The 72089-nt window shown below is 36.7% G+C and overlaps 1 protein-coding gene and 1 pseudogene across 2 annotated transcripts; one reads left to right on the top strand and one right to left on the bottom strand.

Annotated features, from left to right (window-relative positions):
• The first annotated feature begins 21563 nt into the window (after nt 1-21563).
• Nucleotides 21564-22943, top strand: LOC311623289 (nucleophosmin-like; annotated as a pseudogene). The gene is made up of 2 exons: nt 21564-21812; nt 22019-22943. The product of its transcript is annotated as a nucleophosmin-like (transcript).
• A 24724-nt stretch (nt 22944-47667) lies between these two features.
• RBM46 (RNA binding motif protein 46) lies at nt 47668-71372 on the bottom strand (the record flags this gene model as incomplete). Its single annotated transcript, XM_084886114.1, has 4 exons — nt 47668-48545; nt 68000-68782; nt 69259-69726; nt 71222-71372. The coding sequence occupies 4 exons, from the start codon at nt 71370-71372 to the stop codon at nt 48346-48348; spliced, it is 1602 nt and encodes a 533-aa protein (XP_084742240.1). The 3' UTR covers nt 47668-48345.
• Nucleotides 71373-72089: the final 717 nt, after the last annotated feature.

Here is a 72089-nt window from a genome sequence, read left to right as displayed (position 1 = left end):
CTCACCCCTTTCACTGAGGGTCAGAGAAATGACTTCATTGGAAGTCACATCACTTGCAAAAGACTCAAGTTGGGAATAGAACACAAATAATTCAGATACCCAAACCTATGCTTTTTACACACATTAGACTGTCTCAAAGGTGTGAGACTGCCCCATTAGAAGCTGAACTTAACCTTCCTGCCACCAACGTCTCCATTGCCATTAGTAGTAGCATCATTTCCCTTTAATAACTTCGCTTGTTTGCTTTCTGACTTGCACTTCATATTTCACCATATATTAAATACTGAACAGTTTTTATCTGCAATGTGTCTCAGATTCATTGCTCCCCAGCCATCATCACCCAGGTACAAGTTTTCTGCATTTCTGATACCTATTGTGAGAACAATTTATTAATAATCTTTTTACCTCTAGTCTTTATGCAGCAAACTATGCTTCACATGTCTGTGTTATTCTTTTAAATGTGCCTAGAGAATGTGTGGTACCTAACCCCATATTTCATCAGTTAATTGGTGAGTAGTATTACCATTGTAGTATCTTCCCATATCTTATATTTACAAGTTATTGAAAATCTCCCTACAGTGAAAGTATTGATCATCAAAAAAACTTTGGGAAGATGCAGACAGCAAAGGGATATAAGTGAATGATTGTCAGAAAAGATCTTAGAATCCAAGGACCTCTATCTAGTGGACATTTAGGTCTCTACTGTATATCTATTTTTTTTTAATATATTTTATTGATTTTTACAGAGAGGAGGAGAGAGGCATAGAGAGCTAGAAACGTCAATGAGAGAGAAACATCAAACAGCTGCCTCGTGCACACCCCCTACCGGGGTTGTGCCCGCAACCAATGTACATGCCCTTGTCTGGAATCGAACCGGGACCTTTCAGTCCGCAAACCTACGCTCTACCACTGAGCCAAACCAGTTTCAGCTATACAGTATATCTAGATGAAAACTTCTTTGTCTTACAGAAAAAAAGGAAGCAAAAAAAAAAAAAAAAAAAGTTCCTTACCTTGCTGTAGGCTAATTCCAACAGGTCATAAATGCAAGAAGTTCATCAAAAGGTTGGTGGACCTTGAACCTTTCAGCAAGGGCTGGAAGATACATATTATTGCCTATTGCATGGCCAAAAGCATTTCCCCAAACCTGAATGATTGCCTGCTGCCAAACAGCTGAGGGCATTTTAATCTACACGTTATTGCTTCCTGCTGGCCAAAGAACTGAATGGCCAAAGGCAGTTCCCCAACCTGACAATACCTACTGTATACTAAACCTTACCTTTGATATGTATATCTACTTTGCTATAGGGTGAAATGTGGAACTAAAAAGAGCAGCTACTACAGCTAAACTTCCTCTGGCTCCCCCATGGATTACACATTTATATTATATTTCTAGTCTCTTTATTAATTTACACACAGCTCCTTCTCCAGATTTCTGAACCCTTCTAGATGCTGGGAAAGACCTCCCGGCATTACCTGAGCAGATATTTGAGACTTTAGGATGAGTAAAGATCCACAGTTCTTTCTCCAAATAGGAAAATGGATTGCCATATGTCTTCACCTCGGTTCATCTGGAAGCAAAACCCGAGACAAGAACTTGGCTGTATCACAGACAACAGGGGGGTGGGGTCATACGTTGGGAGGAGTTTAGGGTGGGAATGGGGGAGATGAGGATAATTATGTGATACCATAATCAATAAAATAAAAAAAGAACTTGGCTGTAAGTCTTTAATTGGTGTGAGGAAGTAGGACTGAAGGAGTAGAACGAGTGACACATGGAGAAAGTGGGAAAGCCAACATAGGGTCATGTGATCAAGGTGCTGCTGTGGGCAAAGGGGCTTGCTTCCCCAGGACTGCAGAGCAGCATACAGGATGCTCCCAGCATTCTCCATGGTGGACAGAGGCTGCACATTTGTCCATTGGCTTCCATGGCCCACTGGCCAAGGGTTACCCAGAGGGCATTATCACACCCCCCTCATCCCCCCACTTCCAGGCCCCGACCAGCAGGGAGACAGACCATCTCCCTTAGGTTAGAGAAAACTCTGAAGCAGAAACAGAGCATCTTAATTATATCAAACATGTTATTAAAAATACCCCAAATATAACATAACTGTGTGCCTTAAAATGTAAAAAATATAAATATGTAAGTTTGTTTCTGAAATTACTATCAATTTTGATATTGCCTTTTTTGTTTCATATTTTTAACTGATTTTCTTTTTCAGAGTCCTAAACATTTTTAAGGTTTCAAGTATTTTAGCCATATGCATAAAACAGCCTTGAAACTCAAAAACTGTTCAATAGAAACAGGTAGCTACAATTCTACTCCAGAAGCTACCCTTAAAACCGTTGTAAATAGGTACTGAGAATTCATATTTTCTGAAATTGGTATCACAAGCCCTAACACCAGGCAGCAACCATTCCCAGTGCAAACAGGAGGGAGACCAGAACATTGTAGAGCGAGAAGAAAATTATCTGAGAAATAGAATAATAAAAGCAGGACAGAATAGAGAGCAGACCAGAAAAGAGATTTCTATCAATTTCACCTAGCAAAGACTCAACCATTTCCCAGGATAATGAAATTATAAATGAACATCAGAATCTTAGAAGGATGATGTAATCATCATAATCTATTTAGTTGTTTCCTTAACTATTCAAAAGTCTGATTCCAATATGTGTTATATTTTCAAATTAATCTCTTCAGACTCCTTTATGAAATCCAAGTTAGGAACCATCCTAGACATTGGTGGAAAACTAACAATTGTGAAGGTGTGTGCTTCCACGAACAACTGCCTTAGCAAGGCTTTTTTTGGTGTTAATTTAATATTATACTCAGACTGAGGACCTTGTACTAACCATCTTCCCAGTATCCAGTCCACAGGTCTCACCATCAGTAGTTCTCATGCTCCATCACTGCCGGGAGAGATTCATTAACCCTCTCCAAATAAATAAATCACCCCTGGTGCACAACCACGACTCTCCTGCACAGAGGGGCCAGGTGAAAAGGAGTGCCGTTGCAAAAACATGTCTGATTCAGAAATTTTCCCTGGAGATCTTGATTACAGTTTATGCTTGAAACTGTTCTTTTTTTCACTTGTCTTGGACCCTTAGCATTTTACAGAGATAGCCTTTCATCCATAAAAATAAAAGTCTGTTAAAGCAGAAAATTATTTTTTTAAAACTCTGATGTGTAAGAGGGTCAAAATTTTAGCCAAGAATTTAGAGGTATTAGCCAACATGTATGTGATTAGTGTTATGTCAGGCTACACAATGGAAATTCATTTTTCAAATGCTATTTTATTGCTTAAAGCATTACAAATAGTAGTAGTACATATGTCTCCTTTTTTGCCCCATTGACTTTCCCCTGCTTTCCCAACATATACCCTCCTCCCTTCCCCACCTCACCCCCGCAGTGTCTTGTGTCTATTGATTATGGTTATATGCATGAATACAAGTCTTTCGGTTGATCTCTTACCCTCCCACCCCCACCCTCCCCAGCCTTCCCACTGTAGTTTGGCAGTCTGTTCAATGCTTCTTTGCCTCTGTATTTATTTTTGTTCATCAGTTTATAATGCTCTTTATATTCCACAAATGACTGAGATCATCTTTTACTGACTGGCTTATTTCACTTAGCATAATGCTCTCCAGTTCCACCCATGTTGTTGTGAATAGTAAGAATTCCTTCTTTTTACAGCAGCATAGTATTCCAGTGTGTAGATCTACTGCAGTTTTCTAATCCACTCGTCTGCTTATGGGCATTTAGGTTGTTTCTAAATCTTAGCTGTTGTAAATTGTGCTGCTATGAACATAGAAGTACATAAATTCAATTGGACAAATTTGACTTTCTATCAGGTTTTAAATTCTCTCTCTTTTTTTTTTTTTTTACAAATAAAAGTTGTATATTTTTAAGGTATATAATTGATGTTTTGACATATTTAAATATTGTAAAATAATTAACACCATCAAACTAATTAACATATCTATCACCTAGCTTAATTACCACTTTCTTCTTTGTGTGTAGAACACTTAAAAACCTACCCTTTTAGTGAATTTCAAGCATGTAATACTATTGTTACATTAGATCTGGACATTAGATCTTCACAACTTAGTTGTCTGGTATAGCTACCCTCTCCCCTTCCTTCAGATCTTACCAACCACCATTCTACTCTCTGCTTCTAGGAATCTATTTTAAATTCCATATATAAGTGACATTAAGCAGTATTTTTCTTCCTGTGTCTGGCTTATTTCACTTAACATAATATCCCCCAAGTTCATCCAAGTTGTTGTGGCAGGATTTCATTGCTTTTAATGCTGAATAACATTTCATTATATTATTTTCTCTACCCATTTATCTATCTACAGACAGGTTGTTTCCAGGTCTTGACTATTGTAAATAATGCTGCAGTGAACATGGGAGTGCAGCTATCTCTCTAAGATCCTGATTACATTTCCTTTAGATGCATACCTAAAAGTGGGATGGCCAGATTGTCTAGTGCTTTTATCTTGTAATCGCTTATCTTTTTTATAATAGCCATTCTAACATGTATGAGGTGATATTTCATTGTGGTTTTAATTTACATTTCCCTGAAAATTAGTGGTGTTGAACACCTTTTCATGTACTTACTGACCACGTGCATGTCTTCTTTAGAAAAATGTCTATTCAGGTCCTTTGTCCATTTTTCAATTTTGGTTGTTTTGTTTTGTTATTGGGTTATATTAGTTAGATATAAAAATAGAGATAGATAGATAGATAGATAGATAGATTAACCTCTTATCATATATATGGTTTGCTAATATTTCCTCTCATTCCATAGGTTGCTTTTGCACTTTGTTGATTGTTGTTTCCTTTGCTGTGCAGAACCTTATAAATTTGATGCAATTCCATTTGTTTACTTTTGCTTTTGTTACCTTTGCCTTTGTTGTCATATCCAAAAAATAATTGCCCAGAAGCTTATATTCTAGGGAGGGAGAGAGATAAATAAGAAGTGATAAATATAATAAATTAAAAAATGTGACACATATTACAAGATGATAATCTGAAAATGAAAAGTGAAGTTAAGAGTGATTAGGAGGGACAGGGAGTAGAGCATGTGAAATTTTAAATAACATGGCTAGAGTAATCCTCATTAAAATAGAGGCATCTGAGAAAAGACTGGAAAAACTAAAAAATGTTTTCTCCTTTTTTTCCAAAAAAAAGTGCAACTGTCTCAAATAAAAAGATAGAGGTGTTATATTCTTTTGATGTGATTGCCAGAAAACTAAAGAATAAATAATTTAGAAAAATAATAAAATTTCCTTCTGAAATTTGAGTCAATTCTAAAGGAAATACATCTAAGAAGACAAGAAAATAAATATAGCAGTGATATACATTGCTCAGTAATTTTAACTGCAAAAGTTTTCTATAGATTTCTTTTTATCTTTAAAATAGAGGCCCAGTGCATGAAAATTCATGCACTTGAGGGAGGTCCCTCAGCCTGGCCTGTCCCCTCTCACAGTCCAGGAGCCTTCAGGGGCAGGAGGCGACCTAGATCAGGGGAAAGCTATGCCCCATCACACCTCTGCTGCTGCCACTGCTGGCAGTGCAAGCCTCAGCCAGCCCTGGTTACCTGAGCATCAGGTGGCCCTGGGTGGCTAGAAAGCCAACATCTGAGGCTTGCCTGTGCCTTGGGCCAGCCCTGGGAGGCTGAGCAGCTGCCATCCAAGGCTTGCCTGCACATCTGGCCAGCCCTGGGCAGATGGGGGGTTGAGGGGTTGCGGGACTCTGAAGGCTGGCCTTGCCACACACTTGCTGTCCCAGTGGGGCTGAGAGGACTGGGTGCCACCATCTTGTGGCTGTGGGTGCCGCCATATTTGAGAGCGAGCAGTCAGTTATCATATTCCCTCCTTATTGACTGTGGGCGCCACCATCTTTTGCGACAATGTGAGGGTCAATTAGCATATTCCCTCTTTATTAGATAGGATGCTTGATCAGATGGAAAAGAATATCAAGTTTCAGAATCTGAGTTAGCAAGACGACACCCCAGGAATATACAAAATATAGAAAGGAGGTTTTAGGTTGTGTGGCTGAAATTTGAACTATTATAATTTTTCTTAAACAAATTAAAATGTTATTGACTCTGATGGCTCAATTGAAGCCTTAGTGTCCCAGAAGATATTGGTTTATAAAAGCAGTTAACTCATTTGAATCTTTGGATTTATGTACCTACTGAAATGCTGTTTTATGAATATTTTCAGAATGCCTGGGATTAGTAAGTTTTTGAGAGGATAGACCATAACTTTTAATGGTTAGTATTATATACTCTATAGTTCTTTGACATAATAGGCCCTCAGTAAATATTTGTTGACTGATATTTACAAATATATAGAGAGGTAAATATGCATGTCACTTGCTTTTTTTATTTCACTTGGAAAATTGCAGATGTTTCAGAAAGACCTATTTAAATAGAGCTAACCATTACAACAGTCTTTACAGTAAACCAAAATCGCCCTGTAAATTCTATTCATTGACTTAATTCTGCCCTTCATTCTGAATTAAAACAATACATGCAACTATTTTATCTTTTATTGACAGTTGCCTATGCTCTAAGAGAAGGCTTTACATAGGTTATTTCATTCAAACACCACACTTCATAGTAATTCTCATTTAAGAATTAAATTGAGCATTAAAAAGAAAGTAACTTTGAAATCTTAAAATAATAATACAACATTAGGAGGCAGTCTTTTTAAATCCGTTTTCTTCCCTATTTTACTGTCTAAAGCAGCAGTAAGGGCATTCTTGGTGCTTCCTCTGACAACAGAACACTGTGCCCTCCTGGACAGAGCTTGGGACTGTGGCTGCAGCATCAGCACTGCACATGGCTTGCTCAGGACACTGTGTCCCAATTAGCCATTACCTGCCTGGAAGAACAATAGCAGGATGGGTACAAAGCATCCTTTCTGCTGTTCTAATCTTCATTCGAGATGTCAAATGTACAAAATCCAAAGAGTAATTTCAAGTGAAGATAATATAAGAGGAAGTGAGGAAAATGACAAGAAAAAAATCCCTTTCAAATAAATTCTAAATTCCTCCTAATTGCTAGCCATTATGTTGACTCTGGTACAATTAGTCCCTCTAATAACGTATTAAAATTAAAGTGAAGTTTTGTCCATAAAATGTCTCAGACAGAACAATTTTCAATATATTTAAAAGTTGAATCATTATGCTGTACACTTGAACCAATACAATGTTATGGCAATTTTTCAGAAGTCCCATACATAAAATTAGAATGATTTAAACACTGCAGTGCCTCATTTCATTTGGTAAGCCGTAATATTAAATTAGTGTCCTTGTGCAGGGATTCATGCACATTGAAAGGAAATTAATTAGAAGAAATATTTTAATATCACTATTCACTCTTTCTCTATAATAGAAGTGTCAACCAAATTCACTATCGACAATGACAGATCGAAATACATGCCTGCAATTGGCGTCAGTGAGAGCTTTATATGTATAGCACATGTGAGAGTCAACTTAGCCTTGTATAGTTATAGAACAAACTTGTTTAATTAGACCTGCTTTTTGATTTAGCTAAACTTTTTCCAGCCCAGTGAAACGCCCCAACTTCTCTTTCAGGTAATTGTCAGCAATAGAGCAGTAATATCAACACAAAGCACATTATTATTGTAGATCACGCAGGGAGAACAAAGGGTAAAATATTTAACTGCAGCAGTGTTTGATTATATTCCACACAGTTAGAAAACCTGAAGTCATTTTCAAGTTCCATCATTTCTTACTTCTTTTCAATGAGGTCAAGTTTCTAAACTTATTGTTTAAAATTCCAGGACAAAGGAAATAAGAGGAGATAGAAACCCTAGGAAGATGTTCAAAGTAAAAATCCAGTGATTTACACTAACATGCAACATGTATATTCTATAAAAACATTATAATTATATTTCTTCTGGAATATTGACACATTAACTAATGTAAGAAAGAAAAACTATCATATTAGAAAGATGACTAGGAAATAGAGGACCGTGGGAACTTGAGCATCCTAATAAACAATTACATTATTTTCATTAAATATATAGGGCAAATCATTGATCTCAAAGGAAATACAAACTGAAATATTTGGTGTAAGTCCCTGAATATAAAGAATTTGTAACAAAGCAAAATAAAAATTGGATGTATCTTTCATGCTGAAGCACATTTAAGTATCTCCCATCAATTTTAGACATTCCTGCTTAATAATAAATCCCCTTGTGTGCATTTTGTAGAAAACTAGTGGAACTGGTAGGAGGATGGAGAAAAATAAAGGCACACTGAGAAATAATCAGATAAACATTATTTCCTTTATATCTAGTCTGCCTCTCAGAAACTACTCAAACCTCTCCACAGCAATTTATTATTCAGTCATTCACCTAACGAAAAAATTATGGAGTGCCTAAAAAGCAAGTTTGTTAAGAACAAAAACTGCAAACAAAACAGTGTCTGACCTTATGCTCATGAAGATCTCAATCTGGTGGGGAAAAGGAACATGAATGGCACAAAGAAGTACATAATTACATACTGAGGTAACGGCAGTGAAGGACAATAAGACAGTCTTCAAAGAGCATGTAACCCAGGATCCTCATGTAGACTGTTGAGTCAAGAAAAAGCAACTAGAGAAGTGACACGTGACCTCTTTGAAGAGAAAAATCAGGTTTAAGTATACAATTGAGAAGAGAAAAAAATCCTGGCAGAGGTAACCAGCGAATGCAGAAGGGAGGAGGGAGCATGTGTGTTCCAGGCCCTAGTGACAAAGTGCAGGAAGCTAGGCTGTGAGAGAATAAAAAGGTAAACAGGAGTCAGATCCAATGAGAACTTGAGGTCAGGTATTAGAATTTTCTTTCTTTAATTTATCTTTATTGTCAAAAGTATTACAGATATTCCCTTTCCCCAACCCCCATTAATTTTCTCCATCCCTCTCCCGCCCCCTCCCAAGGCCTTTACCGCACTATTGTCTGGGCCCACGGGGTTATGCGTAGATGCACATAAATTCTTTTGTTAATCTCATCCCATTGCCCCCTCCCTCTGAAATTTGGCAGTTTTCTTCCATGTCTCTGGATCCATCAGTTTATTTTGTTAATTAGATCCCACATATAAGCAAGATCATGTGTTACTTGCCTTTCTCTGACTGGCTTATTTCACTTAGCATAATATTCCCCAGGTCCTTCCATGCAGACTCAAAGGTTAAGAGATCCTTCTTTTTTACAACTGCCTGGGATTCCACTGTGCAAATGAACTACAGCTTTTTTAGGTATTGGAATTTTCCAATGCTTCCTGGCAAGTTCTAAGTTTCTAGAACCAGTTAAAAACCACTGTATTAGACGATACTTTCAAAAAATGTTTCAAGTTAGCACTAATCCATTTAATCTATAAGTTTATTTTTACAAACAGTAAAAACACAAGTAATGTATCAATTAAATTTTATGGAATAATTGGTTGTTGGGACTTGGCGTCTACAGACCTGGGCCTCTCCGTGCAAGGTGGTTGGAGGTAGGAGCTGAACAATATCCGAATGGCATTTTGCAAAGGCCACTGGCTTCACTGTGGAGAATGACTTGTAGAGGCAGAAGGTGCAGCACCCAGTTAGGAAGTGACAGCAGTAGTCTGGGAAAGAGATGATGATAGTTGCTCTCTTTGTCCCTTGGTTTTCTTATCTGTGCTTAAAAGACAGGGAGCTGGACTGGACGATCCCTAATTACCCTTTCTGTTTAAACAATCAGACGCAAAGAACAGCATTTGGTAGAGGAAGGCTGTATCACAGCCCCATGCTCATCCCTGGAATGGTGAAACAGAAGTTTGGGATGCTCAATAGATAGATTTCCCATTACCCGCAGCAGCATCAAATAATGTAATAACTACTAATAGCTTTTAAATGCCTTGACCCTGTATCTTCCTCTAGCTATTGACACTTTCTCTCTGCTCCCCATCAAAACTGTTTGAAATACAGCCTTCACTGTAATTACAGACTGATAGGCACCTTGTTAAGTCTGGAGCTTGTGAAAATAGTGTGCTTGGCTAGAAAAGACTATAACCTTGGTTTAAAGCCAAGCATAATAATGTTTTAAATGTTTTTAAATTCTACTTAACTAGAATGATAATGGTGGAAATGAAACACATTCAAGAAATAACTAGGATGAGGGGAGTAATAGCTAAAGGTTTTAGTATTTCAGGCATTATTCTAACTGCTTTATATGCATTAGCTCAATCCCCAAAACAAATGCTGTAAGATTTATTATTGCTGATAACCTCATTCTCATTTTGTAGTTGTAAGAGCTGAGGTACAAACAACTTAAATAAACATCTCAGCATAAAGAATTTTAAGTGGGAGCCCAGGATTTAAAATAAGACAGTTGAGCATAGTAGCCAATATTTTTTAGCCACCATCTTACTGGCTCTCTATGGAAGTCTCTAAATTATTAATTAGTTCTGGTCTAATTTATTAGATTATCCTTCATTTTGTAAAATAAATTAACTGAATCCAGTAAAATAATACTACCTGAAAATTTCAACATATTAAATATTTCTGGAATCAATAAATCATCCATTTGCCTTAAAATTCATGAATCTTCCTCAGATTTAGACATTTCATCTTATTGTGCAATTCAAAAATAATAACCACCCAAAACCAAAGGACCACCAAACATGAAAGAGAACTGAAATTCATTATTATAGTCAAGAAATGGAAGCTACTCAAGTGTCTATCAATAGACAAGAGGATAAAAAACAAAACAAACAAACAAACAAAAACAAACCTGTTATACATATGCACAATGGAGTACTATTTGGCCATAAAAAAGAATGAAATCTTATCTTTTATGAGAGCATGGATGGACCCAGAGGGTATTATGTTAAGTGAAATAAATCAGACAGAACCAATATGGCGGCATAGGTAAACACCTGTACTTGCTGCCTCTCACAACCACATCAAAACTACAACTAAAAGACAAAACAAATATCACTTAGAACCACAGGAAAGCTGACTGAGTGGAAGTTCTACAACTAGAAGGAAAGAAAAAAGCACATTGAGACTGGGAAGAGGTGCAAAGGTGCAGATGTATGGAGGTGTGCACAAAGTGGGCTGGCAACTGGGTGCACTGTTGTGTTTTTTAATTGGGAGGGAGATACAAGCTCTCGATTTTTCTGAACTCCAGTTCCAGGTGAGACTCTGGGGACCCAGACTCATATGGGGAGAAACTGGACTGTCTGGCATCAGGCCAGAACGCAAGAGCAGCTTTCTCTCAGAGGTGCTCACAGCGACCACTGTTCCTGCATGGGGGCGTGGGACACAAAGATGTGGGGACCTCCCCAGTGCAGGGCTGACTGGCAGCCATTGCTGTTTGCTCTGACCTGGTGATTCCCTGAGATCCCACCCCTCCCAAGTTACAATCCCACCGAAGCTGTGCTCAGTGGCTTTTGCATATGAATGCCTATCATTTCTCAGCCTAACCTAACAAACTGCAGCTAGGTCAGAGAGCTCCAAAGCTTCCAAAAGAAGGTCCAAGGCTCAGCTGCAGCTACCTGCCTTCCTTCACAGCTGGGTCCCATCTGGGCACTTCCAAACCCCAAACAAAGAGGAGGAATCTGAAGATCTTGTTGTGGCTCCTGCTGGGTAGCCTCAGGCAGTAGCTGATTTTGCACCTCCTTGGAGATCCAAGAGCCAGTGTACTCAGTGGTCAGTATGAGACTATCCAGATAACAACTTCTCAGATCCATAAGGGACACTCTCAAGGGGCAGACTCAATGAGCACCAAAGCCCCACTGAAGTAAGGCCTACCCCATAAAGGTGTCTTCAGCGCAGCAGTTCTTCCATTGTAGACACAGCTGATCCTCAGAGCAAATTGGCCTGGAGGTCAATTTCTCCCAGTGATACCAACATCAATCAAGGCTTTTCTACAATAAGACTGTGTACCCAGCCCACAAAGGTATTTACCAAGAGTGTCCACCTCAGGTGGTTGAGGAGGCTGAGCCACTGGACCCTATAATACACCTACCACACAAGGCCACTAGATCAACACAGGGAAGCAGCCAAAATATGGAGACAAATAAACAGGTCACAAATGAAAGAATAGAGGAAAGCAAACTACAGGATATAGAGTTCAAAACCACAGTTGTATGGTTACTCAAGAATCTTCTAAAAACCTCAGAGGAACTTAGTGAAACCTTCAAGGATCTTAGTGAGAATGACAAAAAAAAAAAAAAAAAAAAAGGAAAAGGACAGAAATTTCAGTCAGAAATTAAGCATACACTGACTGAAATAAAGAATAATATACATAAATTCAACAACAGACTAAAGGATCCCAAGAATCAAGTCAAAGATTTGAAATATGAGGAAGCAAAAAACACCCAACCAGAAAAGCAAAAAGAATCCAAAAATAGACTTAAAAGTCCAAAAAGTGCAGAGAAGTTCAAACAAGAGGAATCCAAAGAGGTCACACTAAGATACATCATAATTAAAATGCCAAGGGCAAAAGACAAAGAGAGAATCTTAAAAGCAATATGAGAAAAACATTTAGTTACCTACAAGGGAGCACCCATATGACTATCAGCTGATTTCTCAACAGAATCTATGCAGGCCAGAAGGGAGTGACGAGAAATAATCAAAGTGATGAATAGCAAGAACCTACAACCAAGATTACTCTACCCAGCAAAGCTATAATTTAGAATTGAAGGTCAGATAAAGAGCTTCACAGATAAGAAAAGCTAAAGGAGTTAATCACCACCAAACCAGTATTATATGAAATGCTGAAGGGTATTCTTTAATAAGAGGAAGAAGAAGAAAAAGGGAAAGCTAAAAATTATCAACAACAAAGTGACAACAAATACATATCTATCAACAAGTGAATCTAAAAATCAAGTGAATAACAAAATCTAATGAACAGAATAAACTGGTGAATATAATAGAATCAGGGGCATAGAAGGAGTGGACTGACAATTCTCAGGGGAAAGGTATGGGGGGTGTGGGGAGAGATTGGACAAAAATCTTATACCTATGGATGAGGACAGTGGGGGGGTGGGGGGTTAAGGGCAGAGGATGGAGTGGGAACTGTGTGAAGGGGAACTATGGGGGTAGGGAGGAACATCTGTAATAATCTGAACAATAAAGATATTTTTTAAAATACCTTATGATTTCACTTGTATGTGGACACTAAAGAACAAAATAAACAAAATAACAATAGACTCAGATACAGAGAACAGACTGTTTGACAGAAAGGAGGATGACTGGAAAACTGGGTGAAAAAAGGTGAAGGGATTAAGGAGTACAAATTGGTGGCTACAAAATAGTTATGAAGATGTAAAATACAGCCTAGAGAACATAAATAATAAATGTAATAACTATATATGGGGCCACGTAGGTACTGGAAATACTAGAGGGACCACTCTGTAAAGTACATAATTGTCTAACCACTGTGTTATACATTTGAAACAGATATAGAATCACATTAAATGTAAACTTTAATAGAAAAATTTTTTAATTGTAAAACTATGTGTGGTGTCAGATGGGTACTACACTTATCAAATGATCACTTTGAAAAGTTATATAAATATCTAACCATTATGCTGTATACCTAAGAATAATATAACATTGAATGTCAACTATAATTTAATTTTTTTTTATTTTAAATTAAAAAATGAAAAAGAACTTTAAAACTAAATTATAAATTTAAATTATAAAACTAAACTTACTAACCCAATGATAGACTGCCTAAGCACTATACCAATTGATTCTTAGCCAAATTCTGATAGCAGTCTCAATATAGAATTTTTATAGAAAACACACACACACACACACACACACACACACACACACACTTGATACTAAAAATCCAATAAATGAAATGGAAATCTCATAAATAATATTTTGTGAGACATGTAAACAAGAACAGATGTTTTTCCCCAAATTATTATAATTCCCCTGATTTTCTACAAGCTATTTTCTTAACTGCTTTTGTAATGTTAGCTACTTCAAATTTATGTACACATTTAAGAAGGGGGGGAAAAGGTACTTAACTTCTTTTCTTTCTGCCTTATCCAAATGTTGAAGTTCCCAATCCCCAATTCTAAATCTTTACTGAAGCTAGGGATGAGAACACTTCTTTCTAAATGAGATCCTTCAGCAAACCAGACATGACTCAATCTTCCAAGTGCTTGCTGCGTATCATAGGGGACATGCTGTCTACTAAAGCTTACAGGGCACAAGAATTCTGCTTATTTTGTCACTCTTTTCATAAGTGCCCGGTGAGTACTCTAGAGAACATGTGACTTACTAGCATTGACAGACTATAGTGACGGTTCTTGCTTTCAAAGTGTTTGTGATATGCTATGCTTAAGTGCTCTGTCTTAGCAGCAGTATTTGTGGTACCAGAGACTGAAGATATTGGCAAAGAGCTTTAGTGGAGGCTTATAAAACAAACAAACAAAAAACAACAAACAAACATGAAAACTAAATATAATAGCCTCAAAATATACTTTTACATGGAAAAAAATTCTAATAGTCTTGCTATCTGACTACTGGACCTAAAAATAATCCTAACCTAATGACAAATTCCTAAATCTAGAAACTAAACCATATTTAATGTCCAATGGCAAGTGCACTCAAAACAGCAACTTCCTGGGTGCACTTTCAATTATTATCATAATTATTATATTTTAGTATTATTTTATGGATAGAGGTGTTGTTTGTGTGTGTGTGTGTGTGTGTGTGTGTGTGTGTGTTTTAAGGAAGGGTAAATAGAGTGGGCTACACTAAAAAAAATAATAATAATAAAATAGAATAAAATCTTAGAAATCATCAGTGACATTTTGTAGAACAGCAGCACATAATAGTTGACTTGAAGAACAAAGGTTCTCCTGACTTCTGGCCTACTCTGTATTCTTTAAGTCCAAACAAAAGCTGAACAGTGAATTATAGAAGGAAATGATAAATCACATTAGGCTCTGCAACACCATTCTCAACACTGGAGTGAAGCTGGTGACAGTGGCAAGCAATGATAGCTGAGACTGATTTGCAATGATAGCTGAGCTGATTCTGCAATGGATGTACCATTAGGGCTAAAAGGTATGTTGTCCCAAATCAAAGAGAGTGAGCTCTAAAAGGTTACCCTTGCTTATGGACACATTATTTCCCACTAACCAAAATATAGAGAGATAATGGGAAAGGCCAGCACTAATGCATGCCTCATTTGGTCATTTCTTACGGCCTTAGGCTTGAGATAATTTAGGAGGTCATCTTTCATAAGCAACAAAACAATTTAACTTCCAACAGAATTTAGCATATTACCAACTTTTATCACACTGTCAGAGAAGCAGTACTGATTTTAGAGTTTGCTTCTAGAATCATCTGCATCAGAATGATGATGGTATGTTTGTTAAAATGATAGATTCTTCCTTGATCGGTGTGGCTAAGTTGGTTGGAGCATCGTCCCATTCACCAAAAGTTTGCGGAGGCAACCAAATGATATCGATGATGTTTCTCTCCCATTTCTCTCTCATTTCTCTCTCTCTCCCTCTCCTATCTCTCTCTCTCTCTCAAAATCAATTTAAAAAATAAAAGAATTAAGAGATCATTAAAGGAAAAAAAGGTAGGTTTCCAGGCCAACTGGATTAGGATTTCTAAATCACTTGATTTGTTGCAGTAGCTCAAATCTGAGAAGCCCTGACGGGCATCTCTTACCTCTTGCCTACCTTTAAATTCTGCCTCACCTGCTATGAATTCCTTTGAGTCAGTAAACAAAAGTTTAAAATGCTGCAAAAATCACATTTTATCCTGAACAGTTTTTAAAGCTTGATTTCTAGTTCTCAGAGACTAGGATACTAGTTTTAAGGGTTTTCAATTTTTGCTTGAACTGGGATGATAATGCTAGAAATTAAACACAGCTAGGACCAGGGGAGAAAGAGCTGGAGATTGCAATGTACTAGGCATTCTAACTGCTTTATAGACATTAACTCAATTCCCAAAGTAAATGCTATCGGATTTATTACCACTGGTAATATCATCCCCATTTTGTGATTGTGGAAACTGAGGTACAGATAAGTTATATAAATTCCCAGCATAAAGAACTAGTAAGTGGGAGAACAGGATTCAAATAAAGATAGTTGATCAGAATAGCCAATATTCTTAACCACCACTCTACTGGCTCTTTGTGGAAGCCAGCAGGATTTAGTGACTGATTGTATATGAATTGCAACATCAGGGGTGAAACTTGGTTTCTGGATTAAGATATAATCTTGATGCATACTTATTGAGAGAAAAATAATTGCTAACATGCTCAATGGCACATACAGAATTGTTTTTATGTAACAATGAACATTTTAAAAGAAATTGCAGATTTCTAGTACCAACCAAGATGGAGTAAGCCCAGTACTGTTTATAACCATAAACTCTGGGGGAAAAATAACAATTTGAAAACTCTGAAAAATAAACAATAGAAAAGCAATTAGGAGAAAGTTTGGAAAATGACCAAGCAGCAGTGAGTTTTCTGGGGTGTTTCCCCTCATTTATCTCTAGGCTTTCATCCAAAAGTGGGCCAGTCCCAGAACTGTGTGACAGGCATGGACTATGACCTTAGATAAGAAAACCCAGAAAAAATACTCTCTTTCTCACCAGAGAACCAGAAAAAAGAGGACATCTGCTTGCTGGTGAATGAGCAGAGATTTCTCCCTATTTCCCTCTCTCTTCTTTTCTCCCCTGGCTTTCCTTGAGGCCAAACCCATTTTAATGCTCCCTGCTCTCAGCTCAGCCTGTGTTGCCCCAAGTGAATTTCCCGGATGTCCAATAAAGCTCATTTCTTCTGATCTTCATGTCCCACTTATGCCTGGATATCTCCTAGAACAGTGGTCAGCAAACTCATTAGTCAGCAGAGCCAAATATCAACAGTACAACAATTGAAATTTCTTTTGAGAGCCGAAAACCGACTTCTGCTCTTGGGCCACGAAGTTTCAATTGCACTATACGTGTGCGCCCACACGTGGTATTTTGTGGAAGAGCCACACTCAAGGGGCCAAAGAGCCGCATGTGGCTCACGAGCAGCGGTTTGCTGACCATTGTCCTAGAACTCACCAATAACTTTTAATCAGCCACCTTCTTTGACATTCTTTCAAATTACTTTGACTTGCATCTCAAGGGATATTGACCTACCTTGACTTGAATTTTCAGGGACAACCTGTTACTCCAGAGATATAGACATTTCACTTTAATTCAAAAACAATTTCCTCCTAACAATTACTCATTCTGTTCAGATGTGTGGAGGCAGCAAAGTGACAATGGGAAGAAATCAGGCTGTAAAAGACTCAGCTATAGTAGGTAACTCAACTTCTTCTCTTTTAAGTTTGGAAAGACAGAAGTAGAGAAAGCAGCAGAAAATAAGGTGGCCATAGTAACATGAGAGCTGAAATGCAGGAAATCATGGAGGGTTTTGAGTGTCCCTGAATTTTGTTCAGGGATTTTGTTGACATTTTTGGAATAGCCAATACATTTCTCATTTATCTATACAGTTTTCTTAATTTAATTAAAAGCCAACTGACCCTTCAATTGGGAGTTTGTTCAATTCTGATGTACAGTGAGCCATCTGATCCTGGCGGGGGGGCCAGCAGTGCGAGAAAAGCATTTCACAAAGAAAACTACTTGGATGTGAATGTCCCCAGGATAGCTCTCAAAACTACGGTTCTCAATGAACCTCTGAGCTTTGGGTCATACTAGAGAATGCCAGATTCTCAGAAAACAAAGATAGAACGGATACTGAGAGAGTTCATCTAAAACATGTATTTTACAAAGACAGGAGGCAGAAGGCTCACGTCACAGTTCCAGGAAAACCTTGGGCTCACTTGCACTGTTGGGAAGACAGAACTTCGGTACCTTACTTAGAAAAAAGGAGGAGCCGATGTGAAGATCGAGGACAAGAGTATTTAGCAAGATAAAAATCTAGGAAGGACTATGACCTTAGATAATAAAGTCAATTCCCTGGGCTCAGTTGGTTTCCTCGCTGTTAAAATGAGATGGAAGTGAGACTCTTTCACTTCAAGAAAAATGATCCCCTGTCTCTTCCCTTTCCATTCCTTCCACAACAGTGATTTTTTTAAAGTCCTTAAACGCACCTTGGTTTGTATTTAACAATTACCCCCATCTATGCAAACAATTTAAATCTTAAGTTATTTGCACATTTTGGATTTAAGTGGAGGAGATATATTTTATAGCAATAAATATATTGGAAATTAAAATATACACAACATGTTAAAAAATGAAATGCAATAATAGCATTTTTTTTTTCATTCAAAGCTTGGTTGGAGGAGAAAGCCATAAGATTTGCAAAATATTAAGTGTCTTGCTATGTATGGTGAATTTGTGGGTAATTCATACATTTTCTTTATTCTGTTTTCTAAATTATGTTCAATATCCCTGTATAGTTTCTATGACCAAAAATAGAAAATAAATTTGTTTATAAAAAAAGGGAATGGAAAAATTACCTATTTTGTATATCAGCTATAAATGGTGTGGTTTTTTTTTCCATATAGAATGTGTTCATTGAAATGCTACCTGCATAACTGTTCTAATTCTCTTCTATTATGTGACATTTTCTATTTTTTAAAGCAAGTGTCTCTGTTTTAAGAAAAATTGAGATTAATAATGTGTCAATTTAGACTGAAATTAAGGATTGAAGGATGTGTACAACCTGAAAATAATCTGGTACTTTGAGTTGTGACCATCACTAGTCAGGACAACCTTCTTTGTCTTAGTTGGCCTACACAAGCAAAGAGGATTTGTCTAAACTAAAGGGGTCTCTGTATCTATATAGGAAGAGCCAAAGGGTCAGGGAATTGGGGGCAAGGGCTTGATAAAGAACACACCTCATGCCCGGCTGGCGTGGCTCAGTGGTTGAGTGTCCACCTGTGAACCAGGAGGTCACAGTTTGATTCCAGGTCAGGGCACATGCCTGGGGTATGGGCTCAATCCCCAGTGTGGGGCCTGCTGGAGGCAGCCAATCAATGATTCTCTCTCATCATTTCATCCTCTCTCTCTCTCTCTCTCCCCTCCCCCCCCCCCCCCCCGCTTTTTTTTTTAAAAAGAACTCACCAAATAAACATGTCAATCACAGCAAGGACAAATGAGACTCCCAGGCAGGTTCTGAACCATGAAGTCAATACAATGAGCTTTTGAACACTCTTCCTCAGACAGAGGTGGGGATGTGGCAGCAGAAGACATGGGCAAAAAGGATGAATGGAGAAGTGAGGTCCTCTCCAAATGTAGGGGTCTCTGGATTCCAGAAGGACTCTCCTTTCTCCCACCAGGCATTTAACTTTCCAATGCCAAGAGTTATCTATAACTCATCTCTATGGCCCTCAGGATGCCTTCCTTGAACATGACATCTGTGTTTTCTACTCTCAACTCTGACAACCCTTCTGAGAGAAATGCAGGCTTACTTGTCAGAATCAAATGTAGGAAGATAATGGACTTACTATAATTAATAAAGTAGAGGCTTGGTGCACGAATTTGTGCCAGGAGTGGGGGAAGGACCATGGGAGGTTGGCTGCTGGCCCCAAAGAAAGGGAAGAGGCCGTGTCTGCTGCCACCCACCCCTGGTTCCCTATCCCAGCCTGGGGCCCAAAGGCCCTGTGGTGTTGGGAGAGGAGGCAACAGTCCCCAACAGTCCCCGGGCTGGGCACAGAAGGAACAGATTCTGACACCACCCCACCGCCATGTAGTTCATGGCTTCCCCTCCCTCCTTCCCTCACTGCCATACCACCACCACAGCAGGCGGCCCCTGGGAAAGGGAGAGGATGGGAGTGAGACAAACCCTTGTGTCGAGGGCTGATTTTCAATAGATTGCAGCAAGGGAGCTGCTCTGCTACTTACAAAAGCCCGACCCAGAAGCAGGTCTCTATGAATGGTTTAGCACCAGGGGCCGATGGGGGCCGGCTGACCAGAGGGAGGGGCCAGAGGAGGTTGGCTGTGGGAGCTCATTGACCACCACCAGGCAACTCCTGCATTGAGTGTCTTGCCCCCTGGTGATCAGTGAGCCTCATAGTGATTGGTCGATTGGCTGTTCTGGTGGTTCTGGTTGTTCAGCTGTAATGGTCACTTAGGCTTATATACATAGATAGATGTTTCAGCACATCTGTCTGTGAGAAATTGATGCATTATCTCCCCAACAAGGATCAATCTGCCTCAGGGAACAGACCGGCTTAGGACTGATTTAGGGAAGAGAAAGAGGCAAATATTAAGCCCATCAAACGGGGCCCCAGATAGAAGGGAAGCCAGCCTGAGGGAACGAGTTGTCGCCAGTCCTTCTGGAGGGTATGCTCTTCCCACTGAACTCTGTGGGCGGTTTTCAAAAACAGAGCTACTAACATTGGCAGAAATTTGACAACCTAACGGTAGACGAGAAAAAAGGCATTTCCAATTCAATAAAAACAGAAACAAAGGAAACACTTTGTTTTTATGTGATGTTCTAAAGCAACCAACACTGAAAGCCTTTTACTGAGGAGAGACAAAAAAAATTATCAAAATAAAAGCAGATTTAAGGCCATTTCACAGCGAAGCTCTCCATTTTCCCTAGTGTATTCATGACCTTCCTAAGCAAGAAGCAAAAACATTTGGTCCAAGAGGAAATTTGTCCTCCAGCGACCCGGGTTCACCCCCCGAGTTTAGTAAGAACTGGAACAGTGAAGAGATATTTTGAACCAACTCTGATTGATATTCTTTGAGTTATATATCAGTGAAGTGTTTTGTTCCCTGTGCCATTAAGAACCGGGTTAGCTGATAGGCACTGTGGCCACTAGAACTAATGGGGCCCTGTATTTTTTAAAATATTGAGAAATAAAAGGATGTGGATGTTGAATGGCCATTGGCTTTTAAGATTAGTTGTAATTTAGAAATTATAGTGGGTACATTTTCTTGTTTTTAGACAAAACTCTCTAAGGTAAGATTTATCAAGCAGCAAGTACTGGAATAAACAATTTTAATAACCTCCTACCCATGTTTTTTCATTTTAAAAATAAATTGATTGTTTTCAGTCACACAATATTTTTTCCATATGGTTTAGAAATTCAATCAAGGCTATAATTTTCAAAAATTCAATCAAGGAAGTCCTTGAAGCACCCTCCCCTGTGTTTGCCACCTGCCGGACCCACAGGGCATGAAGCAGATGCCCACGTACACATCATGGCAAACCACATTAATGGGAAAACCACTCAATGAACCCAACTTGACACGAAAACTGTAATTTCAGACGGGCTGGCGTGGCTCAGTGGTTGAGTGTTGACCTACTAATAAGGAGGTCACGGTTGGATTCCCAGTCAGGGCACATGCCTGGGCTGCAGGCTTGATCCCCAGTGTGGGGCATGCAGAAGGCAGCCAATCAATGATTCTCTCTCATCATTGATGTTTCTATCTCTCTCCCTCTCCCTTTCTCTCTGAAATCAATACTAATAATAACAATAATAATAACAACAACAATAAACTAACTTTAAAGGAAATGGGTCCTATGGAGCATCTTCTTCTTTAAAAAAAAGGTATTTTTTTCCTTTTCCCTGGTGGGATTCAGGCCTGGGCATGTGTTCTGAGGCACAGAAGCCGTTTATCTCCATCTGCCTTCTCTCGCACCCAAGTGCGTGCCACCACTCCCAGAACTACCTTTTCGGTTGTGAACTAAAGGCCGACAAAGATGATCACTTTAAGGTGGATAATGATGGAAATGAGCACCAGTTATCTTTATGAACGTTCGGTTGAGGGGCTGGTGCAAAGGATGAGCTGCACATTGCTGAAGCAGAGGCAATGAATTACGAAGGCAGTCCAGTTAAAGTAGGGGTGTTGAACTCAATCAGAGAAGGGGCCAAAATCTAAAATCCAGCCTAAATCGCGGGCCGAATGGTTTACTGAACAGTCATAAACTGACAATGTCATAAACTGACAGCGGAGTGCAGTGATGACAGCGCGGTGCGGGCCACATTGCAAGGCCTGGCGGGCTGGATTTGGCCCGCGGGCCTTGTGTTTGACACATGTGAGTTAAAGGAACACTGGCGACTTTGACAATGTCTGTACATTCGACGGTGTCCCTTGGTGGCTGTGAAATACCACCACCTGCGGTCTTGTGATTAAGGTGTGGTTCAGGCCTGTGCATGCCAGTGGACAGCACTTAGTTGCTGTGGAGAAAGATGCAGAGTCAGAAAATGGCGAGGAGGAGGATGTCAAACTCCTAAGAATGTCTGGAAAGCATTTCCTGCCCCTGGAGGTGGTAAGAAAGGTTCCACAGAAAAAAGTAAAACTTGCTGCTACTGCTGATGATGATGAGGAGGAGGAGGAGGTAGAGGAAGAGATGGAGGAGGATTTTGATGATGAGGAAACCTAATAAAAAGCTCCAGTAAAGAAATCCATATGAGATTTGCATTTCTTTACTGGAAACCCAAAAAATGCACAAAAATCAAACCAGAATGGAAATGACTCAAAACCATCAACACCAAGATCAAAAGGTCAAGAATCCTTAAAAACAAACAAACAAACAAACAAACAAACCAAAAAAACCAACAACTTCTAAAACACTGAAAGGACCTAGTTCTGTAGAAGACATTAAAGCAAAAATGCAAGCAAGTATAGAAAAGCATGGTTCTCTTCCCACAGTGGAAGCCAAGTTCATTAATTATGTGAAGAATTGTTTCCAGATGACTGATGTGGAAGCTATTCAAGATCTCTGGCAGTGGAGGAAGTCTCTTTAAGAAAAGAATTTAGACAGTCTGTTAAAATTTTCTGTCTTATTTCATTTCTGCACAGTTGATATCTGGCTGTCCTTTTTATAATGCAGAGTGAGAACTTTCCCTGCCTGATAAATGTTGGCCAGGTTCCATTGCCAAGAATGTGTTGTCCAAAATGCCTGTTTAGTTTTTAAAGATGGAACTCCACCCTTTGCTTGGTTTTAAGTATGTATGGAATGTTATGATAGGGCCGTGGTCTGCAAACTGTGGCTCGCGAGCCACATGCAGCTCTTTGGCCCCTTGAGTGTGACTCTTCCACAAAATACCATGGCCTGGGCGAGTCTATTTTGAAGAAGTGGCATTTAGAAGAAGTTTAAGTTTAAAAAATTTGGCTCTCAAAAGAAATTTCAATCATTGTACTGTTGATATTTGGCTCTGTTGACATATGAGTTTGCCGACCACTATGCTAGGGCATAGAAGTAGGGATGGTCAGACAGTTGGGAATGGTGGGGAGACAAAAACATACACGTGACATAAAACTCAGTATTTTAACAAAGTAGCACTGTTTCTATTAATATATATATATATATATATATATATATATATATATATATATATATATTGTTTGATCTTAGGTTTGGTGCCTTCCAAACAAGCACTGTAGCCCGCCTTGGAGGAAATTATAATGCTGTAGAAAATGCAATGCAATCTGATCTGGTTTCCCTGCTCACCTGCAGGAAGAGCAGATTCCATTTTCTGAGAGCCTTCAGCTGCAGTGCCTGTAGGATCTACCTAATCTGGGAAGCCTCAGACCACAGAGAAGTTCAGATGGCCCAAGAGGGAAATTTGGAGCAAAGATTACTCAATAGGAGGAGACTCATGGTGAGTGAAGGGGCCAGGCCACTTCCCCCACAAAATGCTCAGTTAGTGTGCAGCTCCGCAGCAGAGTCTGGTCTTGGCTGGTTTCATCTCAACACCTGCTTCCCAGAGGGCCCACTCACTTGCCCTGTGTGTCCCCTGGCTGGCAGCCCTGGTGGTTGCCTCTCACTAGTTCAAGATGGGAAACTCCACCTGGCTACAGCATTTTCTATTTTCACTTCAGCCATCCATCAAGTAGGAGCATTTTCCCGTCCTAAACCTCTGGACCCCGATGAAACCTGTCTGGAATCTCTATTCTCTCTTTTTCCAGATTAAGACTCTGAATAAGAGCACCAGCAATAGCAATATTCACATGCATACAGGATGTTATAACTTTTAATATGCTTTCATAGGCAATGAAGTCACTGTACTTTTAACCTGAGTGTTTTCAATTATGCACATTGAGCAGAAAAGTGAGTGAGAACAACTCAAATTGCCTGGTAATTCTGCCTGCCATTTCACAAAATAAACTGGTATCTAAAAGTATATGATATAGTTGAGCCCCAAATAGTAACATGTTTCATAAAATTGCAGAAAGAATTATGAATAATTTTATAATTCCTGACCACTGACAAAGAAGTAGAAAACCTGTCTAGGTTTCCAGGTGAGTGGGTGGGAATTTCACTCCAGGAGCACTCTTCTATGGGTATTACTGGTAGATTACAGGGTTTACTGTATTCTTATCCTTTGCTACTGCAAGGCCAAGAGTGACTGTATAGTCTTTCTATCCAACTACATGTTCCATATTTCCCCAGTGAAAAGGCTTTCTTCACAATCCTTGTGCTCCTTTGTGGGCCCAGGAACTAACTCTCAATGCCGGGTCTGGACAGATCTGTGACTTACGGACTCTCTGAAGGCTGCTGGAGGGTTAACTGAAGACAGATCAAGGGTGGGCCCTCTTTTTAAGTGTTTGTTTTGTTTTTGTGTGTGTGTGTGTGTGTGTGTTTTGTTTGTTTGTTTGTTTTGAGATAACAGTCTCATCTTTTCCTGAACCATGCGTGTGTGTGTGTGTGTGTGTGTGTGTGTGCGCGCACACACACACACACATGCATGCATAAATAAATAAATAAATAAATAAATAAATAAATAACACTCAGGAAAATTAAAAACTTTTTTCCACTGTAATCTTGGTTATTTGCTCATAAATTCACAGGGGGCATTGACAAATTTACCAAATTTGTTCCCAGGCAAAAAAAAAAAAAAAAAAAAAGAGTGTAACTTATTAAAACTTTAAAATATTATGGACACATATGCTAGCATCAGTACATTTTTTAAAATAAAATTCTGCTATTTTTTGTGTCAGAGAACTCATGGATGATTAAGTTGTTAAGTTTTTCAGGTAGCACACCAAGAAGCCATTAGAAATTATCAAGTATGTGAAATAATGAGTCTTGACTCTTTCAAAAGAATCTAAAGTTAACAGATTAATTCTATCAAACTAGAATGCTCTTTCATTTAATGAGTGATGTATCCCTAGTCTTTAACCCAAATCTGAATTTGGTATATAAATTTCCCCCAGGAAGGGGAATAATATATTGATATAAATACGCAAATATTTGAAGCGAAAATATGGAAAGTGACCATCAGATCGTGAGACCTTCAACCCTGCAGACTTCTGGCAGCTGCCTGGAACAGAACAATCGGAGCTGGAACAGAACATATCAGAAGTAAAGGGGAAAAGAATGTTCGAGAAATGGTATTACTAAAATGGTGTCACTGGTGTCCCGAGTAGAACTCGTGGAAAGAATAGTAATAGCTACTGTCTCAGAAGACTTGAAATTCTGGCTCCCAGAGGAATTCAGGCAGGTTGTCAGTAAGCATTAAAGTATGTAAAAGGCAACAAGAAATGGCAACAAATTAATAAGCTTGTCATCCCCAGATCACTAAACTTGACAAGGGATTGATACCGGATTTACATAACAGAAGTGATCTAGTCTTATCACTTCTCTGAAATGCATTTCACATGATGAAGGGAAGACGGTTTCTATAATGATTTCTTCACTCACTCATTCCTTTAATCAATATACATTTTAGAGCATGTGCTATATTCAGGGCACGACAGACACAGTTTAATGTTCACTTGACCTTTTTTTACTACTCATACCTCCTTTCCAGAAAGCAGTCCAACTTGATGAATTGCCTCTGCAGTCCACAGTCTCAGTGGTACGGTCCATCACCTCTGGGAATCTCTCCCTAGACAGAGAAGGACCAAAGGTAAAGATACAAGAAAAAATTCATACCACCTTGTTCATGGGTAGGAGGTTATAACAAGGGCATATTGTTAAAACCTGAAAACAAATGGAATATTCATCAGTGAGAGGATAGATTGTGGCGTATCCATGACATGAAATAGTATGCAACCTTTTAAAAGAGCAAGTTCAATACCAGTTAACTTAAAGCCGTGGTTGGCAAACTATGGCTTGTGAGCCACATGCGGCTTTTTGGCCCCTGGAGTGTGGTTCTTCCACAAAATACTACGGTCTGGGCGAGTCTATTTTGAAGAAGTGGCATTTAGAAGAAGTTTAAGTTTAAAAAATGTGGCTCTCAAAAGAAATTTCCATCGTTGTTCTGTTGATATTTGGCTCTGTTGACTAATGAGTTGGCTGACCACTGACTTAAAGAAATTTCTACCACTTATTGTTGACTGTCAAGAGCAATGTGAAGAGATGCATGCATAATGAATTCCACTTTTGTAAAACACTGACTTAAAGGGGGGGTGAGGGATAACTCTCTATCCCTCTCTCTTCCTCTCTGAAAAATCAATAAAATATATATATTTTTTAAAAACAAAAAACAACTTTCCAGTCTTTTAAAAACTTTTAGTATTATAAATTTTAAAACATTTTTACAATAAGTCACAAGGTCACAGAGTCCTCATTCTAGAATCCTTAAAAAAGTTCTGAACACTGAGTGCTTTCTATATATCCCTCCCACAGGAAAATGTGGGCTGATGTCACTGCTGTTGACACAGATTTTGGTACTGGACATGTGGCTGCAATATTATGTTATCCAAGCTTCATTTTATTCCTTGTTTGGACTTAATTTCACTATGGAAACCAATGTCTTAATTAGATCTTATGTGAATGTTAATCACAAAGACTGGGAGGCATCTTGCAATTTTTTCCCCCTGACCTTGCAGAACCTCAGTGATCATTCTGCCAAAAACCAGCCCAATATTTCCCTGGCTGGTGTTGCTCAGTGGTTAGAGAGCCAGCCAGCTCACAAAAGGGTCTCGGGTTCAATTCCAGTAAAGGGCACATACTTGGAATTGGCAGGGGTAATGCAGGAGGCAACCAATCAATCTCTCTCTCTCTCTCTCTCTCTCTCTCTCTCTCTCTCTCTCTCTCTCTCTCCCTCCCTCTCTCCCTCCCTCCTACCCTCCCTTCCACTCTTTCTTTAAAAATGCAATGGAAAAAATATCCTCAGGTGAGGATTAACGACAATAACAACAACAGCAACAACAAAATAGGATAGGCCCAATATCTATCTTCCTCAACCCCTACCTAGAACCTCATAGGACAATGTGATAATGATCTCCCTGTTATCATCCTGTTGATCTCAATGACATCAGCTAAGCATGCACATTCCAATGGTCATAAATCAACCAGGACCTGATTAGCATTGTGCAGCAAACTGGTAGAACATTCCGTTTATTTTGTTCTAACAGAAAGATTGAAACATAAGGATAGCAAAAGCTTTCTGTAAAATTTAAAGGAAATTTTAGCTTTTTATAAAAATGATATAGGACAAAGTGAAGAATTTAAAAGTTTACTCAGACTTATAAAGTCCCACTGGGTAAGGCCCAGCAGTTTGTGATGCCCATGGATATCCAGCAATGCACCAGAAATAAGATGATGTTTAGCAGTCAGACATGAATGCCCCTCTTTGAAGAGAAAACAGCATAAAAGCACAGGCCAAATGGCCTCCAAGGTGGTCCAACCCATGAAAATTTATAAATTATCTATCTTGCTTTTTAGTTTTCATAGCATTTTTGCATACATCATCCCTTAACTTCAACACCTGTGTTGAGTATTTAACTGTATTCTAAGTATTTGATCTTCATAGCAGCCCTATTTAATAGATGAAGAAACTGAGGCAGACAGAATTAAAAACGTATCTAAGTGAAACAGCCAATACAGTGTGTCCTTGGCAAAATATCCAGAATGCAAGCATCCTGAGGGCAGGGACAATTTTTATTGGGCTCATTGCTTCAACACTCACCAGCACCTGGGGCACTCAGTGCTTCTCTGTTAGCTATAATAGATGAATGGCTCAATCCTCAGTATTGTTCTTCATATTCTATTCAAAAATTGAAGATAGACTATGAATATGGGCTGTCCAGAGTCTGCAGGAAGAAACACAGAATGGATTAAATCAGGTATTTTAAAAAATATGTTTTTTATTTATTTCAGCAAGGAAGAGAGAGAGACAGAACAATCAATGATAAGAGAGAATCATCTATCAGCTGCCTCCTGCAGCCCTTAATGGGGATTGAGCCCAAAATCCAGGCACGTGCCCTGACCAGGAATTGAACTGTGACCTCTGGTTCAGTTCAGACCTGCCTACCGATTTATTAACTCTATAAATTCATCCACCTGGAGAACATCAGTAATTCACAGAGATAATGAGTTTCCTTGTCTTCTTCTGCTTTCCTTTTTACCTTTTGGACTAAATGTTTAATTCTAAATGCTTAAGATGCAAACACTTCCCACTGATTAAAAGACAGAATTGTAAATACACATTCATTTTGATGACACCTTTTATTTGACCTCCTTGTGCACGTATCTTTATAATTCTCATAATGAAAACTGCAGGAGTCTCATGGCAACAGGATGAAAGCTTTGTCAAGAAGAGATACAGGTTCCGTCATTTGGTGATTCAATTTGCCCGTGAAGCAGAGAAAAGGCACTACAGGAAAAGGTAAAAAAAGAAAACAGAAGAAGACAAGGAAACTCACTATCTCTGAATTACCGATATCTTCCAGGTGGATGCATTCACAGAGCTAATACATCGGTAGGCAGGTCTGATGCATCACATGCTCTCCCAATTCCTCCCACAGTTTAATCACTGTCCTCCCTTTTCTCTGTAGAAACATTGAGTCACTCCCCACAACTCTGGCAAGTCCCATGCTGCCCACAACAACAATGCCTCACTGAGCAATCACAGTGTTCTTTGGCTTCTCTCTAAGCTCCCTAGTTCCCTTCTTGTTTTTTCTTGTTTGTGTGTGTGTGTGTGTGTGTGTGTGTGTGTGTGTTTAAAATTTATTATTGATTTTCAGAGAGAGGGGAAGAGGGGAAGAGAGAAAGATATATATATATATATATATATATATATATATATATATATATATATATGAATGTGAGAGTGAACTATGTACAGGCTGCCTCCTGCAGGAGCCCCACTAGGGATGGAGCCCACAACCCAAGCATGTACCCTGACTAAGAACTGTACCAGCAACCTTTGGGTGCATAGGATGATGCTCCAACCAAGCCACACTGGCCAGGGCCCTTTCCTATCTTGTGATCATTGCTCCCCTGCCCGTCTGTCTCCCTGTCATCTAAATGCCATCCTCCTCCAAGAGGCCATCACACCTGATGCATCTGCACCCTGGCACCCTGCCCAGGGGTCTTACCCCTTGCCATACAAGCAACTCTTCTTTTCCAAATTTGGATCTCCAGCCCTACCTCTCTTAGGCCTACATTTTCACCTTTGTGCATAGCATCTGCCAAGAGGAAAGGTAAATCACAGGCCAAAGGCTGAAGAAAAGTGGACAAAGGAAGATCTCAGGTAATGCCACTGGTTTGTAGAAAAGCATTTTTGTAATGTGGTAAGAGAAGCCATATTTGGAAGGTATGCACTGTTCACCCAGCCAAAAAGAAACAATTTGTCTAACTTCTTTATTTTTTCAATTTTATTAAATTTATTGGGATGACATCCTATATAATAAAAGCCTAATATACTAAGTGTCCTGTTGTTGAGTCAGCAGTTCAACCAATCAAAGCATTATATGCTAATGACATGCTAAAGACTCTCAACTGCTCGCTATGATGTGCATTGACTACCAGGGAACAACCATTCTGATTGGTAAGTTAGTTTGCTGCTGGGATCTGGCCAATCAGGACTGAGCAAGATGGGATGGACATGCCTTGGAGCCCTCCCGGGGTCCCTCCCCAACTGGCCAACTTCCTACATCCCTGGCTTTCAACTCTCGCAATCAAGAGAGATGTCGGAAAGCCAGATTCAGCCCAATCCTTTAGGCTAGGCCAAGAGACCCCACTGGTTCATGAATTCGTGCCTCTAGCTGGTTAATAAGATTATATAGGTTTCAAGTGTACAATTCTATATCATCAGTATATTGTGCTGTGTGTTGACTACCCAAAGTTATCTCTTTCCATCACCATATATTTGACCTTCTTTACCCTTTTCTATTTCCCCTATCTCCCTTTCTCTCAGGTAAGTGTCTATGAGTTTTGTTCTTTTTCTTTTCTTGTTTGCTCATTTGTTGCTTTCAGTTTTATATTCAACACATGAGTGAATTCATATGAATCTTGACTTTTTTCATGATTTATTTCCCTTAGTCTTAGACCAAATTCTGTTACATAAATATATGTATTACTCTAATATTCATTAGCAAGTAGGTGCACAAATGTTCATACATTCTGTTTGCAAGTTTCGTGAATTCCAATTCTTTAGTGTTTAAATTACTGTTACAAAGAACCAGAATAAATCAAGCAATACTCAGAGAGTTTAGAGTCACATTTTATTCACTAGTGGGCTTAGAGAAAATGAATTCAAATTCTAAGCAAAGCTACACACAGAACTTCCCTTTTTATTAAAGAGCCAGCTCTATGTGTGCTTAGTGATTATCTCCTGGCTGGCCTTGAAAACAACACAATTCTATCCAATTAAAAAATATACCTGGCATGGCATTGAGAGTATGGGCATATCTAGTCTCAGGCCTACAAGGTCAGACAGCGAGTTTTACCTTCTTCATTATTCAAGCAGGCTAAAGCAGGCTAGAAAGCAAAGTTATTTTTTTAGAATAAGAGGCTATCTAAAAAACAGCAGAGAATTTCTAACAGTAGTTTCACAAAATAGGGGCTAGCCTTCTCATTACTACCATATTTTAAATGTTTAATCAAGACAAAATGATAATATTCCAGAGGGAGGCTTCTATTTTCCTTACAGTTTGCATCAGGAAACCAGAATCTTCTGACTCAATTGCTTGACCCAAGATAATAAAGTTTCAGATCTTGGTTTTCAACCATACTGGCCTTAGTAGACTCACATCCTGTTAGTACAAGGGTCAAAGGACAGAGTGTCTCTAGGTTATGTGAACCAATCTACACATTTGAATACCTTCTTAATTTCACCAATAGGAATGCATTTCTGACATTAATATGTCGTTCAGCAAAGCAACTTCTTTCAATTGATTTTATTTCTTTAACACAATTAGCGCGTACTATGTGGCAGATACTACTCAAAACATTATTTCACACATTAACTCATTTAATCCTCCTAGCAGCCTATGAGGAAGTCACTAATATTATTCCCATTTTACAGTTGCAGAAACTGAAGTGCAGATAGGTTCAACTCCCAGACTGTTATAACTAGTATATAATAGAGCCAGGATTCAAACTGAGGCAGTCTGTTCCATAGTTCATGATCTTCACAAGACCTCTGCCCTGTGGGGTCATAGAAGTGTTTATAGACGTTGCCTCTAGAGTACAGGCTTCCTGATTAGAGTACTAGCTGAATCAATTAGAGTACTTAATCAATTAGGACTACTTGGGTTGCAGCTTAACCTGACTAATAATGACAGTCATAATGTTTGACTCCGTACATGAAATATTTTTAAGTAAATGACCAATACAACATTAGTTATCGTTATGCTTTATTAGTACATCAATGGAGATAGCTGGTTTTTACAAGAGATTATTCGCTGATTATTTAGGCTTGTAGATTGAGTTTCTCCAACTCCACAGTGTATCCCTTGGGCTGGTGGCCATTTTGGAGTACTTCTTAGGTATGCATAGAATTATAGGACTTATACATAAAGGGACTTGGAGCTCAACTAATCTAACTGCCCTTCTGAACTTTTTGATTCCTTGTTTACATCATCACTGTCAGATAACTGTGTAGCTTTTGCTTGAACAAAAGCCACTTGGAGGATACTCACTCTCTTGGGGCAGCTATCTAGTTTCTACCTGTAGAGCCTTTATGTTTAGCAGGAATTACTCTGCTCAAAACTTCCACCAAATGGTTCATCATTCTATGTGGTCCTTAAGAGGTAGAAATCTGAGAAACAAGACATGCCCCCACAATACTGTTATATAACAAAAACATAATGTTTCCCAGAGTTGCCCACTGCCCTAATAAGGGATGGGGGTTGTTACTGTAGAAGAGTTCATTGTGATGGGGGTGACAGTTCAGCGAGCCCACAAATGCAAACTCAAGGAAAACAGATCAGTGAAGACTGGTGTAGTCAGGGAGGATTCTGGCAGAGGTGCTACCAGAATGTCCACGTTCAATGGTGAATTTCGTTGATGGATGAACTGAACTGATATTAGGCAACCTGGTATCTGAGCAGGGTTCCTTTATCATTATTCCTGACTTCTGCTTCTGACTGATCTTAACTCAAGACCCCACTGTGAAATGCCCTAACCGTGGCTAATTACTAATTTCTTGCCCTTTGAGGCAGAAACAGAAATCAGCAAGCCTTGGGTGATTGTTTCATGCCTCTGAGTCTGTTCCCAGCCAGCTGCTGATTTAGAATTGCGAGTTGTTGATTGTTAAGTGATTCACAGGAAGCCAGGCTGCTACACATTCCTGAGCAAGGTGTGAATAACAATTTACAGATTTGTCCACGTTAAAAAACCCAGTCTTCATACTTATAATAAGAATAATGAAAAAAATATTACTAACAAGAATGCTTGGGCAGTGTTTTTGTAAACACTCTGAACTTTTAACTCAGATTCACACAGCATCCTGTATGAATAGAGAGAATCACAGACGTTGTAATGCTTCTAAAATCAAACATTTAGTAAATATCAGATCTGATACCAAAGTCAGATATTCCAAGATCCAATTCAAACAGTAAATCTAGAACCAACAATGAAAAAAGGCAGATCTGTTCATTTAAGGCTTATGCATTGTACAGAATAAAAATTGCAACTCAATAAAAATATGAGAGCCAGAAAGAGGTGACTGAGCCTGGAATGAAGGCAAATAGTAACTGAAGAAAAAAGTTAATCTATGGAGCATCTCCTTTGAGATCTACTCTTTGGTCATTGGATTGTGAGCATCATGTTCATATCCCCAGTTGGAAACCAGGGATCTGCCTTTTATAGATAAAGAACTAAGTCTCAGAGAGGTAATGCGGCCTTCTGGAAAATCTAACGACCCCAAACCAAACTTAGGTAACTGCAAATCCATGTCCTTTTTCTATTATTAGTTTGCCTGGGATGCCACTAGCAGACATAAGATGATGTTTGGTGTAGGAGTACATTTTCTATGTGTTCACTTGATATGAACTTGAGAGGATAAAACAGCTTTATATTTAAGGGCATGGTTCAAAATGTCTTTAAAAGTACATTTGTGAAAACAGATCCAGAGACAGAAGAGCATGGATCACACCGTCAAACCTCAGAGGGAAGGTAGGGGAGGGTGGGGATAAGGAGGAGAGATCAACCAAAGGACTTAGATGCATGCATATAAGCCTAACCAATGGGCATAGACACCAGGGGGGTGAGGGCATGAGTAGGGGGGAGGGAAAGGGGGGATATGTAATACCTTAATCAATAAAGAAAAAAATAAATTTGTGTTTTTAAACGTTTAATTCAAAGAAAAATATTAAATATCACAAATAATTATACAATTGGTCTGCAGATGTGTTACCACATGGTGACACAGCAAAAATCACAGTGGTAGCATGGGATGTCTACCAGTAAAACATGAAAAACCCAAAGCTACATCATGCTGCCTCCCCACAGGCAATAATTAAACAGCTTTGTCAACAGCTTAAACTGAGCTCCAAACTGTTCACAATATATTCTACACATGCTAAAGGATGTAATTCCAGAAAAGCTTGAATCAGATTTTTGGCACAAATGGAACTTTAAGTGATTTCCATTTATAAGTATAAGCCACATAAATTTTTATATATTCTCTCTATCTCCTGGCAGGTCCTGTTTGTCACATTCTGGGTCATTTGATTTGCCCTAATAAGAATGGTGGCCTCTGAAGAACCAGAAAGGTTGGGAGATAAAAGAGAAGAATGTTGTCCCATAGACTATCCATAAAAGTAACAATTATAAATATAAACATTAATATTTTTATTGCTGCAACCCAGTAAAAAAATAGTAAATGGGTCAACGCCACCCCCCCCACCCCCACCCCTTGTGAAATAGCAATGAGAGTTCAATGATAAAGAACAAAAAGCCATACCAAGGGGGTTGGAGAGCCCAAGGCATTGAATTACTCACTCATTCAACAAATATTGATTAATGGCCATTATGTGGCCAAGAACTTTCCTATTTGGGAAATGTTCAATGATGGAGATAAAACCACCTAGTCTCCCGAGTAGTATGCTTGTAAATGTTTTAAATAACCAGCAATCCAGAGAGGGGGAAGGGGATTGGTTAGCCAATTGCCATGGGGTAATACTCCCACCCTGGCTAACTCTGACAATCCATGTGTTGTCTCTAATTGTGAAGTTGGAAAAAGAGCCCACGATAATTTCTTACAGTTAACTCCAGCACACCATTGAGTCTTTCTCTGTTGACACTTGGAGAAAGAGAGAAACACTTGTCAAAAAAACAAAAGAAAGGACATTTTTTATCATTTATTCTTCATCCACGTACAAGGCATTGTGCTCAGTGCCCACCCACATCAGGGAGGGCAATCTGCTTTACAAAGTCTACTGATGTAAATGTTAACCCCATCCAAAAATACCTTACACATGCTACATGGATAAGCCTTAAAAACATAGGCTAAGTGAAAGAAGCCACACACAGATGGTCATATATGCTATGGTTCCAATTATATAAAATGTCAAGAGCAGGCAAAAATATAAAGACAGACAGTAGACTAGCAGTTGCCAGGGGCTGGAGAGAGGAAGGAATGGGGAGTGACTGGTAATAAATATAGGATTTCTTTTCAGTGTGATGAGAATATGAGAATGTTCTTGAATTTAGATGGTGATGATGGATGTGCAACTTTGTGAATATTCTAAAACCCCTGAATTGCATACTAAAAAAATGACTTTTATTTCAACAAACCTGTTATCTTAAAAATATATATTCTATGTGCTTGCCCTTCTTTAGAGACAGTGTATATTTAAAACTTTTAAATACAGAAATGATTTGGGGGAGAAAAAAGGGTTCAGAACATGAAACTCCCACCTAAATTCCAATGAAATATTTCTAAAGATATTAATAAATGCATCTAAGGTACAGTGTGAAGGTGTTAAAATTCCTGTTTTGTTGAATGCTCTCATTCTTATAAAGGAGACTCAAAGTTTAATACAATTCAAAGATTTTTAGGGTCAGAATGACATGAATTCAATTTTAAAAAATTCGATCTTTGGTCAATGGAAGAAAAATAGCCTGTTTGTCACAGGAAATGTGGCACATGGTGGTACAGAGCCCCCATGGCTTCCAAGCCACTTCTGCAAAGCGGAAGTGAGAGGAACACTTACCTACCATCCCCCGGGGTGAGGACTGCGTTGCTTGGCCGAAGGAAACAGCTAGACACTGTGTAACAAAGTTGTCCTTTCCCACACTCCAGTCCACGTGCTGAGGTGGAACTATTGAATTGCCAAACAGCTCTCCATTTGAACTGAAATGCCTAATCTCTGGAGAATTGCCCATTATCCTCAGTGAGGCAGGACAATGGAGGAGCCTGCAGAAACAGCCCTTACATCTGATCAAGGACATGTGGTTCCAATCCATCCACAGAAGCAAAAGGAATTACACTGGTAATTTTGCTGTTAGTGCTTTGAAAAAAGAATCACATTTTTCCTATGAAATAACCAAATCTATAGGTTTTCACTAAAAACATACAGCCTTTAGTTCTTTCTCTGATCAGGAAGATTATGGGAAGGGCTTGTTCTACTACCTGCCTCTACCATATTTGTACACTACTCTTCCTTTTAATGATATAATTAATGCCTCAAAAATAAAAGTAAGCCTATTACATGTGATTTCTTGCTTTGTGGACACATATTCTGTTTTGTTTTGTTTTAATTACAAAATCACAAAAATCTCAATATAAAATGGCTCACTCTTCTGGTATTGCAGTCCCACATGTTTCATGAACTTAGCCCTGTGACCTCGAGCAAGTCACCTACCCTCTCTGAGTCTCAGTTGCTTTTAACATAAAATAATGAACATTAGTTAGATGCTCTCTATGCCCTGAAAGTACTATGACTTTAATTTTGCATTTTGTCTCAGTGGATGCACACACTAGTGTGGCCTGTGGCCTGCAGGAGGGCAGGAGGGATGTGCTTTGGTGTTGTTTCTATCACTGGTGGCTTTGCTTTTGTGCTTCCTTCAGAGTCTGTAACAGCAATGAGACAATTGCAAGAAGTAGCAGCTCAAAATGTGCACATTTTGCGTGTCTTTTCATGTGAAGGGCTTTCTGTTTCATTGATTGCTTAGCAGCTTAGAGCCTTATGTGTTCTCCATCATGAAGACCTCAGAGTTGGCCTTGGCAAGGAGAGAGTATAAATACCATCATTTGGGTAAGGGGATGGGGTCCTTTCTATGGAAATGGGTGAAATTGTAATGGAGCAACAATAGAAGAATTGTTGTGAATGAATCTGAAACCACAAGAACCCAGATCTGACATCATAATTACCTTTTTTTGGCAAGGTTCCAGGGGAGATCATTCCTTTAGGCCTGCTACTTTACATTTTTTGCAAAAATAATTCTGAATATATTAAATAACTAAGCAGAGAAAGCTATAAAAGTATTAGATGAAAATATGGGAGAACGTTTTGTGATTTTGGGCTTAAGAAAGCTGTCCTTTGTAAGACACACACAAATTCACAAATTTTAAAACCTGAACATTTAACTAATTATTTTACACATAGATGAACTGTGGTTGAGGTTGAAAGACAAATAACAAAGTAGGCAAAGAATTTGCCATACATATGATGGGGGGGGGGGGTTAAAAATTCACAAAATGTAAGTATGGAGCCCCTCAAAGTTGATTGACAGAAAGAGGAACTACTTAATAGAAACATGCATCACGATTACTCTTGAATCACCCTCCCAAGAGTCTCTTTGCATCTCTGAATTTCCAAGAAAGTTTGAATTCTATAGTTCCATTGGTCCATTAAATGGCTCTGTTTAGGGATCCGGTTAAGGACACATGCCTGGTTTGCAGGCTTAATTCCCAGTGTGGGACATGTAGGAGACAGCCAATCAATGATTCTTTCTCATCATTGATGATTCAATCTCTCTCTCTCTCTCCCCCTTTCTGTCTGAATCTATAATATATATATATATATATATATATATATATATATATATATATATATATATATATATATATAAAAGCAGACCTTCATTGGCAGTTTGGTCCTTTCCACATGCACTCAAGCCCAGCACAGGGAGCTACAAGCTGTGGATTGCTGACAGCTCCAAACAGGTTGCCAAGGTACAGTCACAAACTGCATCTGACATTGGCCTGTATCAGTCTATCTCCAAAGAGATGAATACACCCAGTGGACAGCCTCTAACAACAACAGAGCAGTATCTAATAATAACTCATTTCTGGGGATGGGGGGGTGGGAGTGCTGATAGCTCTTGTTGGTACTCTGGTTGTTAAAACTTACACTAGTGGTAAAATGGAATGGTATGCTGGTGAAAAGGAATACACTCGTTGATGGCAGTGTCTTAGATATTGGAAAAGTAGGGAGGAAATAACTTTAAGAACAATGGAAGTGACATCAGAGGAATGGCCCTGTAAGAGGTCCTCTGGTTTTCTGAACATGAAACATTACTCTGGTTTTCAGATCTCTTCCAGGTGGGGGGAAATGGCCTGTGCTCCTTGGGGAGGTGGGCATCTCCTTGGTAGGTGTGTCTGGCATTCAGGTCGCCATGGTCTCAGGGGACCAACTCTCAGAGGAATGTGGTAAGTGATGGGGTCCCAAATCCTTGGATTCCCAGTGCTGTCCCTTGCATCTAGATACAGTTGGTAGTGTGGTTGCAATGTTTGGGAGTGGGGTGAACTGTGGGGAGCTATGCTCCCTCAAAATGGTGACTGGCAGTGTCGGCCTGTGGTTTGGTTCAGAGGCTAGAGCGTCGGCCTGCAGACTGAAGGGTCCCAGGTTCGATTATGGTCAAGGGCATGTACCTTGATTGTGGGCACATCCCCAGTGGGATGTGCAGTAGGCAGCTGATCAATTGTTTTTCTCTCATCAATATTTCTAACTATCTATCCCTCTCTCTTCCGCTCTGTAAAAATCAATAAAATATACTTTTAAAAAATGGTGACTGGCAGATCTTTGCAGCCTCCCCTCTGGGTCTCCACCCGACCCTGGGATTAGTTACCAGGTGGGCATGTAGCTCAGGGGAAAACACTGTCTCTGTAGTACCAGTTCTTGGGTTTGCAGATAATGTGCTCAGCAACCCAACACTGACTGATACAGCTTCTTCTGGGGCCTGCTGCTAGCTGGAAAGGGTGAGGGGAAGCAAACTCTGGGAGGGGGTAAGGGAGGCAGCCAGGCTCCATGGCTTTGTTTCTCTATTTAGAATGCTGATTGCCAGGTCACTGGGCTCAGCAGCAGTGCCTACTGGTCACTCCTTCAGGAATGCTCACTGTATCTCTCTGCTTCTCCCAGCTGAACGGAATGCCTGTGCAACCTGATTCCTCCTCTTTCCAGGCTGAGACCTACAATGAGGTCCATGAGCTCTGGGTTGTGTGTCTCTAGCACCATCTCAGCTTTTCTATCCCACCTCCCCGGTTTGCTCCCACTTACCCAAGATCTCTTGGATGGGTTTGTGTATTAAGCAGGGAATCCTTTGTTGAATTATAGGTTTTCAAATTGTTTAAATTTCAACAAAATGAAAAGACAACCCATGTGAGGAACAGGTTAACAGCGAGGTTCAATCCTCAACACAGATGCAAGGTGCCTGGCAGGTACTGATCACAGGAAGTGGAAGAAGTGGAATTCGCCTCAGCAGGGTTTGGTGCCGGCTGGCCCAGATCTCCCTGTGCATACCCTGCTTGTGAAGCTTATTAGACACCGCTCTGTTGTTATTAGAGGCTAGCCACTGGGTACATGTGTCCCTTTGGAGAAACTCTGATACAGGCCACTGTCAGATGCCCTTTGTGACTGTATCTTGGCAACCTGTTTGGAGCTGTCAGCAATCCACAGCTTGCAGCTCCCTCTGCTGGGCCTGAGTGCCCTTGGGATGGATAAACTATGGAAGAGAGGAAAATGTAGCAAAACACATTCACGCGATTGCCATTGGCACCAACAAGAGCTTTATATGTATTGTACAAGCGCAAGTCAACGTTTACTTTTAAATTGCCAGTGGGTGTCATATGGCCTGCCCAGTTGGTTGGTTGGTTGGTTGGTCGGTCACTTAGCCTTTTATGTATATATATAGATAGATTCTCCCAACTCTGAGTGCACATGTTTATGTATTCAACTTTTAACATTTTGTTTGTCATGCACTGGGTATTTTGTTTTGATGAGTCATATAGATTAAGGGTCTAATGATATTTCTTTTCCAAAGTTTAAGCATATTTCCTAGATATATTTTGACATTTCATCTACACTGGCCTACACAGGTTTCAATCTGACAGCTAATTTCTTCAAAGATTAAATTTTCAGATATTCAGTGAGTAACGAATGTAACAGCTTAGTAGAGGTGGCTGCCCTATACCAAAGAAATGCTCTCCTAAACTTGGTACAGGAAACAGAAATCATTCTGGATATTTCAAGCAGAAAGAGATTTAATACAGGAAAATCTCTATATTGCTGTGTTGCCTCACAATATATATCATTTGTATATATTATTTTTCTAGCTGGAATACTATGTCCCCCTTCTCTGCTTAGAGAACTACTTTTCCTAGTTCACACAGATTATCCAGAATTACTCATGTGACTCCCATGATCATTAATCACTATGTAGGACTTCAGTGATTGTAAAGGGAAATTTAAAAGTACAAAGAGCAGCTATTCAAGTGGAATTGGCATAGGACAGTGGTCGGCAAACTCATTAGTCAACAGAGCCAAATATCAACAGTACAGCGATTGAAATTTCTTTTGGGAGCCGAAAACCCGACTTCTGCTCATGGGCCACAAAGTTTCAATCACACTGTACGTGCACGCCCGCACGTGGTATTTTGTGGAAGAGCCACACTCAAGGGCCAAAGAGCCACATGTGGCTAGCGAGCTGCAGTTTGCCAGCCATTGGCATAGGACAGCTAGGCACCCAGCTCGGATCAAAGCTCCTTCGATGAATAACAATTTGTTTTGCATTCCTCTCTGTAATGTTCTCTGAATCTTGCCTCTCAAACAATAGCTATTGTTGAAGAAAGTTTTAAAGAGCCCTTTTATAATAGAGTACATACTTTATAGTTACAAAATTAGAGCTGAGGTACCTTACCTTAATATTAATGCTATGTAGGATTTGTGCAATCTTGATGTTCATCTTATATGGTGAGTATTGAATATTGGTGTGGATGTTTGGGGTTCTTAATAAGATCTGTTATTAAGCAATATAGAAGCTTTGACCTAGAGCAGTGATTTTCAATCTTTTTCATATCATGGAACACATAAACTAAATACTAAAATTCTGGATCACACCAAATATATTTTTTGCCAATCTGATGCCAAAATAAGCATAATTTTGATTCATTTACGACAGACAGTTATTATTGTACTAGAGGCCCAGTGCACGAAATTCATGCATGGGTAGGGGGGAGGGGATGGTGGTGTCCTTCAGCCCAGCCTGCACCCTCTCCAATCTGGGACCCCTCAAGGGCTGTCCCACTGCCCATTTAAGCCCGATCCCACCTAAACGGACAGACGGACATCCCTCTCACAGCCCAGGACTGCCGGTTCCCACCTGCTTGCCTGCCTGCCGGCCTGATCACCCCCTAACCACTCCTATGCCAGGCTGATTGATATCTAACTGCTCCCCTGCCAGCCTGTTTGCCCCCAACTTTCCTTCTCTGCTGGCCTGGTCACCCCTAACTGCCCTCCCCTCCAGGCCTGGTCCCCCTCAACTGCCCTCCCTTGCAGGCCTGGTGCCTCCCAGTTGCCCTCCCCTGCTGGCCATCTTGTGGTGACCATCTTGTGTCCACATGGGGGCAGGATCTTTGACCACATGGGGCAGCCATCTTGTGTGTTGGAGTGATGGTAATACCATGTCTTGTCTAAGCAGGATCTGGGGCTAAGATGCTTACAAAACGTAAATTTGGGTGTATTAATCACTTGGTCATCAGGGGGCTATTAATTTATTCATCTATAAAATGTAGCATGTCATACTCTTATAATTTGATTTTTAACATACAACATATCCCAGACATTACTCTGTATTAGTAGTTTTTTTCTAATTCTTTACAGTTACATAATACTCCATGATGTGGATATGGCAATTTACTCAACTGCTTTTCTATGTATGAACATTTAGGTTGTTTTCCATATTTTACAATTACAAATTATGCTGCAAGGAAGAGTTGCACATATGTGCTTTTATTTCCATTTGCCTGATATACATTTGTCAGCCCCTTAGTTTGCCTTTATGAATCACTTTACCTTGGGTCTGTCTCTTATATAGATACTGTATCTTTCTGTGTATAAGATGCTATTATTTTTTTTTAATAGTTAAACTGAAAATCAAGGGGCTTTATACGCAGAAGTCAACTGAGGATGGAGCCGAGTGGGTGCATAGCTGCCCATACCTTGTCAAACAGGCTTCCTCTAATCATGAGCCTTATTGTTGCTGACATCAGCTGATGCCTTAATTGGAGGTGGAGGTGGAGAGTGTGCAGATGCAACAGGGACTGGAGTGTTTGAGCCCATAAGGATGTCAAAAAATAAAAATAAAAAATACTGGTAAGCAATTGTCTTATTCTGAAAAATGCAAACTTAATGTAAATATAATCAGCTAGTCAAAAGAGCATGGAAATAGAGCTGCCCTCCCCTGTCAGCCCAATGGCCCCCAACCGCCCTTCCCTGCAGGCCCGGTCGCCTATTAATTTATGGCAAAGAAGCCAAAATTATACAATGAGTAAAGGATAATGTCTCTGATGAATGGGTTTGAAAAACTGGACAGCCACATGCATAAGAGTGACATTGGATCACTACTTACAACATACACAAAAATCAACTAAAATAAAGTTCTTGAATGTAAGAACTGAAACCATAAAGCTCCTAAAGAAAAGAAAACCATTAAGTTCCTAGACTTCAATCTTTGCAATATTTTGGATAGAAAGCCAGAAGAAATGTCAGCAAAAGCACAAATACACAAGTGGGACTAATTCAAACTAAAAAGTTCTGTACAGCAAAGAAAACAATCAAAAAAAAAATAAAAAAGACAATCTATGGAAAAGGAGAAAATATTTGCAAATCACGTATCTTGGAAAGGAGTTAATACCCCAAATACATACTCATATATTTTTATACAGACTTAACAACTCAATAGGGGGAAAAAAAACAAGGATGATTTTTTAAATGAGCACAGGATCTGAATAGATTTTTTAACAAAGATATACAAATGACCAACAGATACCTGAAAAGTGCTCAATATCACTAATGATCAGAGAAATGCAAATCAAAACCGTAAATTATCATCTCACACTTGTTAGAACGGCTATCATGAAAAAGACAACAGTAACAAGTGTTGGTGAGGATGTAAAGGAAAGGTGTACACTATTGGTGGAGACATAAATTGGTGCACCCACTATAAAAACAGTATGGAGGTTACCAAAAAGTTAAAAACAGAACTACCATATCATCCAGAAATTCCATTTCTGGGTATTTATATGAAGGAAATGAAAATATTAACTTGAAAAGATATAGGCACCCCCATTTCATTGCAGCAATATTACAATAGCTAATACATGGAAGCAACCTAAGTGTCCTCCAATGGATGAATGAATAAAGAAAATGTTATTTATCTACATTAATAAAAGAGAAACATGAAAATTGACCATCACTTCACTAGCACACCAGCTAATGAGGAGTATGCAAATTAACCCAACAAAGATGGCAGCGCCCTGCCCCCAGCCACTCAGGGCCTCTGGGCAGCACACATGCAGTCAAGAAGTGGCCCAGCGGGGCAGGACACCTGCTGTGATGGGGAGGGCAGGGGCAGAGGGAGCTAAGAAGGGGTGCTCCAGCCGGAGTGAAAACTAAAGGCGGTGGCCAGAGGGAAGGCCTGGGTTCTGGGTGCCAGAGGAAAACCAGTGCCGGCAGCCAGAGGAAGTAAGGCCTATTGTATGAATCTCATCATGCAGCGGGCCACTAGTACAGTGGTAGGAAAACTCATTAGTCAACAGAGCCAAATGTCAACAGTACAACGATTAAAATTTCTTTTGAGAGCCAAATTTTTAAAACTTAAGACTTCTTCTAACGCCACTTCTTCAAAATAGGCTCGCCCAGGCCGTGGTATTTTGTGGAAGAGCCACGTTCAAGGGGCCAAAGAGCCGCATGTGACACATAAGCCACAGTTTGCTGTATAATATATATACACCGTATTTTCCGGCGTATAAGACAACTTTTGAAACGAAAAAAAGTCAACCGAAAATCGGGGGCAAAAGACCAAAATTGCACAAAAATTACCTGCAGATCTTGATGGCAAAGTAAGTCTTTTCTTTGAAGTGGGGGGTAGTCTTATACAGCGAATATAGGCCTAAACCTATGTTTTAACTGTAAAATTAGGGGGTTGTCTTATACGCTGGAAAGTACGGTATATATATATATAATATGTATAAATTATTTATAACATAAATTTATAAAATATAAATTACATATATATATATATATATTTCAACCATATTAAAGGAAATCTTGCCATTTGTGACAATATGGATGGACCTTGAGAACATTATGCTGAGTATAAGTCAGAGAAAAACCCATATCATATGATCTCATTTATTTTTATTTATTTTAAAAATATATTTTATTGATTTTTTATAGAGAGGAAGGGAAAGAGATAGAGAGCTAGAAACATCGATGAGAGAGAAACATCGACCAGCTGCCTCTTGCACACCCCCTACCGGGGATGTGCCCGCAACCAACGTACATGCCCTTGACCGGAATCGAACCTGGGACCTTTCAGTCCGCAGACTGAAGCTCTACCACTGAGCCAAACCGGTTTCGGCTCATATGATCTCATTTAGATGTGGAGTCTCAAAACAAAATAAAAACATGGGCTAATAGATCCAGATAATAAATTGGTGTTTGCCAGAGGAGGATGAAATGGGTCAAGTGGCTAACAAGAACAAACTTATAGCTATAAAATAAGTTATGAAATGAAATGTACAGCATGATGACTATAATTAGTACTGCATTGTATATTTGACAGTTGATTATAGTGTTCTCTACCGTGTTTCCCCGAAAATAAGGCCTACTTATAGGTTTCCTTCTGAGTGAAATATAAGGCATCCCCCTGAAAATAAGGCCCCCCTAGGCTAAACATGAGAGATTTGGTCCACTGATTCTGAAAGAAATGGAGTCACAAGAAATTCACCAGGAAATTCAGGAATTGGATTGTTATGATGATGTTCCAGATGATGATGACATGATTGTCATTGAATCAATGAGTAAATTCTTGATACTGTAGGATTCAGTTTGTCTGGTTTGTGTTGACAACTACCGTACTACCGTACCGTATACAGGTAATAAATTTCTTTTATTTGCATTTAACAATGTGTACTGTATTCTTCTTCATGGAAAAATAAGACATCCCCTGAAAATAAGAGCTAGCTCATCTTTGGGAGCAAAAATTAATATAAGACTGTCTTATTTTCGGGGAAACAGGGTAGTTATGCTGAAGCTGTGGATCATGTGTTGCCTTATTTTTGTCATTCGATATAGTTGTTAGAAAAACTTGTCAAGATTTAGTTTTTGGTGACTTCCATTCTCCTTAGAATACTAGGTTCCAACTTTTTCCCCTTAGCGAACCGATTTTAGGAACCCTTTATATTGAGAGATTGAGTAAGTGATGGCAGTATGGCATAGTTTTCTAGACTGTCATACAGCATTTTCTCTTGAGCAGTGCTGCTGGACATGCTCAACTTTATTTGGAATCAAGTAGCATCCAATTCATAAGGGACAGTCTCCATTAAGCCTAATCCCTGGCTAAGAACTGTTTCTCATGAGGTGAATTATTTACCTAAGAGGTCATGAATTTGTTCCAAATGAGATTATTATACATGCTTCACACAAACATCATAATTAGTGCCACATTTCCAGTACATTAGGCCTATTGAGTCAAAAGTAGTGAAGTGCATAGCTGCTTGCATTGCTGTATTTACCACCTGGTTTATTTTATCCTGGATCCCTACTTGAAACCCGTTAACTTCTGGTCACTGAGTAATAGATCAGTGTCGGTTTCCCTAATGTGTTTCTGTTCAGATTATGGTTCACTAGAGATCATTTTGTTTCTGAGAAGTTATATGTCTTTTTACCTTAAAAATATTATATAGATGACAGATATTTATCATTGCACTGTGTCTCCAGTAAAGGAAACCTGTAAAGTGTTATCTCAGTAGCTTTCCTCATAATCACTTAGTTTTTTATACATACTTTCAGTTTTGTTTGCAAATATAGGAACATACACATTTTCTCCCTCTTCATCCAAAAATACAGCATAGTATATTACACACTTATTTCAGAACATTGCCCTTTTTCACTTAACACTAACTCTACATTAGGTATAAAGAACTGTCCCTATTCTTTTTTGGAAAACTTCTTAATATGCATCAATAAATGTGTTTTTATTTAGTCCTCGAATGATGGGTATCGAGTTACAAATACGTTTCAATGAATGGCCTTTTACATACATCATATGCACACATGCAAATATATCCCAGAAGTAGGTTTTTGGGTCAAAAGATTTAAGTATTTGTAATTTTGGATGACAGCTGTTAAATTGCTCTATATATCACTTTGTAATCGCACTGGCAGTGTATGAGAATGCACATTCTTAAAGGCTTACTTAGTTTGTCAAACTTTAAAATTTCTGCACATCTAAACTTTCAATTTGCATTTCTCTTATTAGATAAATCATATTTTTAAATATATTTAATAGTCATCTGTCACCCACCAATTCATGCATTTTATCCATTTTTCTCTTGAGTGGTCTTTTCTTATTGGTATTTGGAAATATTTGATATTAGCTTTTTGTGAAGAAGTTCCAATTATTTTCCATGTTTATCACTTGCTTTTTGATATAACGTTTGGTACTTTCTAGCCACTCAGGCTTTTCCTTTAAAACTGGACCTATCTACCATTTTTATTATGGCTTCTAGAACTTGAATCAGAGAAATCTTTTCTTCTCCAACATTGTAAAAGCAAACTGGAGATAAAAATCAAACTTTCTGTACAAAATTGCACAAATTTTAATAAAGGGATATCTTCAGAAGAGACATCAATAATAGCTTGTGATCAACTGACTAGGGAAGCCCACATTTGAATCAAAGATCTTTTATAAGAATTAAAGCAGCAGATAACTAGTAGCTGTTCACAAGCCAAATGAAGTTCATATACAGGATGACAGAAATTAACTGCTCAACCACAATATCATAGAAAGGAACCGTGTTTGACAAGAATGTCAGGATTTCTAGATTTCTGGTTGAAGGGAACAAAAGAGATGAAAAACTAGTACAATTAAATGAATACTACACAGGATAGGTTTGTAGTTGTGAGTACCCAAACTGTTTATTCTTGTATTATTTACTAGTGTTTCCATATGCACAATTGTAAACTCACTTTTGCCCCACCTTGTGTAATTATACCAAAATAGCATCAGCTACCACTTGAGTGCCTTCTATCTGGCAGATATTTTACCTTTAACATTATAAAGTTTTTATCACTATTTTACAGATATAAAATTTTGTCCAAGTTCAAAGAGCTGTTACTTGGCTGAAGTGGTCATCAAATCTGATATTAAAGTTTCCTATCACATTACCAAGGAACTCTAAATACACAGTGCGGTTGATAAGCTCCTCAACTGTTTATTTTTCAAGGTGAAAAAGCAATGTGGGAACTTGTAATTATTATGATTTGGGCCACTCCAAACATTCCTAAGGAAAATTAATGTCTTTTTCTTTTGATTTGGAATCTGAGTCACCTCTGTATCCTAAGGATATTAACACAGTAACTGACATTCATTGTATGTTTGCTGAAGGGTGATATGAACCTGAGTCATAATAATTGTAAAATTCAGGCAATTCACACAGGAATATTAAGTACAGTATATATGGTTATTTAACTTAGAAAACCTAAGGTAGTAACTTGGAAAGTTAATTACTGCATTTGGTTATATGAAATGGACTTTCTTTAGAGGATGAAAAAAAATTAGACTAATTTATTCTCCATAAAACTTGTGCTAGAAACTATTAAATTTCTCCTATTAACGAGAGATATTTGTAACCATTTAATATTCTATGTATGCAAATCCTGTGTCATACAACTACACAATGAACTGATCAACAAAGTTAATGTCAGTATCAAAGAATGTATTTTTGTCTCTATTGATGATGCAAACCATCAATAGAAATTCATTATGAATATACACTACTGAAATATTAAACGATCAAATGACCTGATTCATTAATTATTTAGGAAACTTCATTGGGTTCATCAACAAAATATTTCCACTGGCCTCTGAAAAGGAATTTTATCACTGTATTTCATAAGACCAACAACTTTCTGAATATCCTTTGTTTTGGTCCCAGGAAGACACAGAGCCTATGACTGTACACCCAGTAAACACTCTTCTCGAGAAAAAGTTAAGTGATTGTGAGAACTAATTTTTTGTGCCTACAAATAAAAAAAAAAATAAAACACATGCATATTCAAACATCACATATTTAATGTCAAAAATTTGAATTCAAGTACAAAAATTAAACAACACATGATTTCAACATTAAATAACCATAACACTTATTACTCAAACAACTACACAGTAAATATCAAAAACACAAGTATAACCATATAAACCTTAACTACATAAACAGCAAAATTATGATTTATTTCTATAACAAATAATTAACTAAAATATTAATAGTTCAAGGACCACAATGGTTAATTGCTTTTTTCTTTAGTACCGAGTAAAATTTGTTTCTCTTTATCTCCTTCATTTCTTTCTACATAATAGTTAGATGCTTCTGGTTATAATTGTTCTCATCTCTAAGACAGATAGTGATCCTTGGTAATCAAATCCAGTGTAACCATTGTCTGCAAGTGCTTTAATATTGTGAAATGCTATATAGCAAAGTTATTATGCAAAAATTTAGCATAAACTAGTGGGTTTTATTGCTTGCTCATGAATTAGAAGTATTTAAAGTGGCAAAAGTTTACATTTTTATAAGTTCTAACAACGGTGGATAATTCTGAATTATGGCTCATGTTTGTTGAAATAAATATATATCTATCATTTTAAAACCAAAAGTGCAAGCCCAATTCTAAAATAGAACAGTATTTTAATTAGCATGCTTTACAAAGAAACTTTTATACTCATGTTTACAGTATTTCTTCAGAAGAATGAGGCCTGATTGGAGATATACAGTCGCTGTCCAACATGGCTGCCATTAGCAAGTGATATTGTTGGTGATAAGGGATAGCTTGGATAAGAATAAGGCCTTGAAGTATAAGGAAGCACGCTGGGAGTCCCAGAAGAGAGGGTAGCACTAACAGGGGAAAGACTATTTATTGAGCTGCGACGGAAATTGTAGTCTGTAAATAAATACATGAACAATTATGCTGCACATCTTTATGGATACAAATTTAATTCAAAGAGACAAAGCGTTAAAACTATAATCACTGTTTAACATAATGTTCTAACACTCAAAATCCTGGCAATACTATATTGCTGGTTAAAACTGTGTCAGTATTCACTGCATGGCAAATCCTGAGTGTTTAATCAATCAGTATTATGTTTCTTTCACTGACAGTGCTTCAAAGATCTTACTAAAATACATTCTCGGATATCTATTTCTTGGATATCTATTAATTGTTTTGTGTCTTTTTTATCACAAAAAATCTCTGATTTCTAAAGATAAAAATAGCAAATTCATATTTGCTTCTCTTTTGGAAACTGTATTAGGTATCAAACCAGCAAAAACATTCACCCCTGGACTATAAAACTAACTGTCCAATATTTCATTATTTAAATACTAATATAAACATTTATATAACTCAACACATCAATTTAATATTAGCATCCTACTGGTACCATAAAACAGTAAAATGAATCATCTTTATAAAGTAAACTTCAAAAAAACATCATCAACTTATAGTATAGAAAAATCCAAAAATTTAACCAAATTTTTAGAAAAACAATTACATTTGAAATATTATTGCTTCACAATAAACATTCATCTTATGCAGCAATAATTTCCTGCTTCATTAATTGTAACGTTTATAGATGTGTGTGAATATTAAAGACCAAATTTGTAAATCCCATATTTTCCAAAAACTCAACTATGTTCTTTAGTACAGAATAAGTCATAGGTGTGACAATAACTATAAAACAATTATTTATAGAAGTTATGGTGTTTTTAAGAATGAACAAAAAGGAATTAGGTCATCTAATATACAGATAAAAGTTTGTTTTTATATTTCCTAGAACTATATATGAGGCCTAAAACAAATGAGCATTAACTTAATGTTGTCATGGGACTTAATATTTAGCCAACAGGAATGAGATCAACTGCAGAAGAATAAGCTCAAGCAACATCAGAAAGGACCTAGTTAAGAAAAAAAAATAGAAAAATAAAAATCAATTAAACATTGGTTTGATTTCCAGCATTGTAAAATACTAATTAGAATAAACTTTATAATCTTTGTATTTTTATTTATGGTACAAGATTAGTAAAAGCAGTTTGTTCCAAGAAGACATAAGACATTAAAAGCATCCGGTTCAAAATATTCCTAGTATTTGAAAATTGGATAAGGAATTACTTTTATACCAAAGTAGGATAACTGCAGGTATTACAGAATTCTTCTCTTAAAGGATCCACTTTGCCTAACGGGTTATGGTATTAAGTATAAACAGAAAGATAAAGCTCCTATAATTCAAATCATTGCTTTAAAAAAAGTTATGGTTCTCTCCTCCTAAAGATAATTACATCAATACAGTAAATTTCTTTTAAGCCACGTGGCTATGACCCAACTAAAAGCTCTTTCAATTCCAATAGACAAGACTGAAAAGAGCAGATCTTTAGTAGGAGGGGAAAAATTTCACAGAGAAACCACTTTCATTTTGGGTTTATATCCATTCAAGAGCTAATGTAGCCTATTCATGAAATGTGGACAGAAGAGATACCTTTAGAGGAAGATTTCACAAACATAGCCAGAAAACTGACTAATGGCATATAGTGCTTAGGTCTGGAAATGTGCATTTCTGATAGTACCATACTGTAAGGCTTTAATTTTAAAAATACTTTACTCAACTATTATATTCTCACATTTTTAAGGAGACAATCAAAATACAAAATTAGAAATCAATACTAATGACTTCATATAAGATAAATCAAAAGAAGAAAATCTTCCCCAAATACTATAAAGATTAGAAAACAAAAAGCTTCAGATGTTTATAAGATTTGTAAGTATTTTATAAAGTTGTGCAACCCACACCAATATAGAGAATACTTTCATCACTCTAAACAGAAACCCAATACCTATTAACAGTCATTCCTCATTCCTTCTCCCAGATCCAGCAACCACTAATTTTTCTGTTTGTATAGACTTTCCTATTCTGGATTTTTCATATAAATTGGACCATACAATTTATGTCATCCTTTCTAACTGGCTTCTTAGCATAAAATGTTTTCAAGGTTTAACCATGTTGTAGTATGTACCAGAACTTCTTTCCATTTTATATTAATTGTATGTATACTATACAACATCTTATTTATCTATTAACTAGTCAATGGTCATTAAGCTTGTTTCTACCTTTTGGCTACTATAAATAATGCTGCTAAGAAATGATTTGTACAAGATTTTTCATGAACATATGTTTTCAATTCTCTTGAATGAATACCTAGGAATGGAATTGCTGATACATACGGTAACACTATATTTAACTTACTATCAAACACAGCTTATACCATTTTACACTCCCAACACCAATCTATAAGAGTAAAGCACCTGATAGTTTGATCTATGCAATACATTTCCCGTATCTCATATTTTAAGCATTTATTTCAATTTGGATGGGACATTAAAATTTTTTAATGTTATTTCACCATTTTATTATTTCAATTGCTAATATTTAAATAGCCATGATTGAAATAATTCAATAGTTTTTCTTCACTGGGCACTGAATTTCATCTGAAAAACAAAGTGTTTTTTAAATAACACTGTACATTCCCAGAAGGTAAAGTACAGCTGGATTCAAACAAAGTTAAAAAAATTCATCTATGTTATAAAATATAAATTACATTTATCATTTATTACTTTGTACTTTCCATCCTAGTACAGAACATCAAAAGCTAAGTATAAAGTTGAAGGGAGATTTTTTTAGAATTGCTAGTTATTAAACAACTTAAACCTATAAAATATTTTTTTTAAATATTTTTTATTGATGTTTTACAGAGAGAAAGAGGGACAGCGAGTTAGAAACATCAATGAGAGAGAAACATCGATCAGTTAGTTGCCTCCTGCACACTCCACACTGGTAATGTGCCCGCAACCAAGGTACATGCCCTTAACCAGAATTGAACCTGGGACCTTTCAGTCCGCAGGCCGACGCTCTATCCACTGAGCCAAACCGGTTTCAGCAACCTATGAAATATTTAAAAAGCATTAACTAGAAAAATTTAAGTGATACTCTTGGCTGAAATACGTTAGTATGATCAAATTCACTGTTTTTTTAAATCTCACTTTCCCTAATAAAATTATATTTTGACAAAATTTAAAAAGATCGTTTTTTTGTGTTTTTCTTCTTTAGCCCGCCCCCTAAAAAGATAGTTTTTATCCTCTACTTGATTTTTCCTATCTGGCAACTGACAGCAAAGGGCAAGAAGTAAATATTAAAAGGCCGATGTTTTTAGTTTGTTTTTTTCCTAAGACTAAGCACAGAGTAGTTTAGGTCTGTTTTAAGATGATTTAGCAGAGGCTTTGATTTGAGTATGCTAATCTTAGTAATGGATGGCTGGGTAAGAAAGGAAGTTATTGTCTCTGGTTCCTTATAAAGTTCTAGTTAGTTAATTTTCTATTTTTACTAGAGTAATGATATTTTTCAGACTCAAATTCAGAAAAAATTTCAACTGCATTTGATTTTAACTAAATGGTTTTTTAAGTTTACAATATACCATGCCATATAAGTTTGAAACAGTGAGTGATATGTATAGGTTAAATTATCTGAAGATTATAACTTAAATCTTCAAAAACAAGGATTTGAAATTCTAAAAAATGCAAACCAATCTATAGTGACAGCAAACAGATCAGTGGTTGCCTGTGAAAGAGCGGAGGAATAAATTGCATTAGGGGTGATAGGAATATTTGTTTTATTGATTGTGGTGTCATTTAACAGATGAATATATGTCAAAACTGACCAAATTGTAGTTTTTATTTTTATTCTTTTCGATTTTTTAAATTGATTTTTAGAAAGAAAAGGGAGAGGGAGAGAGAAAAACATCTGTGTGAGAGCAAAACACTGATCAGCTGCCAGGGATCAAGCCCACTCTCACTGGGAATTGAACTGGCCACCCTTCAGTGCATCGGATAATACCCAACCAACTGAGCCACACCAGCCAGGGAAAGTGTGGATGTTAAATATGTGCATTTTATTATATTTCAATTATATCTCAATAAAGTTATAAACAAACCCAACTGTTTCTCTTGAGTTAATTCCAGTGTTTTCTCAAACTACATCCCATACAATTGAAGTACCTCAAAAGAAGAATCCCTTAGCAAAAAATAAATAAAAAAAAACCTTGGAAAAATTTAGGAAAGATAAGTTTGACAGTTAAACAGATTGCCACCACAATTATGCAATATGCTAATAAGCATTATGATTTCCCCAGGGGAGTACTCAGTACAGTTTTTTCCAAATTTGTTTGGTCTTAAAAAGAGTTAGTATTTCACTGAAGAACTTTATAAATCAGTTTGGCAAAAACTTTTAATAGGAATAACATATAATATGAAAACTTTAAAAGCAAAACAAAAACTCTTGAAATACATTAAACAGAGTGATTACAAACTCAAATACCTTCAGAGGCCAAGATGTAACAAACAAACAAAACTCAAAAAGAATCAAGTGGAAATAGTATGCATCTAGCTATTTGTACTGAAATTAAGCCTACTTGCTTTCCTTTCAAAAAGCTGAAGAGACCCAACAAATCATATCTAGAGTTTCTAGTTTGCTACTGTGTATTAAGAGATTAATTATGTCTAATTTCTTTTAATACCAGTTTCTAAACCACTTGGAAAGACAGTAATAGAAAGGCAGCCTATAAGAGAAAAAATTATGATCTGAACTGCAACAATCTAGGCTTCAGTAATAGCTCCAAAACTGTAGCTCACTAGAAATATCTGGGCAAAAGTGAATAGAAGATAAATTTCTTAAAAACAGATAACTCGTTTCAAGTTTCATTTCTATCAGTAAAATAAGTCCTCATAATTCAAAATTTCAAATATAAAAACCTATAGGAAAAGGTAGTTCTGAGAATACCATATATTGGAATTTTTATACTAATACCTACAAAAAGTTATGTCTAAAGCATAACAAATATATTTCTTTGAATCTGCAGCATATTAATAAAAGCTATTATATGCTGAGCACTTACTATGTGCTAAAAATAACTACACATTATCAATACTATTTAATCCTGACAAGGTAAGTACTATTATTTTACTCTTTAACAGGATTAATTGAGGCACAGAAGGGTAAAGTAACCTGTTCAAAAACACAGAACTAGTTAGTATATGGTTTGCTATCATTGATTTTTAGAATGAATGGGAGAGAAAGAGACAAGAGAGAAAAACATCAGTGTGAGAGAGGCACATCTAATGATTGCTTCTGTATGGGCCCCAACCAGGGCAGGGAATCAAGCCTGCAACCAAGGTATGTGCACTTGACTGGAATCAAACCCAGAACCCTTCAGTCTGCAGGATGATGCTCTATCCACTGAGCAAAACCGGCTAGGGCCACAACATTCTTTTTGCTTCTACATGTAAAAAGGAGTTTAGATAGTAATAATCTTGAATAGGAAATTAAAGGTAGTCTATAGTGTGAGATTATAGACTCAAATTATAGATTACCTTTAATTTCCTATTAAAGCTTATCCTCAGTTTCATGTTAAAGAAACTATACAATGAATCCTCATAAATATAATTTTTATTCTAAATCCTATCAACAATAATTTTAGATTACTAAATTTGAAAAGAATTTAAAGTTCTATTTTCGAGTAAGTTTGAGAAATGCTAGATAATCTATATACATAGCATACCCATTCCAATTACATCGACCTTAACGTACAATTTACCATTTTGGTGATTTACAATGTATACTAGGCATGTTAAACATGTTGAGAAGACCTGAAATATGGAAACCAGTTTAACTTTTTAAAACTTTGCTTAATGGGTTTATAATTAATAAAATTATAATAAAAAAATATTTCACAAGGTTTAATTGGAAAATGTTAATTATTTCTCCTTATAAGAATAACTTAAAATTGGCTTTCTGAAAACTAAATATATCATTTAATATTCCTAAGAGATTTTCTCTTACCTTTTTATTTTCTCCAAATTCTTCTACATAGGTCCAGGCTGAAGAGATTGTGTTCCCTGTCTGTAAGCAGTGAAGACAGAAGAGAATTGAGTCTTTAGATTGATGTTATCCCTATCTTGGGAGTGCATGGAATCCTTGATAATTTTAGTTACAACTTTTTATCAGTAAATAGGAAAATAAATTTAGAGAAAAGGAAACAAGTGACAAATAGTTATCATTTCTGAAGTTCTGTGAAGATGGGCGAAGACAACAGTATATTGCTCTTTGAATGAAAATTATGAGTTAATACATTACCAGAAAAAGAACATATCTTTTGTACAAATCAAGTTGTTCTTAGTTTGTTTTTCTAAGGACTTCTATACTAATAAAATAAAAGTTTTTAAAAACAAATGAAATTACTTAGTTTCTGTAAGCGGATAGCCAAAGAATCTAAGTGAATTTGATAAAGATCAGTACCTTTTCTTTCGGTCTTAAGAAGAGGTGAATGGATGCCCAAAGTAACACTAAACTTAAAAAACATTTTTCTTTTTAACTGCTAAACTTTATTTACTTGAAGCCTAATTTAACAATATACAGTACGTCTCTAGACAGTCATCCATTTTCACCGGTGTATAAGGCGACCCCCTAATTTTTACAGTTAAAACATAGGTTTAGGCCTATATTCGCTGTATAAGACTACCCCCCACGTCAAAGAAAAGACTTACTTTGCTGTCAAGATCTGCAGGTAATTTTTGTGCAATTTTGGTCTTTTGCCCCCGATTTTCGGTTGACTTTTTTTTCGTTTCAAAGGTCGTCTTATACGCCGGAAAATATGGTAGTTTTATACTTGCTCAAATAGGAACTAACTAATCAATCCTCCCAATGAGAACTTGAAAATGTAGACAATTATTATAAAAGCAAAAATATCTACCTGAAAGCATTGAGAATGACCAAAGCAGTAAAAAATTATGGGACTCAGGTCCTAAACAACGAAGAAAACTCAGAGAAGTATGCACATCTTTTGAAGAAGTGTTTCCCCTAGAAGGACTGGCAATTTCTGAAGAGGGATCTTCAAGGCAAGAAAAGATGACCATAAAAAGATTTAACATATGTGTCATTGAAGTACCATATAAAGAAGAATGAGACAAAAGTAATACTTGAAAACAGAATAACTTAGAACTTTTTAAAACAGGTGAAAAACATTGATCTATAGATTTTAGAAGTCATGAAAAGTCCCAATTAAGATAAAAACTAAGAAAGTACATATAAGTCCATCATAGTAACATTTCTGAAAATCACAGGTTAAAAGAAAATCTTAAAAGTAGCAGAGAGCAAAAAGAATAGTTTATGTTCAAAGGAATAATAAGTAAATGTCAGCTGACTACTCAACAGAAACAAAGGAAGCCAGAAGACAATTAGTGGAAGTATAACATTGAAGGGCTAAAGGAAAATAACTGCTTATCTAGTAAAAATACCATTTCAAAAGCAGGTAAATTAAAGAAGCATTCAGGCAAATTATACTGAGGTTATTTGTCATAAGCATATCCAAAGGAAAATAAAAATGAATGTCCTTTGGTCAGAATAAAGAAACAATCATAGTGGGAGCTTAGAAGTGTAGGAGGAATGGAGAGCAAAGGAAATTATAAATATTGTAAATGGTAAATTACTATAATATAAATGTATATTAACTAAAAACTATTACTATTCTGCATAGTATCTGATGGAGAAAACCACATATCACCTGCCATGTTGGCACATGTGCCTTCCAGTGGCAATGCTTGTCCAAGCACAAACCTAAAATCCCAAAGCTACCTTGTTCATGAGGTCTTTGTAACGTATAATGATTCACTTAGGATTCAATATACGTTCACATTATACTAGAATGATCTGGTTTACAAATTTGATGGGGATAAAAGTGTTTCTGAAAAGGAGGTTAAACATTGGGGGGGGGGGGGGAATCCCATCTCAGTGTATTTTGTTAGAAAAATAATGTCCCACATATTTACCATGTGTTATCCAATGTTTAACATAAGACAAAGGTCAGTTTTTCATTAGAATCATGTGAAGGTAAAGAGAATAGTAGATAAGAGCCCACTTCTTAGCTAACCGGGGTTCCTGGGTGAATTAATCTACTGAAGCCTCTGTTTGTTATAAAAAAAAAAAGTATAGACATTAAAATAATATTCATCTCTGATACCATCAGGATAAAGTATTAGATAAAGGCATTTAGCACAAAGCCTAACATATTAGTGCTCAAAGAATCTTAATTATAGTAGTAATAATATTTCTTATTAATTATAGGAAACTCCAATGTTTTGGCTTTGTTTTCTGAATACTATTCTTCAGTACTTATATAGCACATTTGAAATAAAAAAGGCAGTGTTGTGGGCCTTTTACATAATTTTAAATAAGTACACATAATTACCCTATGAAATAGTTACTATTTCCATTTTACAGATGAAGAAACTGAAGTTTAGGAAGGTTAAAATAACTTTTCCAAGTAAGTAATAAAGCTGGGATATGAATCCAGAAATTCTGAGTCTATGTGCTGTACTAAATTTAAAATACTAAATCTCCTTTTGCTGAAATTCTACCTAAAATGCAATATTCTAGGTTCCTGACTCGCTCATCTTCAAATTAGGTCAGATCATCTAATTATACATTCTCATAACACCCTGTACACTTCAGTGTTTATCAGAACTGTAACTGTAAATAAGAGTCTCCTCAATAGAATGTATACTCTATGAAAGTATAATAGCAACTGTGTCTGATTCACTACAGTGATCCTCTGGACTATATACAAAGCAATGTTCAGTATTTTTTAATTAACTTACATAGAAAGTGGGGGGAAAGTAGGTTTAACATTGTTCATAATTAAAATAATACAAAAATTAATGACTAATAATACAAGAATAAACTCTGTGTTTCATGTACTGGAAACCTACTTTCACTCCACTCTGCATTAACAAGGATTAACAATCAGCCAGCTGCCAGTTAATAACTGACAATGAGAACAGAAAGACTAAAGGAGTAAATAATAAACAAAAGAATCATGAGAATAATGCCAAAAACAAACTTCCTTAAATAACATTTTCAAAAAGCAATTTTTCAGAACACTTCAAAATAGAAATATACTCCAAAAGGTGTAAGGAAAATAATTCTGAATTTTAAGTCTAATACAAAACCTTTTCTTCTCCCATGCATTTATTTAACAACAGAAACATATTTAAAATAAATCATAAAAAGTTAAAGTTTTTTTTTAGTAGTAGTTTAAAAGCTTACATGATCTGGGTTATATAAAAGCATAATCTACCTCCCTGAAACTTTCCTCAATAGACTAAATTCCAAACCCTGGAGCTTCATATTAGTCTTTTGTCTATGTGTCAATTCTTCCAACATCTGAAGATAGTAATCATATTCCCCCTATAAATATTAGTATGTACAGGTTAAACATCCCCAAATACTTCAATTGTTCACTGTCCTACTTCATATAACAGTTTCCAAGTCCTCCATAGCTGTCAATGTTTAATTAAACTCTGATGCCCAAAGCAAACATAATCCTAGACAACCTTGGCCAGGTAGTTCATCTGTTGGAGCATCGATCCTTATACCAAAATGGGTTGCACAGTCAAGTCCCAGTCAAGGCACATGCCCTGGTCAAAGCTCGTAGAGGCAACCCATCAATGTTTCTCTCTCACATGGATGTCTGTCCATCCGTCTCCGTCCCTCTCTCCCTTCTTCTCTCTAAAAATAAAATAAACATTCAAGATATAATCTAAGCAGAATAAAATTTAGTCTGAATATTACATAACTTTTCTATTTTGCATTTAATTATTATAATATGAAAGTCTCTAGAGTAGAATGACTCAATTTGGCTTTGATATCCTAGATTCATTATAAATACTCCTCAGAAGCTAAGAGAATGCTTTCACAGGGTAAGTAATTCTACTCTTGCTTAATATCTCCTCCTCCCTCTAGTTTATAAGACAAAAGAAATAACTTTCCAATGCTCTGTCATTACTATTTCTATGTGTGACATACCTATAGTTCATACCAAGGAATCCCTCAAGGGACTCTTGATCACTTAAGGAAACGATTTGTGATGTCTCAAGGAAACAAATGTAGACACATAATATACACAGGTGAGACTCATTTAAATCAATACTTCGCTGCTTGAATTATTTAACTCTTGCTTTTGGTAAAAATTAATTTAGTTCAGAATACAATTTTAAACCTTTTTCCAGAAGATTCATAATGACTCAATTAAGCCTTATAATTCTGTGCCCAAAATAATCCAATACTTTCATAAATCCTCAACTACAGATTTGATCATCCTTGAACCAAAAATTAATATAGCAGAAGAAAAAAAATCCAAATACATATATGACACATATACTGCAAATTGATTTGATTACTCCATAATATAACTAGCAAACAAGCAGACTAGTACAGACAGTCCTCAGGTTACGTCGGACTCAATGTAGTTTTGTGGTTACATCACCATCTCCCATTTATTTGTTAAAAAAAGAAAGTTCCGTCATTTAGACGTATGTATGTGTTTTATGTTTTTTTATTATTTATTTACCATAAATAAAGGTCAGTAATTAATATCTTTGTCTTATATATTTTTAACTGTTTCACTTCATTACTGCTGTGTAGGTGCTCTATGTGAGTGACACGTAGTTGCTTATGTAGGTGGGTTCCGCCTTACGGCGAAAATCGCGTTATGTCGCGCCGTAGGTACGGATCTCCGAAGTAACCCGAGGACCTACTGTATATTGCTGAAACAAAGGTAACAAGAAAAGAGTTAATGACCTTGCAGTCATAATTATAACAATCTATCTAGAAAATAGAATTATGAAGGTTTTAAGAAAGTGAAGTATCTCTAATAATAATATCCTTAGAAAAACAGTAAAAGAAAATCAAAAGCTAAAGAAAAAAATGAAGGTCACTCTGGCTAGGTGACTCAAAGAATAGGGGCATTGTCCTATACATCAGAAAGCTGTGGGCTAAATTCCAGTCAGGGCAAATATCTAGGTTGTGGGTTTAATCCCAGTCAGGGCATATAGGGAGGCAACTGATAGATGTTTTTCTTCCTCTCCTTCTCCCTCTCTTTAAAGTTAATAAAAATATATCCTTGGAAGAGGATAAAAAAAAAAAAAAAAGAAAAAGGGAAGGAAAAGTGAAGGCCAACATAGATATCTTATTAAAGAAGATGGATTTGAACCTACCAGTTTACATTTTTTATTCATTCAAGAGTCAGAGTGCCAATAAAATTAATTTTTGTATAAAAAACCAAGTTTTTGTATAAAAACTATACTGTTTAAACACACAACAAAAGAGGGATTTCAGAGTAAATTCACCAAAATATTAGGCATTACAGATTGATGTTTCTAATGATTGCATCCCTATAAACTGTTTAAACAAAGTCATAGATACAATTATAGTATAAACTGGAGGCCCGCACAGGATTCATGCACTGGTGGGGGGCGTGGCCTGTAGGGATCAGCCTGCTGTGGGAGCGCTGCTCAGCCCGAGTAACCAAGCAGCACTGCCAGTCCTGTGTTGAGTATCTGCCCACTGGTGGTCAGTGCGCATCATAGCAACTGGTTGACCAGTTGTCCTGGTTGTTCCGCCATTCAACTGTTGGGCTTTTATTACATAGAATCATTATCAGCATTGTAAACAGATTATATTTACTGAATCAGAGCAATGCAAGTCAAATAAATCATTTTCATAAAATATGTATTGTGCATAGAAAGTCTACATATAGGCCATTTTTAATAGCTCAAATATCACTTGCCATGAGATAAATAATGGCAAACAAGTAACTAATATATGTTCAGCCAAATACTACAAATTTAAGGAACAAGAAAAACCAAGTAGTTATTAATATACTGGTTATTTAAAGCTTCTAATTAGGAAAACTAAAGTTTATTTTGTTTGTTTTATTTAAATCCCCAAGGGAAGTTAATCATTCTTGGAGGTATTGCACTACCAGATCTTAGATAAAATATGAATTACTCCAAGGAGAGGAAGAAAATTGGCTCCCTATATACCCTGACTGGGATTAAACATGCAATGGATAAATAATATAATTGAAATTAGCTAATCAAGAGTAGATTCTATATTTAATCTTAACCAAAAGGCACAGAAGCAACTGACATGGGGTAATTTTAAAGTGGTTAAAGTACAGATGGTTGCTTGAATAAATTTTATCGCAGTAAAACCTATTTTCCAAAACAACTTTTGTCTGCATTTTACTAGTTCATTCACTAAATTATACTGCTGTAGTATAAGCACTCACTATCTACTAAAGGAAGAAGCAGAGATAAAGCTGTAATAGGCTGAAGGCTATGTGCATTTTCTCACACAGACTTTACTGATTCTAAATCCCCCAAAATAAGCAAACCAAAGGAGAGAAAAATCAATACAACACTGAAGTTCTATTCATAGCCAGGCTAAAAAAATATATTTAGGTGACACCATGTGGCAAAATTATGCATTGCTACTGATGTATAAGAATGGAGAATATGAGGCAAATTTTATTGTGACATTAACCCAAGAGGGGAAATTTTACAAAGCATTATTTTCTAAAATTCAAATTACAAAATCAGATGTATTTACAAATTAATAAAGCAGTAGCAACTGTTAAAACTGTTTTATTAATCAGAACAAGTATTTTAGGAAAGTATTAGTTAAAGATGTTGAAAAAACTACTGAATAGAGAATCAAGCATGATTAAATAAATGGATAAAAGTAAATTAAATCACATGATCACTTTAGCCAGTTAATAACAACTATGGAAAAATATTGGTCAGATGATATGTTTTAATATACATCACTCTCCTAGGTTCTCTGTTACAAAAAGAAAATTAATTTCAAAACTTTTAAGTAATTAAGTTATTTTATAAAATCTTGGTTTTGATTATAATTAACAAATTCAGATAAGAAAATAACCAAAAAGCAACTACATGTTCATAAACAGGTGGCTGACTGAACCTTTCATTTTTTAATCCAGTTGTTCTGCTGTTAAGGTAGACAGATACAAGCTTTGAATTGTATAAAGGAATATTAAACTGAGAGTTAATTCATGCATAAGTAGCTCTTAATTTTCAAATATTTGAACTTAAGTATGTACCTTGGTAAACAAACAAAAAATTCAAGTGTTATTATAATAACATAATATTTTTAACTATATTTTAAACAAAACCATTAATTGGGAGGATAAGAGAGTACTTAAGTTCACCAAATAAAACCCTCCCATGGTAAAGCACTGAGGTCCACAAAGAGTAAATGATTCATTTGCCATTCCAAGGTCATAGTTTGTTGGTGACTGAGACTGTAGGTTGTTGTACTTCTATTTGATTACTCATTACTATTCTATATAATAAAAGGCTAATATGCAAATCAACCAAATGGCAGGACGACCGGTTGCTATAATGTGCACTGACCACCAGGGGGCAGATGATCAAAGCAGGAGCTGCCTACTGGTGGTCACTGAGCTCTCACAGGGGGAGTGCAACTCATCCAGAAGCCAGGCTCATGGCTGGGGAGCACAGCAGCAGTGACAGGAGCCTCCCTCACCTCCACTGCAGCACTAAGGATGTCCAACTGCCATGGGGAGTGGGCATAAGCTGTCAGTCAGACATTGCCTGAGGGTTCCTGGACTGCGAGTGTGTGCAGGCCGGGCTTAGGGACTCCCCTCCTTCTCAGAGCACATGAATTTCATGCACCAGGCCTCTGGTATTAAATAAGCTGCTCATAGTACTAATCTATAATAATAAAAGGGTAATATGCTAATTAGACCAGACGCCATTCCAGATGTCCTGCTGGATAAAGCTAGGGCCGGAGGGAAGCCCAGGGAAGAAAGGACTACTCTTGCATGAATTTTGTGAATTGGGCTTCTAGTTCCAATAATAACTATTGTCTGTTAATACAGTGTAAGTAGAATAAAAATTATAAGGAATATCACATAATAGCCTGTTAGAAAAAATATTTAAATTTCAAGAGGAATAGATGTATATTTTCATGAATATTGGGCCCTCCATGGAGGGTCAAAGACACATAGTTGAGTTAATGGAAATTTCATTTCACCACTTGATCAAATGGAAACAAATTAAAGTATAAAATGTTGATGCTGATGCTATTTCTTATTTATCTAAGTGAATTTTAAAGCAGACTTAGCAAATTTTGTTCTTTAATATATCAGTCTGAAATACTATCGTAATAGTCAAATTTGTAATTAAAACTGGTAAGGAAAGAATAACTTTCTAAAACTATCATTTTTATTCTAATAATTTGTAATTAATTTTTTCATTATAATACAGTACCATTTTATGGTACCTAGCTTAAGAGTTTCCTAAAATTATTTCTTAAATAAATAAATAAAAAACACTGAAAGTTTCTCTTTGTTTCAAAGCAATTTATTGGCAAATTTCTAAAATCAAATTTGATTTTTTATATTTCTGCCCATCAATCTGGAAATAATGACAGCTCATAAGAAAAAAGCACATTATTTTTCACAATAAAACTTCTCAGAATACTATTCCTTCATCCCATTGACTTCTATTTTATAACTTTCAACCAAGTTATAAGTGATAACAGAAATCAAAATCTAAATATTTAAAAATAGAACTAGTGATTATCATAGTTGAAATATATATACTAATATTTTACCACTCACTGTGCAGAAAAAAGTAAAGATTCTAATAATGTATGTAATTACAAAGTCAAATATAAGAAGCAATATGCATGTCAGCCATAAAATGAATATTGAAAAAAGAAAATATAGGATATATTAAAAAGATGAATATTCATACATAAAATGGTCCACACAAACCAAAATAGATTAATCTAGAAAAAAAAGTACTCGCTTAGAGGAAAAGCAAGTAATATCAACATAGTTGTAATAAAAAAAATACAGTAAAGTTTTAAAAAGCATAACTCCTAAAATTTCAGTTAACTAAAGTCCACTTACTTTTAATTTCCAATTATTAAAATCTAACTAAAATTACCAAAACATTATATACAACTCTGCCATTAACCCACCAACATGCTGTTTTTCTAAATGTTTGCATGCGGTGTCCCTCTCTGACCATAAACTCTTCTTACCATTTACAACACAGATCAGGTGTGAGGTGTGCTCTTCCCTTTGTACTCCCAAAATACCCTATGCTTGCCTTCTTCAGTAGCCTGTGACTCCGTAAAGCAAAAACAATGTTTTATTTATCTTTAGCTCCAGATTGCTTAGGAAGTAAACTTAGCACAGGAAAGGCATTCAAAACAGATTTGTTCTTTAATTAAATTTCATCAGTCATGGCCAAAACAACAGAATACTCAGATTAAGCTAAATCAATGGCATAAACTGGTTTGTAACAAGAGGCTCTTCATCCCTATCTTAAAACTTTAGGTGGTCATACAAGTAAAAAACAAAAAAACAAAAAACAAAACAAAACAAAAAAGAACAAAAAACAAAAACAAAAAAACCTACTTCACCAGTATTACAAACATAGAAACAAGAAAATAAATGCCTTGCCTGAATAAGTTGTTAATAAATATCTCTCAAGATGAATTATCAATACACACTGAGGTGACCTCCCTCCTTCCAGTAAGTATTCTCCAAGATTTTCTTCTTCAAAATTATAACTCTCCAGAGCTTTTCTTTACCTCCTTGATTTTGCTTATTCCAGTCCTAGATGATGAATAATCCTCCAGGAGAAAGTTGTGGCAATAATGGGATGCCCCAATTCAAAACAGAGGCAAAATTTTAAGAATAGCAGAATTATTCACACTCATAGTCTGATCTATTATTAAAGATACAGTATTTTGAAACAGAAAAGTCTTATTTAAAAGATATATTAAATGACCCAAGAAGTCTCCATACATCAAATATTTGGTATGGAGCTAACTATATCCTACACCCCAACTCTGTATTCCACCCATTAAATTCAATGAGTATCCCACTTATTACAAGTTACTAAAAATAACCAGTTAACACAATTTCTTATCCTATGGATTGAGGTTAGGGAGGTTATTCTCTGACATTATGAGGATGAAGGTAATCTCTAATTTAGAAGTAAAAGAAAAATGAGGGTTCAATTTTGGCATTATTCCAGCTTTCCTCCTCTTTAGGGGCATTTTGCTTAAAATAGAGCTCACTTTAAATGGGAACAAAAAACAACAACAAAACATTTTAAAAATTAATGTTAAGGGACTATATAACAAGTGATTCTGGGATTCTGGTAAGAGCACTAAATGGTCACTAAAAGTAAACTCTCAAATTCCTAGTACTCATTTAGATGCCGAGTACCCCTTTAAAAAACTTCTATTTTCCTCATAACACTAAAGTCTACTGGTTTTTTTTTTTCAAACTTGAAAAATGAACATGGTAATGCCAAAACAAAGTGGACATTAAAAGTATATTCTTAAAAGAGCTCTGAAATAAAAATCTAAATTAACAAAGATCATCAAATAATGTTCAAAATAGCATCAAACTAAAAAAAAAAAAAGCATCAAATTGAAAGAATAGAAGTGTATTAAAGTAATTACTACACCAAAGAAATCATCTTAAAATAATAGTTAAATTCACTAACGAGAAAATTATATTCAAATTCTTTAATAAAATAAGAGCCAAATGTTATTTAATACTTAATGAACTCCATTTGAGGGACTTCAGAACAAATCAATAACTTCTCAAGATCTTAGAAAAATCCAAGGCTTAAAACATATAAATATTTAGCAGGATAGCAATAACAAGCACAACACTCCTTCCCCTCGATGAACACAACACTACCACCATTATCTCAACCCTGAACATCCAATTAAACCCTGAACATCCAATTAAGCCCTGCAAATTTTATCTAAAAAAAACTTCATGTAAAAACGCATTAACTTTTTAAAAGTCCAGACACTCAAATATTAATAGAAAGAAAAAGCACATCAGATCATCGCCACAATGACATTAACTATATCCTTTACCTGCCATGTGGCATCATATAATCTGGCTGTCTACAGCACCTTAAGTGACTTAAATGATGACTGAAAGCCTGACATTTGTTTTTCAATCACAAATTCATAGACCCCTGATCTCTGACTCTTCCACATCTTGAATTCTCTCTCTCCTTCTCCTCAGTTGCCTCTAACTCAACCTTCACTCATATTTCTAGACAATAAGAAATTTTCTGTTACTGTCTGTAGACAAGGCCTCAGACCTTGTATATTGCATCCAAGCCCATAGTTTAATTGAAATTTTTGGCTTATATTTTGGCTTATCTCTTTTTTCTAATGAATAGAAACTGAAAAAATATATAAAACACAAATTACTTAAGTTTTTATTATAAAATTCTTTAATATAAAGTTGATAAAATCTAAAATAGATGACTATAAAGCAAACTGCCTGTGCCCTCTAAGGATTTCATTTATTGAAGTTTATTTTATTCCTAATTAACATAATCAAGCTGGGAATACTGTACCTGAACAGAGGTTTTCTTTGGGAACTAAAAGCTACAAGTTAACTATGGTCCTAGTACTCAAGAAAAAAAAATCATTTTAATATTAAATTAAAAGCTGATGAAAAACCTCTGGTTTCATTTAACATCTGATTTTCTTTATGGGAGAATCAAATGGAGAAACTATGTCTAAATAAAAAATCTGACATAAAATAAACTAAGGAGACTGTTTTAAGAATCATATTTAAGTTAAATTTGTAAGTGAGGATAGAAATAAAATATATTTCAGCATTACCATGTTGGATCAGATATAAGTATCCTGGGAAAATCTTGCTCAGCAACTAATTATCTATATTTGCTCCAAAAGAATAATTTGGTCCATTTTTCTCTAAAAACCCTAATTTGAATTATTTGCTACCCACCTAATTTTACATTTAACTTTGTCTTTATTAAAAGAAAAATGGAAGGTTTCTATTATGTACATTGATGGAAACCATACCTAATAATTTATTAATTTAAATGACTAAAATTACCAAATATTTCCAAAGAAATAACTAAGGACAGTACTGAAAAATTTCTTTGAAGGAACGTCTACCTTAGTCCTAAATTTATGACCAGATCTCCAAATCAGAATCTCCTAAAAAGGGAGTGGCTATAATGAATAAGCAAATCTAAATAATATATAAAAATTACTTTCCCCTTTGGTAATGTTTTTCTTTTACTATCTTAACAAATTTAAGGATATCAATTTTAAATAAATATAAGCTTCAGCAGTACAGTTCTGCAATCATATAACAAATCAATTTTAAGCTTAGCGAGTTTGACAACTGCAATAAAAAAACACACACAATTATAATCCTTAGTAGGAAACTTTCCTTTTTACAGTTGACTTTCAAGAAACTACTACTCTTCTAATAAATATTATTTGGGGTACAAAGTCATCACCAACTGAAATATATACAGTTGCAATTTGAAAAATGAAATAAACTGATGAGAAGGGGATAGCTAAGAAAACACTAAAAAACAGAAAGTAGGGAAATACCAGAGCAATATTACATCTCTTCCTTCACAATGCCAAATATTTATTTAGCATCTCTTCCTTCACAATGCCAAATATTTATTTAGCATATGGTCTTCCTTTTTTTATGTCAGAGGGGAAATATGAAGATGTAACAAGGTTTGTGGGAGGCACATCCTACACAAGAGTGTAAGCACCCCATCATCATACTTATGGTCTACAAAAGGATCCAAAGTCTTCCTTAACTATCCCACAAATGTTTTAGAAAAAGTTATTTTTATCAAAGCCTGAAATTAACGGTCATAAACATCTTTTAATTATGCTTTTTGTCTTTCATGAGTAATTTCCAGATTGGTGAGCATAAAGCTGTCTACAAATGACCCATCTGAAATGCCTCTGATTTTACCAACTTCCTACCCCTACTCCAAAAAAAATATTACTGGGTAAGCTTCACCAAAGAAATTGGTTTAAGTAACAAACTCTGCAACATATAAAAATTATTTCAAATTAGGATCAGTCATTGCAAAACAATAAACTAATGAAACAGAATCATAAAGTCTAAAGTAAATACGCAATGTTTTAAAAAACTAAATAGCCCTGGCTGGTGTGACTCACTCAGTTGGTTGAGCACCCTCCTATGCAACAACAGGTCTCCAATTCCATTCCCAATCAGGGCACATGCCAGGGTTGCTGGCTTGATTCTCGGTAAAGGGTGTGTAGGAGACAACCAATGGATGTTTCTCTCTCATACCGATGTTTCTCTCTCTCTCCCTCTCATTTCCTCTCTCTCTAAAATCAATAAAAACATATTTTTTAAAAAATAAGCTAAACAGGATAAGTCTCTATAGGAGAAATCTCAAAAAAATTTACCTCAAATTCATAATACTGAGATAAAATTTATGCTAAATACTCACCACTAAAGTTGAATTCAAAATAAATAGAAATTTATAAATAATCTATAATATTCCATATTCTACAATATTAATTAAAGTATTTTTAAACTTACCCAAATGAAGTAATGTAAACTGGGCTGCCAGTTCCTTTGCATCTTCTAACGTAGTACAGAGCTTGTCTGGCATGAAGTAACTCTGGGATCCATTTGCAATAGCAGGAATAACGATTTTATATACCAAGAGGACTTTGCCATCTTGACTTGTTGTTGAATATAAATAATATTCTGGTGGTGCCCAATTATTTTTATTGCAGTAATAATCTAAATGCATTACTGCAGAATTGAAATGATTTGATTTTAAAGAATACATACTAATTGGAGTAAGCTTTGTTCCAGGAAAAAATGGGTAAGTGCATCTATCGATTTCAGAGGGGCCTGGGCTATGCTGACCATTGAGACGAGCTGGAAGAGTTGGTGGCTTGCCTAGAGTTTTTGGATGGCTCTCTTCTTTGTTAGCAAACACAATCAAGTTTTCAGAATTGGGGCTAATCTGACCATTAAGATGCTGTCTCCAAGTATTTTCTTTATTTACTGGTTTTGCCAGTGTTACCTCAATACTTGCTCCATCAATGCACTTCCCATTCATTACAGACATAGCAGCCACTGCATCTTCTCGGTTGAAAAAATGAACAAAAGCATAATCTCTAAGTTTCTTTACTCTTTCAACTGCACCAGGTTTGAATTTATTGAATTCTGCTTTAATTGTTTCCTCTGCAGTTGAGATCATTAAATTTCTAACATAGAGAACTTTAACTCTCTGCATGGTTTCCTCATCAACCTCTTTCTCTGGGTCAGCCCAATCCACTTGAATGGTATGGCCCCATAGTTGGAATGTTCCTACAAAAAAGAATAAGTTAATCTGAAGACAATTAAAACACAAGTCAAATATTGTTAAGTAAAACTGTTTCTCTAAAGAAGCGGAAACTCAAATACATATCAATATATTTGGTTAAGTATTACAGTTTCCCACTCACATGAAAATTTACTAGGGCAAACCTAATCAGAACTTATGGTAAAATTAATTTTAAGAGTAAACAAAACAAATATACTTCAAAGAAAGATCAGTAGAAGAATCAGACATTGCTTTTGGATTTTTATCAAGCAACAATTAACTTATAAATATATCATCCATTAATCAGTAAATTATAAATAATGATTAATTTCATATAAACAACTCATTTGCTTACTAACTTAATCCTTATTCCTCTAAAGGCATTATGTATTTTCATAATATTGATCTATAAGGTACTGTCATTTTTTAATATTTACAATAGAGGGAATATGGAAAAATAACCTTAAAAAGGATAGGTTACCTGGAATTAGTTTTCTCCGGGCCATAGCAGCAGCTCTGTGGGATTCATATTCAACAAATGCAAAACCACGATTTTTAGTCTTATCAGTTGCACTTGGATAAACAATGACATCTACAACTCCTTCTGTAACTTTCTTCATTTCATCCAAAATTTCTTCTTTCTTCTTTTCCTTGGGAATAGCTCCAATAAATAATCTGCAATTATCCAAGCTTACACATACACCAATAAACTTCCCTGGTCGAATCTCATAATTATTAAGAATTCTGATGGCTAACTGGGCTTCTTCTTTTGTAGTGTACATGACAAAAGCATAACCTCGATTTTCACCACTAAATTCCATCATAAGTCGAAATTCATATATCTTCCCAGCTCTTTCAAATACAGGGACTAACTCATCCTCATACATATCACGAGGTATTTTTCCTACAAAAACTTCACAGCCTCTAGGTGGAGGTGGACCTTCCCAACCTGAAAAACAAAAATACAGATAAATTTTAATAATATATTTATATTCACTATTCATTCATTCATTGCACAAATGCACAGAGAGCTTTCTTTGTATCATGCACTATTCTAGGTGCTGGGGGATCCAAGAGTGAACAAAACAGAAACTCTTCCTTTGCGAAGCATATATTCAATACAGAAAGAAGACTGAGTAGTAAGTGCTATAAAAATACAGCCACAGAAGGGTTAAGTTTTTGTAGTCAGGTAAGTCTTGTCTGATAACATTTAAGTTTAAGCAGATACCTCAATGAAATGAGAGAATGAGCTCTGAGGATATATCAAGAAGAAAAAGCAAATGTTTTGTATATTAGAACTCAGAACACACAGGCTATATGGCTAACATGTACTTGAGGGAGGAGTAAAGTGGTAGGTAAAGTGGTCATCAATGTAACTAGAAGCCAAGATTTCATTTTAAGTTTGATAGGAAGTTGATTGGAGGGTTTTGAGCAAAGAAAATGCATTGGCTATTGGTAGAAAAACAAAACATTATATCTAACCAGAGGCTCAGTGCATGAAATTCATTCATTGGGGGAGAGGAGTCCCAACAGCCCAGCCTTCATCCTCTTCCAATCCGAGAGCCCTCAAGGGATGTCCGACTGATGGCTTAGGCCCACTCCCCACAGTCGGACATTCTTAGGACTGCTGAGGAGGTGGGAGAAGTTCTCACCACAGCCACTGCACTCGCCAGCCATAAGCCTGGCTTCTGGCTGAGTGGTGCTCCCCGTGGGAGTGCACTGACCACCAGGAAGGCAGTTCCTGCATTGAGAATTTGTCCCCTGGTAGTCAGTGTGCGTCATTGTGACCGGTCATTCCACTGTTCGGTCCATTTGCATATTAGCCTTTTATTATATAGGATTATATGTTTGCATCTGATTTGCATCTAGCATAGACACCACTCCTTCCTCTACTCACTGGTCTTTCAAATTCCTCCCAAAAACCTCCCCTTTAATTTCTAGAGTACCCTTTTCCAAAGTGACTCAATCCTGACTTCTTTTCAAACCAACCTAATTTCTTTCTCAACTGCTTCTTAATGCAAGAGAATTAAAAACTGTAATGGTAAAACATGCCTAACATTATAAAATTTACCTTCTCCCTTACATTAAAAATTATCCTGCCCTAGTCAGTTTGGCTCAGTGGATAGAGCAATGGCCTGTGGACTGAAGGGTGAAGGGTACATACCTTAATTGCAGACACTATCCCCAACCCTGGTCAGAGCACATGCAGGAGGCAACAAATCATTGTTTCTTTCTCTGTGTCTCTTCCCCTCCCCTCTACTCTCTCTAAAAAATCACTGGAAAAATATCCTTAGGTGAGGAGTAACAAAAAAAATGTATTGCTAAGGTCGAAAAGCAGTTACAAAAAATAGAGCTACTGTTTGGGATACTTGTAAAGATTTATACATAACGAAAATGACTACACTAAAGCTTCAATTTTTTTTTTAACATAAACAAATCCACACCTGGAGGAGGACCACCAAATTTCCTTTGCCCATTTTCTTGAACCATGTTGTAACCAGTCTTTTCCATCAGAGCAAGTAATGCTGCTTCATTCTGCGTACCAGTTCGGACTTTACTGCATCCATTTGTTCCATCTATATTTTCTTCATTCATGGCTGCAGTTCCTAAAACAAAGTATTAAAAAACAGTGATTATGACATGGAGCATCAGTAATCTATGAAGCATTACTTTAAGATGCAAGTAGCCAAGGATAGTTATGGCTGCTACATTTGGTGACCACTGCAGTCCTGTCCCCCCCTCCCCCCCGTACAGTTCTCTTCAAGGAAGCTGCAAACTTTTAATGTCAATTAAGCAGTACCTTTACAAGGGCAACGCTACAAGAAAGATAGGTAAAAGTGAAAAAGAGAAAAATAAAAGGAACAACAAAAACAAGAATGGGTAAACAGAAATAAGTGAGATTTGGAAAAGGAAAAAGAAAGCAGTAGGAGTAACAAAATAAAAATACTGCTGTCAATGAATATATGATCTATCCATACAGCTCAAAGTTTAAATCTTGTCCCATTATCTTAAGCTTCTACTACAAATCAAAACTAATGGGGGAAACCAGTAAATTTATTTTTTAAATCTTAGAATAAAAAAGACTTCTAAAAAATAAACAGAAAAACTCAAAGGAACATACCTGAAAAGCAAACACACACACACACAAGAAAATTAAACAGAGCAAAATGACCTGCAATACATATAATAGAAGGCTTATTTCCTAAAATTAAAAAAAAAGCAGGATATATTGTAGTATAATTTAGAGCAAACTCAGGTTACTAAATGACCGCTTAAATGTGAAATGTAGTTCTTCCCCTTACCAGCTGTGAT

The sequence above is a fragment of the Pipistrellus hanaki genome (genome assembly GCF_964339955.1).
Source record: "Pipistrellus hanaki genome assembly, chromosome: 5".
Lineage (NCBI taxonomy): Eukaryota > Metazoa > Chordata > Mammalia > Chiroptera > Vespertilionidae > Pipistrellus > Pipistrellus hanaki.
This window is presented reverse-complemented; position numbering and strand designations above follow the sequence as displayed.